The sequence below is a fragment of the Triticum urartu genome, chromosome 3 (genome assembly GCF_003073215.2).
Source record: "Triticum urartu cultivar G1812 chromosome 3, Tu2.1, whole genome shotgun sequence".
In the NCBI taxonomy this organism is placed as follows: Eukaryota; Viridiplantae; Streptophyta; class Magnoliopsida; order Poales; family Poaceae; genus Triticum; species Triticum urartu.
In genome coordinates, this window is record NC_053024.1 from 362,527,651 (window position 1) to 362,599,739 (window position 72,089).

General features: G+C 45.9%; 1 protein-coding gene across 2 annotated transcripts; it reads right to left on the reverse strand.

Annotated features, from left to right (window-relative positions):
* Positions 1 to 22,415: 22,415 nt before the first annotated feature.
* On the reverse strand, positions 22,416 to 27,622 carry LOC125543995. Of its 2 annotated transcripts, XM_048707514.1 has the most exons (8): positions 27,430 to 27,621; positions 26,996 to 27,111; positions 26,752 to 26,834; positions 26,273 to 26,394; positions 23,487 to 23,651; positions 23,318 to 23,411; positions 22,906 to 23,080; positions 22,416 to 22,812 (listed from the first exon to the last, which is right to left on the reverse strand). In XM_048707514.1, exons 1-8 carry the CDS (start codon positions 27,470 to 27,472, stop codon positions 22,783 to 22,785), a joined length of 828 nt encoding a protein of 275 aa, XP_048563471.1. In that variant the 5' UTR covers positions 27,473 to 27,621; the 3' UTR covers positions 22,416 to 22,782. The 2 variants fall into 2 exon arrangements, with proteins under 2 accessions (XP_048563471.1, XP_048563472.1); XM_048707515.1 differs by lacking the exon at positions 23,487 to 23,651 and having other exon boundaries at positions 27,430 to 27,622.
* Between the last annotated feature and the right edge of the window lie 44,467 nt (positions 27,623 to 72,089).

Here is a 72,089-nt window from a genome sequence, read left to right on the forward strand (position 1 = left end):
TAAACCCCAAAGTTATTCCAGATGAGTCCACCATACCTTCCTATATGCGGTATCTACCTGCCGTTCCAAGTAAATTTGTATGTGCCAAACTCTAAACCTTCAAATAAATATTCTGTTTTGTGTGCTCGAATAGCTCATGTATCAACAAAGGCTGTCCTTATCTTCCGTGTTAGGCGGGTTATTCTCAAGAGGAGTGGACTCCGCTCCTCACTCACGAGAAAATGGCTGGTCACTGGGATGCCCAGTCCCATGCTTTATGCAAACTAAATCAAAATTAATTGCAAACAAAACTCCCCCTGGGACCTGATGTATGTTGGAGGCACTCGTTGTTTCGAGCAAGCCATGGATTGATGCTTGTTGGTGGAGGGGGAGTATAAACTTTACCATTCTGTTTGAGAACCACCTATAATGTGTTTAGCATGGAAGATATCTCCATCTCTTAGTTGTTACGTTGACAATGAAAGTATACCGCTCAAAATACAATTTATCTCTATTTCAAAACCGAGCTCTGACACCTCTACAAATCCCCGCTTCCCTCTTCGAAGGGCCTATCCATTTACTTTTATGTTGAGTCATCACCCTCTTATTAAAAAGCACTAGCTAGAGAGCACAACTGTCATTTGCATTCATCACTATTAATCTATGTTGGGTATGACTATGATTGGATCTCTTTTACCATGAATTACAATGTCTAGTCAGTCCTTGATCTTTAAAGGTGCTCTGCATTTATGTTTTGCGGTCTCGGAAAGGGCTAGCGAGATACCATCTTGTTATATCATATTATGATTGTTTTGAGAAAGTGTTGTCATCCGAGATTTATTATTATGACTTGCTAGTTGATTATGCTATTGATATGAATAATGATGAGACCTGAGAATTATTGCAAGTGTGGTTAGTTATGATCTATGCTGAAAACTTGAATGCTGGCTTGACATAGTTACAACAACAAGAGCAAACAGAGTTTGTAAAAGTTTTTCTTTCTTTCAGTTTGTCAACTGAATTGCTTGAGGACAAGCAAGGGTTTAAGCTTGGGGGAGTTGATACGTCTCCGTCGTATCTACTTTTACAAACACTTTTGCCCTTGTTTTGGACTCTAACTTGTATGATTTGAATGGAACTAACCTGGACTGACGCTGTTTTCAGCAGAATTACCATGATGTTGTTTTATGTGCAGAAAACAAATATTCTCGGAATGACCTGAAACTCCACGGGAGGTCTTAGAAAAAATAATAAAAAATCCTCCCCAAATATGAAGACCAGGGGGACCACACCCTTTCCACGAGGGTGGGGGCGCCCCTCCCCCCCCCCTAGGGCGCGCCCCCCTACCTCATGGGCCCCCTGTTGACCCTCCTACGCCAACTCCAACTGTATATATTTGCTTTCGGAGAGAAAAAAATCGGAGAGAAGAAATCATCGCGTTTTACGATACGGAGCCGCCGCCAAGCCCTAAAACCTCTCGGGAGGGCTGATCTGGAGTCCGTTCGGGGCTCCAGAGAGGGGGATTCGTCGCCGTTGTCATCATCAACCATCCTCCATCACCAATTTCATGATGCTCACCGTGGTGCGTGAGTAATTGCATCGTAGGCTTGCTGGACGGTGATGGGTTGGATGAGATTTATCATGTAATCGAGTTAGTTTTGTTAGGGTTTGATCCCTAGTATCCATTATGTTCTGAGATTGATGTTGCTATGACTTTGCTATGCTTAATGCTTGTCACGAGGGCCCGAGTGCCATGATTTCAGATCTGAACCTACTATGTTTCCATGAATATATGTGAGTTCTTGATCCTATCTTGCAAGTCTATAGTCACCTACTATGTGTTATGATCCGGCAACCCCGAAGTGACAATAATTGGGACCACTCCCGGTGATGACCATAGTTTGAGGAGTTCATGTATTCACTATGTGCTAATGCTTTGTTCCGGTTCTCTATTAAAAAGAGGCCTTAATATCCCTTAGTTTCCAATAGGACCCCGCTACCACAGGAGGGTAGGACAAAAGATGTCATGCAAGTTCTTTTCCATAAGCACGTATGACTATATACGGAATACATGCCTACATTACATTGACGAATTGGAGCTAGTTCTGTGTCACCCTATGTTATGACTGTTACATGATGAACCGCATCCGGCATAATTATCCATCATTGATCCGGTGCCTACGAGTTTTCCATATACTGGTTCTCGCTTATTTACTTTTCCGTTGCTACTGCTACAATCACTACAAAATACCAAAAATATTACTTTTGCTGCCTTTACTTTTGTTTCCGCTACCGCCACTATCATATTACTTTGCTACTAAACACTTTGCTGCAGATACTAAGTTTCCAGGTGTGGTTGAATTGACAACTCAGCTGCTAATACTTGAGAATATTCTTTGGCTCCCCTTGTGTCGAATCAATAAATTTGGGTTGAATACTCTACCCTCGAAAGCTGTTGCGATCCCCTATACTTGTGGGTTATCAAGAACCTCGCCGGATCTCCGTCTCCGGGCGCTCTCCTCGCATTCCGTCCGGTGGGATCGTTCCCCACCACGTCCTCTTTCCATGGAACAAGGTTTCTCCCCAAATCCCTCTCTCCTTGTCGCGTTGTTTTGTCTCTAGGTTTTTGGGGAGATGCTTGTTGTTCTTGAGATTTTAGGCCAAATCTTTGCAAGAGTAGGATGTAGGAGAGTAGTGATGCGTATAGATGCTATTTGGCATGTTGCTACTTGGTAGGTTTGATCAACCATAGTACCGCTCCTTAGGCACGGATGTTCTTAGATCAGTTTTTCATTTCAGATCTGAACCCGAGCGGTACTACCGCAACTCCCGAGCGGTACTACCACTCCAGCCGTGTTCACCTCGTATGGTACTACCGCTCCTCAGGAGCGATACTACCGCGCGAGGCGCGGAAGTAAAATTTTACTACCGCTCCAGGCGCGATACTACCGTGCCATCCCAGCGCGGTACTACCGCGGCTGGAGCAGCAGTAAAATTTTAGTTCCGCACACTTGTGCGGTACTACCATTGAGTCCGAACCTTCCGTATAGCAACTAACCAATGTTATTTCTACTTGTTTCATTTGTTTTGCTGTGGTCTTTGCATTGATCCTTCTCGCTTTTCTTGCATGTTCTTGTGTTGTGTGTCATAGGTGGTGGCTCCGGTTCCAATGTTCGTCGTTCAAACCCCGTTCGCGACACGGGCTCGAAGCATCTGCGCAACCAAGATGAAGCTCCAAAGGGCTCCAATGCCCCCCAACGCAGAACCAAGTCAACCGCAACCAAGACCAAGGAGCCAACAATGGGCATGGATGAGATGCCACTAGTTGAGTTTGTCACTCAAAGGAAGATCAACCCCTATGTTAATCCCCATGCAAACTTCAGAGGGAATGAGTTGTTCTGGACCAAGCAGCAGAATCTTATCTATCTAGATGTGATCAAGGCCAAGCAGAACATCAATGTGGACGTGCACTGGATTGACATGCATCATATGAGGCAGGATAAGCACCGCGCCTATTTTGGTGAGGCTTTGGACCTGGTAGAGCATTTGGATTGAGGACTTGATCATGTTCCACCTGCACTTTGAACCTGAGATTGTGGCTCAGTTCTTTGCCTCGGTCCACTTCCATTCTGATGAGGAACGGACCTTGACATGGATGACAAATGGACAACAGCTGACCACCAAGTGGGAGGACTTCATGAATCTGCTACAGGTTCGTGATGAGGGGCTCGACAAGCCCATTGGTGTTTGCCCTCATGCCAAATCCGAGTCCACCAACAAGAACAAGCTTCAGCCATACTATGTTGAGAAGCAGCTTCCTAGTGGCAAGAAGGCGTGGGTACTAAATCCATTCCTTGACATCATGTATCGGATCTTCCACAACACCCTCTTCCCACGTATTGGTGACAAGGATAAGGTACATGCCTATCTCATGGATATGATGCTCATCTGTGAGGAGGCGCGTCGTGTTCAGACGCAACCACTTGATGTCTCACATATCATGTGGTGTGAGCTACGGTTTGCGGTGTTCAACCGTAAGGTACCCATGTATGGTCCTTACCTGTTTCACCTGATCTCGAAGACTTAGGAGAAGCTCTATCCCAATGTTGAGTTTGAGGCCCCCGACTGGACCCCTCACGAGCCCATCAAGCTCCACGTCAAGCCTAAGTGGGATAACGCCACTACCCGTGTTGAGGCAGCGGCTGCTCAGATGGACGTAGATGAGGATGAGATTGAGGAGGAGGAGGAAGCGGATGAGGACAACTCTGTTGGGTATGCTCCTCCCTCTACTGAGCCCTCATGGGCTAAGAAGCTGAAGGCCAAGATGAAGACTTTGTTCTGTATGCAAGCCAAGGGGCAGTACAAGACCCATGTTGCTTCCAAGGAGAGTCGTCGCCACGACAAGAGGATCTTGAGGACGTTTGGCAAGGAGATATCCAGTCGGTCCGAGAAGCACATCACTCTAGAGGCAGAATGGATGGCGAAGCAGGGCTACCAGTGGACTGAGTCTGAGGAGGAGACCATCCCCGCTGGCGAGACCGACGAGGACCGTGACGAGTGATTGCTCCAGCTTGAGCTACCACTTGTGTCGTAGGTGTCCTCTCTGCCTTTTTGGTGTCTCGATGCCAAAGGGGGAGAGAGTGCAGGGATTTGCGAGTCGTGTGTCGTGTTTGCTTGTGTCGTGTTTGCTTTCGTTCTGTTGGACCGCGTTTGCTTTGGTTTGGTTTGTCGTGAGTCGTGTTCCCTTATCGTATGGTGTAAGACATACGCACTATATCGTATCTTATTGTCTTTCCTGCTTAGTAGTCTGTGAGCTTATGCTATCTTGTGCTAGTTAATTTATGCTCATATGTATTATCTTGTCTCTCTGTTAGTATTAGTGTAACGCCCCGAGACCGATGTGCCAGGTGTCCTCCAGGTATTTGCTGTTGTTGCCTTGTCATTTGATTGTGTGTTGCATCTTGTCATGTCATCATCCGCATTGCATCATCATGTTTTCAAAACTTGCATCCGTCCCGGTCTCCTCGTCCTCTCTGTTGTCCGTTCTGAGCCGAACCACACTTGCACGCGCCCGCGGAATATCCGAAATAGTATTTTATAAGTGGCCAGAAAATGTTCTCGGAATGGGATGAAAGTTGGCATGCGGTGTTTTTATGTTGTAGGTAGGCCGCCTTCCAAGTTTCATCGCGTTCAGAGTCCGTTTGATATCCCAACCGTTAACTATAGCGACAATATAGTCGGTCAAAACGTCGGACGTTTTCGGTCTCCGGAAACAGTCGCCGGGCCTCCCTCTCTTCTCTTCTCTTAGCTCGAGACCGTCTACGCAGCCCACCTAGTCCATCCTCCTTCCCCTCTTCGCTTACGGAGTTGTCCGATGCGGCCGCACGGTCTGAAACCCTCTCTGCACAGTGCATCGAACCCCTCACGTGCGCATCCAAAATTGTCCCGGACCCGACCCGAGCGGTCGTCACCGATGGGTCCGGAACATCCCCAAACATCTACAAAACATCTCCGTTTTGTTAATTGGGCTCCCTAACTGTTTTATTCGCGACCGTACGATTACGATCATAGGGATGAGGTAGCCCCTAACCTAATCCACTTAATGTATATATATAGTCCAACCCTAAATTTGAGGAGAGATGTCCCATCCTCCCAGCCGCTGGCGCATCTTCCTTGGGATCCCCAACGCCCAATCTAGTGCCTCCTCTGTTTTTCTTTGATTCAATCCCCTTCGCCTCCTCCTTCTGGTCTCGGTCTTGCCCGAGCACCCCGCTGCCTCGTCGCTGCTCCCACCGTCGACCCTGAGCCACTTCCCTCGTTGGCGACCGAAGCCACCACCAGGCCGACCCCGTGCTCTCTACTCGTTCATCCTCCCTCCATTTTTCCCTCCTGTGGCTTCTTCTGCCTCTCATCCATTCTCTCTCTTCTCTGTACAGGACGAACAGGAGGAGCTCTGTCTGCGCCATGGATGCCCTGCCTCGCCGGATCCATCCATTTCCCTCGTCCCGCGCCCTGGATCCGGTCGATCCGAGCTTCCCAATGCCCAAGACCTCGTCGCCCCTTCGCTCTGCTCCCGGCCACCAGCGCCCTGCTCGCCTCCTTTGCTTCGCCCCTGCACGAGCAGGACGGCCCCGCCCTGCTTCGCGTCCATCGAGATCCGACGCTGGCCCGCCGTCTTCGACCTCCCTCTGCGCGCTCGCAAGCTCGCCGCCGCCAGCGTCCTCGCCAAGACCTGCCGCTGCTGCGCCTTGCTTCGTCTGAAGCCACTGCGCCAAGCCCTGCCTGCTTCGCCTCCTGTCTTCAAGCGTAGGACGACGAGCGTGGGCCTCGTCCAGCCTCGCCATCTTGTAACATCCCAAAATTCTAACTTTTGGAATGTTATAATAAATAGATAGATTTGATTGACTGTTTGATTGATTGACTGAAAGTGAGTGAAATTCGAAACTTTTCAAAGTTAAATGAGAGGGAATAAAAGGACTTTCCCAAACTTTCATATTTGCTTTCTGATCTCCATGAATTCAAATTCTTTTCAAATACAAAACCCTTGAGCGAAGATGATATGACTTCTTCCATTTAAAATTAAATAAAAGGGTATTTGAAAATAATTGAATTTCATTATCAATTCAGAAACTTTAAGCAACTCAAGGACCCACGGAGAGAGTTGGGGATTTCGTTATTTACATAATTGAGTTTTCTCAAATTATGTAAACAGGATCATTTGATTTTATTTATTTTATCATCAATTATTTCTACTACAAAAATATGAGAGAGGAAATAAAATGACTTTCCCAAAATATAGAAATATTGAGGATTTAATAAAAAATCAAATAAGTTTTATTTCAGAGTTTTTCGGTATTTTATTTGAATTTAGGAAAAATGCGCGTTTTTCAAAGTTGTAGTTTGGGCCCAGATAAATGTTCACTTTATCGGGCTTGATTTTAGGAACCCGGCAAAATTTATTTCGTGATTTTTGGAGTCTGTTTAGTATTTCTTTTTATTTTTCTTCCGAGCGGATTTATAAAAAATCGGAAACCGACTTCGGGCCGTACTCGGCCAGGACTCCCTGGCCCGGGGCCTTTATATAGCGCCCGAGGCCCGACCGAGAGCCCCAGCCCAGCCGAAACCCTAGCCGCCGCCGCCTACCAGCCCCGCCGCCGCCGCCGCCCGCCGCTGCCGACTCGCCGGAGCGCGCGCCTTTCGAGGTTCGCCGCCGCCTCGTTTTCCGTGCAGTTTTTAAAAAAAAATATGTTCGTCGTTTTTCTTTTTCGTCGGATTTTCCGCGGTTATTTTCTGATCGCGATTTCTGATCCGATTTTCGTTTTAGTATAACTTTTCGCTCGTTTATCGGAATCAGGCGATTCAAGCGCCTGGAGTTTCGTCTCGAAACCCTATTTCCGAATAATCAACTTAAACAAGTTTTTGCTACTGTAAAATTTGCCCTAGATCCAGATTACTAGAACGAAGTTGTTTTCTTTCGCCGTTTGATTTCTTTCGCTTCGTTCGATTTGATTCTTTTTGCAACCAAGGTTCTTAAGTTGAACTTTCTGGTTAGATCTTCTATTTGAGTTTTACATGTGCATTAGATGAGTACTTATTGTATGCTTGTTTGATTGTCTGCGATAGAATACCCGGAGTGCGCCGCCTGTTACTTCGAATCTCTAGGTTTCGCGGATCATCAGCAAGGCAAGTAACACTTTGATCATACCTTTTCTACAACCCAGTTTTATTGCATTAGATCAATCCTCACACATTGCATGATTAGGATCTAATTAAATTGTGGGATGGGAAGTAGATGAGGTAGTACCTATTACCTGTTTATTATCAAACCTTTGGGAGTTACTTCTACATTTGCTTATTATGCCATGCTATGCCAGTAGACGTGGATTGGGTGAGTGATATCCATGACAGATGTGAGATTTATAATTAAGGGTTTATCTAAGGTGGCAACCTAATACACATCTGGGTGGATTGAGGCACCTGGGGTTACCAGGACTTGCCTGTTTTTCTTTGGACCGCCACCCAGGCTCAAAGGGATCATGAGATTATTCATACTAGAAACTTCCGTGTGCAGCCACAAGCCATTATGGGCTCTGGCATAGTTGACTAAGTTGTGCGAACTCTTACAGTGGTAGACTAGCAGATGTAGGGGAAAGTAGGTGTACCGGTCTACCCGTCGTAAGGTGCTAGCGCTTCTGAAAGACTGTGTCTCGGTCATCCGTCTTCTCAAACACCCTGCAGTGCGAGAAACCAAACGGAGGCGATCGAGCCTTGTGAGGAAAAGTGCGCAAACCTCTGCAGAGTGTAACAAACTAACCATGGTTAGCCGTGTCCCTGGTCATGGACATCTTGAGTATCTAGTACCTGGATTATCATGTGAATCTCAACATGTTATTCTAAATTAATTTTTATGGGTTTTAATGATGATACTTAATTGGGATTGAGAATGCTGTCAACCATTCTCGATGTTTCACAACCACCATGATAGTAATTAATTTTATTCCTTTGAAGTAGGGAAAAATTGGCTTTACGCAAAGAACCTTATAACCATAGAGCTTTTCCACCAGCCATATATGCATATAGTGATAGCCATTGTTCATCATTTTCTCTATGGTGTGAATTTGCCAGTACATTCAATGTACTGACCCGTTTCGGGCTGCAACGTCTCATGTTGCAGGATTATCTTACGACGAGTAAGTGATACGTTAGGGTTACGATTTCTACACTCAACTTTGCCGTTGGTGTTGATGGGAATCCACAACCTTGTTGCTTCCGCTATATGGATTGAGGTAATAGTATTTACGTTACGTTATACATGTGATTTACCTCTGTTATAAATCCTTCGAGTACTGTGTGTGTCAGCATACCGATCCAGGGATGACACTTAAGCACAGAGACTTGATCCATTCGGGTCGGGTCGCTACACATCTCCAGCGCCCCGCTTGGGCCTCCTCTCCAAGGCCTCAGCCCGATGTGAGCAGCCACCCGAACTGTTGGCCCAGCTGGATTCAGCCCGATCATGTTTTTTTCTCGTTCTGTGAATTTGTCCAATTATCCAGAGTACTGCATATTTACAGATTACCCCTCCATGGTCATGCATAAATAATTCTTGAACCGTGCTTCGGATTAAAATGGTTTAAATATGTAAAATGCTTAGAATTTCATATAGTTTCATAATATGTCATTTTCACCTATGTTTAAAATGTTTAAAATGCTGTTTGTGTAACTTTGTCCATATGCCATGCTAAAATAGTTTAATTCATAACCTTGTCGAAATGTCTTATAACCGGGATTCCGAGTCTGATCGGGTCTTCCCGCTAGAAGGAATATCCTTCGTTGACCGTGAGAGCTTGTGATGGGCTAAGTTGGGACACCCCTGCAGGGATTTGAACTTTCGAAAGCCATGCCCGCAGTTATGGGCAGATGGGAATTTGTTAACGTTCGATTGTAGAAAACCTGAAGTTGACCTTAATTAAAATGCATCAACCGCGTGTGTTACCGTGATGGTCTCTTTCCGGCGGAGTCCGGGAAGTGAACACGTGAAAGTGCAACTATCCCTAGGTGGTTTTGGTAATTCATAACAACATATAGCTCATTGAGCTAATGCTATTCCAAGATGATTATTTCAGGAAAGCTCAATGATTGGCATGGCATGGATGTGAAAGTGGAACCCTCAAAATGCTAAGGACAAAGGATTGGCTCAAGCTCAAAAGCTCAAGACTCTTCATTTTATATTTTAGTGATCCAAGATCACATTGAGTCTTTAGGAAAAGCCAATACTATTAAGGAGGGATGAGGTGTTGCTTAATGAGCCTCTTGCTTCATGTGCTTAGTGATATGCTCCAAAACCCTCAACTACTTTCCCATATCCACATATGACCTAAACCCTAAGCCAAACTCGGTCCTACCGATTCTTCCTATCCAGCGCCACCGAGTTTCACTTGTCATTAGCCACTGCCAAACCCTAGCAATTCGGTCCTACCGATAGGGATCTCGGTCTCACCGAGATGGGGTTGCAAACTCTCTGTTTCCCTTTCGTAACTTTTCGGTCTCACCGAAAGAGCGAATCGGTCCCACCGAGATTGCAATGTAAACTCAGTGTTTCCCCTTTGTAACTTTTCGGTCTCACCGAGTTCCACTCGGTCTCACCGAAAGAGCAAATCGGTCCCACCGAGTTTGCCTGACCAACTCTCTGGTTAGCTAATTACCAAATTCGGTCTCACCGAGTTTGTAATCGGTCTCACCGAGATTACGTTATGCCCAAACCCTAACCATATCGGTCCTACCGAGTTGCATGTCAATCCCACCGAAAATCACTAACGGTCACTAGGTTTACATTTTCGGTCCGACCGAGCTTATTGATTCGGTCCCACCGAGATTGGAAAACTGTGTAACGGTTGGATTTTGTGTGGAGGCTATATATACCCCTCCACCTCCTCCTCATTCGATGAGAGAGCCATCAGAACACACACACCATTCCAACTCATATGTTCTGAGAGAGAACCACCTACTCATGTGTTGAGACCAAGATATTCCATTCCTACCATATGAATCTTGATCTCTAGCCTTCCCAAGTTGCTTTCCACTCAAACCTTCTTTCCACCAAATCCAAATCCTATGAGAGAGAGTTGAGTGTTGGGGAGACTATCATTTGAAGCACAAGAGCAAGGAGTTCATTACCTACACACCATTTGTTACTTCTTGGAGAGTGGTGTCTCCTAGATTGGCTAGGTGTCACTTGGGAGCCTCCGACAAGATTGTGGAGTTGAACCAAGGAGTTTGTAAGGGCAAGGAGATCGCCTACTTCGTGAAGATCTACCGCTAGTGAGGCAAGTCCTTCGTGGGCGATGGCCATGGTGGGATAGACAAGGTTGCTTCTTCGTGGACCCTTTGTGGGTGGTTGCTTCTTCGTGGACCCTTCGTGGGTGGAGCCCTGTGTGGACTCGCGCAACCGTTGCCCTTTGGGTGGAGCCCTGTGTGGACTCGCGCAACCGTTACCCTTCGTGGGTTGAAGTCTCCATCAACGTGGATGTAGGATAGCACCACCTATCCGAACCACGGGAAAAACATCCGTGTCTCCAATAGCATTTGAGTTCTCCAAACCCTTCCCGTTACATTCTTGCAAGTTGCATGCTTTACTTTCCGCTGCCTATATACTCTTTGCATGCTTGCTTGAATTATGTGATGATTGCTTGACTTGTCCTAAAATAGCTAAAATCTGCCAAGAACTAAAATTGGGAAAAGGTTAAGTTTTTATTTGGTCAAGTAGGCTGATCACCCCCCCTCTAGACATACTTTCGATCCTACAAGTGGTATCAGAGCTTTGGTCTCCATTTGCTTGATCTCCATAGCTTTTGGTGGTCATAGCCTTGGTTTCACAACCTAGGAGAGTATGGCGTCTAGCGAGGGAAATTATCACCATAGAGGTCCTTACTTTGATGGTACTAATTTTGCTAGTTGGAAGCATAAAATGAAAATGCATATTCTTGGACATAACCCCGCCGTTTGGGCTATTGTGTGTGTTGGTTTGCAAGGTGACTTCTTTGATGGGAGAGAACCAAACCGTGAAGCTACCGCGGATGAGTTGAAGATGTTGCAATACAATGCTCAAGCTTGTGATATTCTCTTCAACAGATTGTGCCCCAAAGAATTCAACAAAATCAGTCGTCTTGAGAATGCAAAGGAAATTTGGGACACTTTGATTGATATGCACGAAGGTACCGACTCCGTCAAGGAATCCAAGTTGGATGTGCTTCAAAGCCAACTTGACAAGTTCAAGATGAAGGATGGTGAAGGTGTCGCTGAAATGTACTCTAGGCTTGCTCTCATCACAAATGAGATTGCCGGCTTAGGAAGTGAAGAGATGACCGATAAATTCATCATCAAGAAGATTCTAAGAGCCTTGGATGGAAAATATGATACCGTGTGCACATTGATCCAAATGATGCCCAATTACAAAGATCTCAAGCCAACGGAGGTGATTGGAAGAATTGTTGCTCATGAGATGTCACTTAAGGATAAAGAGGAACTTCACAACAAATCAAGTGGTGCCTATAAAGCCTCATGTGAAGCCCCTACATCATCAAGTGAGAAACAAGACTTCAATGAAGAATTGAGCTTAATGGTGAAGAACTTCAACAAGTTCTACAAGAGTAGAAGCAAAGATAGAAGCTCCAAGTCAAGGTCCTACAATGACAAAAGATCTTCTAGTCGAGAGCGAAACTGCTACAATTGTGGAAGACCCGGACACTATTCCAATGAGTGTACGGCTCCCTACAAGAGAAGAGAAGATTCTCCAAAAAGAAGAAGCAAAGGATCACCACCAAGAGAGAGAAGGAGTAGAGATGATCGTTATGAACGAAGATACTCACGGAGAAGCAAGGATTCCGAAAGGAAGGAAAAATCATCAAGGAGCTACACAAGACGAAGACATCAAGCTCATGTTGGTGAATGGGTATCCGGCTCCGACTCCGACAGCCACTCCGAGAGAAGTTATCACTCCGACTCCGAAGATACTCAAGATGAAGGTGTTGCCGGTCTAGCACTTGTGTCAACCAACTCCTACGACATATTTGACTCACCAAATGAAGGAATTGGAAGATGCTTCATGGCCAAAGGTCCTAAGGTAACACACCCCGAGTATGTTGATTTCAATAGTGATGAGGATGACTTGTTAGGTGATGATTTGCTTGTTGACAACTCTAGTGATGAATACTATGATGAAATGTTAATTAAACATGCTAATCAAGATAAAACGAATGACAATGATAAGGAGAAGATTGAGGCCCTAACTAAAGAACTAAACACTCTTAAGTTAGCTCATGAAACCATCTTCGAAGATTATCGAGAACTTTTAAGAGCTCATGAGAAATTACACTTTGAAAAGCTCAATCTTGAGCAAGAGCATGAATTCTTAAAAGCAATCAATGATGATCTCCGCAAGAAAAGTTCTTCTTACATTGCCAAGCGTTTACTCTTATCCACTTACATGCCTCAAGTCAAGTCTAGTAACAAGAAAGATTCTTCCTCTAGCAGTAACAATGATCATGCTAAATCCAATATTGTTGCTTCTAGTAGTTCTCTTGATTCCACTAATGATTCTCTTAGCCAAGTTACACTTGAGCAAGAAAATAGCTTATTGAAGGGAATTATAGAGAAAGGAGTGTACAAAAGCCTTGCCGGGAGTAAGCAATTCGAGGAAATTGTGCGCAAGCAAGGAATGCACCGGAAGAATCAAGGTGTTGGTTTTGAACGAAAGTTCAATGCCAATGGAGTTGAGTGGGAAGAAGATCAATACCCCAAGACAAAGTTTGTCCCTCAACAAGAGAAGTATACTTCTTTCAAGGGGACACAAGCTCAAGATGATCTTCCACCACAAGACTACAAGCAAAAAGGCAAAGACAAGCTTCAAGAGGAAATTGATGCATTTGAAGAAGCTCCAAAGACCTTAGTCAAGTGGATTCCCAAGACTACTTCAAGTTCCACTTCATCAAGTACGACTACAACTCCAAGGATTCCCATCAAGATGATGTGGATCCAAAAGAAGAAGAACTAGAGAGTTCTTGAGGGTGACTCCGCCAACATACTTCACTCTTATCATTTTGGCAAGAACAAGTGCAATCAACTTCCACATCTTGCACTAGTTCAAGGAGTCACAAACCCTCTTGTTGGTAAGACAAGGGACAAGGTAATCTAAAAGTTTTCATGGACATCATCTTTGTGTGCATCACTCTATGTCTATGGATATCCTTGTTTGTTCCTTGTGGGACTAACCCATGTAGGTATTGAAAGTGCAATTCACTCAAATGGATAGCTCCAAGAGATCTACATCAACATTGAGCATCCACATCTTCAATATCTACATGAAGTCATCATCGACAAAACCCAAGGTTAGTTCATCCCTCTTAGGGGGGATATCACATCTAGGGGGAGCTTTACTCTAAGACTTGAGCTAAAGCAACTCTAAAGATGTGAACAAAACAATGCTTTATGTAAAAGTGGTAACCCCACTTGAGCTTAAACAATGAGTATGACCTATGATCAAGTGATCTCACTTGACTCCTAAGTCAATATACTCATATATAGATGACCTAGTCATCGCAAATTGCTTGATAGATGCTAGAATTGGTTGTGCATGCCTTGTCACATATTTCATTTGCCATCTTATTGTGTGAGCATGCTAGTTGCATATTTTACTCATTCGAGGACATCCACTTGTTGTTTGGATTGTTTGGCTTCATTTCTTTTTGCCAAGTGGATGGACAAGAATGCCTAAGAACCTCCTCTAGCTATCTATGCTTTTCTCGTCTCAAACTCTATTCATGTTGCATCACAAAATTTAATCAAGTCAGATTCGAACCACTCTGTGTGAGGAGTGCTCGGAGTCCCCGATTCGTCATAGACTTAAACTTCCAAAACCTCTTTATGATTCTCGGTCTGACCGATACTCCACTTTCGGTCCTACCGAGATCATTAAGCTGATCTAGGTTTTCGATCTCGGTGCAACCGATTTGAACCTTTCGGTCACACCGAGTTTCAGTAACTGCTTGCAGTTATGAATCTCGGTGCCACCGAGTTGTTCCACTCGGTCACACCGACAGGGTCGGGCTATATATAGTCACGGGCAAAATTTGGAAATTTCTCCAAACCCCTTCGCCCGCGCGATAGCCTGCTCTGCCCTCGTGGTCTCCGGATCGTCTTCTCGCCGCCAGCCGCCTCCAGTCACTGGTCTCCGTCACCGTCAACGGGAATTCTGCCCCGCCGTTGCCGCCGTAGCAAGTCCCCGCCGAACTAGGGTATGGACTTGATCTTTGTGCTATTCCCCAATCTGATTCCTAGCACATTGTGATCATATTGATTCTAGCCACGATTGAAACACTCCTATCCAGTCAAAACGCTCATAGATTAGGTTTGATTCGAAAATTCTAGGTTTAGGTTTCCGCCAAAACCATCTCGGACCCACCGAGTTGAAAAACTCGGTCCCACCGATTTGGCTCTTGCCATTGCACAAGTGAGACTCGGTCTGACCGAGAATTACTTATCGGTGTGACCGATTTTGGAACTCTGTGAAACCCTAGCAGTCTCGGTGCCACCGAACTGTGACTCGGTCCTACCGAGTTCACTAGTTTAGGTTCCAAAACTGCTTCGGTATCACCGAGTTTGAAAATCGGTAGATCCGAGATGATTTCAGTGGGAAACTAAAACTAAGTTTTTGGATCATTCTTTTGCAAAAATCTCTGCATTTTGTGATGCTCATCTTTTCTATCTCATCTATAATCTATTCACAGGGTCAGCAGTCAGTTTGCAACATGTCTGATCAAAGTGATAGCCAAAATATGTCAGAGCAGCAAGTGGTGATGAGTGAGGGCACTAGTCCCTCCAGTTCATCTGATGAAGGCAGCAGGAGCACTCCTAGCAATTTGCCAAAGGCTGCCACGAGACAAAGGAAGAAGAGGACTTCAGATTCCGAAGATGAGGACTATGTGGCATAGGAAGAGGCCACTTCCAAGAGAGTTGAGCCAGCTCAAGGCACTAAGCCAGGTCTGAAAATCAAAAGGCCAGCAGGCAGGCAGCCAATGTCAAAGGCCAGAATGTCAACTGAGAAGCCCATAGAGCCAGTTGCAGCTGAGGACAAGAAAAGGAAGGAAAGGGTGAAGAAGACTGTGGCTAGAGTGCTTGGCAAAGCTTCCATCATGGAAGAGGAAGAAGAAGAAGAGGCAGCTGCACCAGCGCCCAAGGCACCCAAGCTAATGGGAGATGCCATAAAATCAGGGGGAGCTGCTTCCAAGGCCAAGTCAGCTCCAAAGCCAAAGCCCAAGAGGAACACACAGAGCATTCCTGCAGCTGAGAAGAACAAGGCCCCAGTGCCTGAGACTGTTGCTGAAGAAGAGGAAGAGAATGTCCTGAGAAAGCTAAAGCCCAAGATCCCAGACCACAACGATGCTCATCCTGTGGCTGAGGACATGAAGCTCAGGAGAGATTCAGGGCTAAGGAAATGGAGAGAAGCAGACCCGTATGCTTCAAGGAGAAGGACTGCCGTGGACTACAGGTTTCACATCAAGGAGCAGCAGGATTTTTATGAGACAGTGCTGCTAGATAAGAAGCCCATTGTCTGTGATATGCGATGGGTTGATTGGACATACATCAAGGACAATGAGGAGCACTATCCTGGAGTGCAAGACAGCTTCATAGCTTGTGGAGTAGCTGACTTTGTTGGGCAAAAGCTCACAAAGTGGAACGAGGAACTCATCATGCAGTTCTACTCCACAGCTCACTTTTATCCAGATGGGAGGATCACATGGATGTCTGAGGGTACAAGGTACCAATCCACAGTTGCTGAGTGGGCACAGATCATTAATGCCCCAGAGGAGCAAGATGATGACTTGGATATCTATGCCAAGAAGAAGATGGACCACAACTCAATGTCAAATATGTACAAGGAGATCCCAAATGAAGCACTTGATACCTTCAAATTTGGGTCTGTGCATTACCTTCTGTCAGGACTGCCTACGATCAATTGGATACTAAGGCACACCTTACTGCCCAAGTTTGGAGATCACAAGATGATCAGAGGCCATGCTATCAACTTGCTACATGTGTTTGATGTGCCTCAGAAGTTCAAGGTGATGAGCCTCATAGTGGAAACAATCAAGAGGACTGCAGCAGATCAGAAGAGGAGTTGCGGATACGCCCCTCAAATTCAGGAGCTCATCAACTCCAAGATGGGCACGGGCATATATCTATTGGACAAGGAACACCTGCCCATCCGTCCAGATTTCGAGGACAATCAAGTTGTCATGGCTGAGAACGAGCCATCATTTGCCCAAGCATTTGCAAAGAAGGAGAAGGCGAGGAAGGAGAAAGCTGCCAAGATGCCTACTCAAGAGGAGGCATCTGAGTATTTCCTGAAGACTAAACAAGAGCAGCTTGGTTACTTGATTGCATCCATGCTGAGGATTGAGCAAAGTCTGGCCACCCTCACTCAGAATCAGCAGAGCCTAGAGAGAATCATGGAACAGAAGTTCTATGATTTGGATGTCAAGGTAACGGAAGTTCAGTCTGCAGTGGAGCAGCTCCAGGAGGACATGCAGGAGAGGAGAGGCAGGACTACCACTCATGCCTTTGCCAGAGTGCCAAGAGGTCCAAGGTCGTCTGCCGTGCCAGTTGCTGACACAAGAGCCACCACCTCAGCACCAGCCACAGCCTCAGTTCCACCGGCTCCAGCATCTACTTCAGCTCCAACTCCAGCGTCTACTTCAGCATCTACCGAAGCCTTCGTCCTTGGAGTGATCCGGACTCCACCACCACCTGAAGATCAAGCCTGAGCGTCGATCTAGTGCTATGCATTTTCTAGGAACTTTTTGGTAACTTGTTGCCAAAGGGGGAGAAGATGTATAGATCATAGGCTTCGAGAGAGAGTGTGTTGCTTTTCTCTCTTGCTTTATTTGGTGGTTTTTCGAACTTGTTTGCTTTTGAGTGCTTGAGATACTACATCATTATTTGTGAGGCATTGATGATCATGTGTTTGATCATAAGCTACACTTAATGCTTGCTTAATGCTATTATCCTATCTATCTTGTGTGATCATTCATTATTCTTGGTGATGAGTGCATGTGTTTCATTCTTATCATTTTAAGCGCTCCACCAAGATGTATGTGACATGGAAGAGTAACCCATGACTCTAACTCCTTGTGCATTTGCAGTCCAAAGCAAATTTTAAATATGCACAAATTTAGGGGGAGCTCTTACTTATCACATACTTCTCAAAGCGACGATATATTTCATGCTTATTATCATTTGTCAAAGCTTTGATCTATATGTTGTCATCAATTACCAAAAAGGGGGAGATTGAAAGTGCAACTATCCCTAGGTGGTTTTGGTAATTCATAACAACATATAGCTCATTGAGCTAATGCTATTCCAAGATGATTATTTCAGGAAAGCTCAATGATTGGCATGGCATGGATGTGAAAGTGGAACCCTCAAAATGCTAAGGACAAAGGATTGGCTCAAGCTCAAAAGCTCAAGACTCTTCATTTTATATTTTAGTGATCCAAGATCACATTGAGTCTTTAGGAAAAGCCAATACTATTAAGGAGGGATGAGGTGTTGCTTAATGAGCCTCTTGCTTCATGTGCTTAGTGATATGCTCCAAAACCCTCAACTACTTTCCCATATCCACATATGACCTAAACCCTAAGCCAAACTCGGTCCTACCGATTCTTCCTATCCAGCGCCACCGAGTTTCACTTGTCATTAGCCACTGCCAAACCCTAGCAATTCGGTCCTACCGATAGGGATCTCGGTCTCACCGAGATGGGGTTGCAAACTCTCTGTTTCCCTTTCGTAACTTTTCGGTCTCACCGAAAGAGCGAATCGGTCCCACCGAGATTGCAATGTAAACTCAGTGTTTCCCCTTTGTAACTTTTCGGTCTCACCGAGTTCCACTCGGTCTCACCGAAAGAGCAAATCGGTCCCACCGAGTTTGCCTGACCAACTCTCTGGTTAGCTAATTACCAAATTCGGTCTCACCGAGTTTGTGTAATCGGTCTCACCGAGATTACGTTATGCCCAAACCCTAACCATATCGGTCCTACCGAGTTGCATGTCAGTCCCACCGAAAATCACTATGAGTGAGCCATCAGAACACACACACCATTCCAACTCATATGTTCTGAGAGAGAACCACCTACTCATGCGTTGAGACCAAGACATTCCATTCCTACCATATGAATCTTGATCTCTAGCCTTCCCAAGTTGCTTTCCACTCAAATCTTCTTTCCACCAAATCCAAATCCTATGAGAGAGAGTTGAGTGTTGGGGAGACTATCATTTGAAGCACAAGAGCAAGGAGTTCATTACCTACACACCATTTGTTACTTCTTGGAGAGTGGTGTCTCCTAGATTGGCTAGGTGTCACTTGGGAGCCTCCGACAAGATTGTGGAGTTGAACCAAGGAGTTTGTAAGGGCAAGGAGATCGCCTACTTCGTGAAGATCTACCGCTAGTGAGGCAAGTCCTGTGTGGGCGATGGCCATGGTGGGATAGACAAGGTTGCTTCTTCGTGGACCCTTTGTGGGTGGTTGCTTCTTCGTGGACCCTTCGTGGGTGGAGCCCTGTGTGGACTCGCGCAACCCTTACCCTTTGGGTGGAGCCCTGTGTGGACTCGCGCAACCGTTACCCTTCGTGGGTTGAAGTCTCCATCAACGTGGATGTAGGATAGCACCACCTATCCGAACCACGGGAAAAACATCCGTGTCTCCAATAGCGTTTGAATTCTCCAAACCCTTCCCGTTACATTCTTGCAAGTTGCATGCTTTACTTTCCGCTGCCTATATACTCTTTGCATGCTTGCTTGAATTATGTGATGATTGCTTGACTTGTCCCAAAATAGCTAAAATCTGCCAAGAACTAAAATTGGGAAAAGGTTAAGTTTTTATTTGGTCAAGTAGTCTAATCCCCCCCCCCCCCTCTAGACATACTTTCGATCCTACAACACGGTGTTGGGGTAATGCTTGACGTAGGTTGTTTTAGGATCACTTCTTGATCATACTTTTATCGATCGTGCTTTGCCTTCTCTTCTTGCTCTCATTTGCGTATGTTAGCCACCATATATGCTAGTCGCTTGCTGCAACTCCACCTCATACCTTTACCTTACCTATAAGCTTAAATAGTCTTGATCGCGAGGGTGTGAGATTGCTGAGTCCCCGTGACTCACATATACTTTCAAAACCAGCTTGCAGGTGCCGATGAGTCCGTGCAGATGACGCAACCAAGCTCAGGAGGAGCTCGATGAAGATCTTGTCCTTTGTGTTGTTTCGTTCTAGTTGATCAGTAGTGGAGCCCAGTTGGGGTCGATCAGGGATCTGTGTAGCATTTGGGGTAGTCTTCTTTTGTTTTGGTTTCGTAGTCGGACCTTGATTGTATCTGGGTGATGTAATGCTTTATTCATGTATTGTGTGAAGTGGCGATTGCAAGCCAACTAAGTATCTTTCCCTTATGTATTACATGGGTTGTGTGAAGATTACCTCACTTGCGACATTGCTTTCAATGCGGTTATGCCTCTAAGTCATGCTTCGACACGTGGGATATATAGCCGCATCGAGGGCGTTACAATTAGTTACTCCTTTGTAAGATTTGTCTCGTCTATAAAATATAGGGGGGTGTTGATACTAGTATGTGTACCGTGCAGTCCAAAGCACATCGCCAGAGTGCACACATCTAAGGGGAGCCTGTCTATATTTTATATATGTTGGGTTTGCCTATGCTTTATTTATATTCCTATGTGCAAATCCCGTATTGTTATCAATCCACCAAAAAGGGGGAGATTGTAAGGGCATATTTATCCCTTAGTAGTTTTGGTGATTGATGACAATGCTTTTGCGGACTAATCGTGTGCATTGAGATTTCAGATATATCATGTCTAGGCACAAGATGATCTGGTGCCCCTCGAAGACTATTGAAGATGGCGTTTCTCTACGTTTCTTTTCGGTGGTTTGAGTCGTAGGAAAGTCATACTATTAAGAGGGGGTCCGCGTTGGAAAGGTTTGGGTGGAATCGTACACATGTGTTCCTTTTGCACCACCTTTCCTTTGGCTCTTTGGAGCATTCTTCGTTTCTCCGAATCTCTGCAAAATGATTGACTTCGAGTGTTGCTGAACTAGGGCATGCGGTAGTACTGCTCCTCAGAGCAGTAGTACCGCAGGCCCCTGCGGTAGTACCGGCCTTGGGCGCGGTAGTACCGCAGGTGCTCGCGGTAGTACCGCTTCTCTGACCCGGTAATACCGTGGCCTCAGGTCTGGCTCAGCAACACGAGCGGAAGTAGGGGCGGATGTAATTTTTTTACACCCGCACCCTTCGCGGTAGTACTGCTCCTGGCTTCCGGTACTACTGTGTCGGATTTTTGCATAGATCTAAACTCAGTGGAAGTTGCCACGGATGTATTTTATATGTCCGTGCCTTCCCAAATCTGAACTATCCCTGCGTTGCGCTAGTACTGTAAGGGGGAGCGATAGTACCGCGCCAGCGGTTCTACCGCCCTCTGCTTCATCGCATCAGGGCTGTTTTGGATACTGCTGTGTGGGCGGTAGTACTGCAGTGCCTTGCGGTAGTACCGCGTCTCCGGTGCGGTAGTACCGTGCGTCGCAGGCTGAGTTGGTGGATAACGGTTGGATTTGTTCTTTCACTATAAAAGAGGAGTCTTCTTCTCCGAGTTGACTTACCTCTTCCCCCCCCCCCCCAAGCTCCATTGTTGCTCTAAACTCCATTTTTGCCCGATCTCTCTCCCTAGCCAATCAAACTTGTTGATCTCCTAGGGATTGGTTGAGAAGGCCTAGATCTACAGATCCACCAAGAGATATTTGATTCCCTCCACTAATCCCTCGCGGATCTTATTACTCTTGGGTGTTTGAGCACCCTAGACGGTTGAGGTCATCGCGGAGCCATACTCCATTGTGGTGAAGCTTCATGGTGTTGTTGGGAGCCTCCAATTAAGTTGTGGAGATTGCCCCAACCTTGTTTGTAAAGGTTCGGTCACCGCCTTCAAGGGCACCAATAGTGGAATCACGACATCTCGCATTGTGTGACGGCGTGAGGAGAATACGGTGGCCCTAGTGGCTTCTTGGGGAGCATTGTGCCTCCACACCGCTCCAATGAAGACGTACTTCCTTTCAAAGGGAAGGAACTTCGATAACACATCCTCGTCTTCACCGACTCCACTCTTGGTTATCTCATCCCTTTACTCGTGCAAGCTTATCTTGTGTTACATCCCTTGCTTGCTTGTGTACTTATTGTTGTTGCATCATATAGGTTGCTCACCTAGTTGCATATCTAGACAACCTACTTTGATGCAAAGTTTAAATTGGTAAAGAAAAACTAAAAATTGTTAGTTGGCTATTCAACGCCCCCCCCCCTCTCTAGTCAACTATATCGATCCTTTCAATAAGTCTATATATAGCTTAAATATGAGATCATGATGGGTATGTTGAGTCATGGTTGGTCAAGTGTTGAAGCAAGTAATTCAAGTGAAGGATTCATTGTGCCTCTTAAGAGCATGTGATGGATAACAAACAATACCATGTGATGACCAATATGATACTTGGTCATAAGAGAATTGAGATCATGATAGATCGTGGAGTAAAGATGAAGGTTTACCAAGATAAATATCAAAGATTAATTTACCACATGGGATCCCTATGGTAAGAAATTATGAACTGCGCTTTGTGGACTAACTCATATTAATTGAGCTTTTGTCCAAGCAAAAATCTAAGTGTCAACAAAATGCATTTTGGAGCTAGGGCTCTTTGAGCTCCTTTTCAAAAGAAGAGATCAAAAATAAAATTTTGAAGTTCCATTTTTTTTGGAACCACATCCATGTGTAATATTAGCAGAACATCGATCTACAAAAAAGAGACAAATTCATTTACTATTAAAAATCCATGATTTTGTCTTCTATTTGTATAGCTTGCATGTTAGTATCTCATATCAATACGTTCATATGTACATGTGGAATTTTTTTCAGAAATTATTACACTTTGGATGTGATTTTTTTAAAATGAAAATTTCAGTCCACACAGCCCAAGGTTCAAAACACCTCTCTATAATAGTTCCACATATTTTACAGCATACTTTTCCAACTATTTAGTTAATAAATAACGCAAACCTAAAGCCTTGCAATGCTTTATTGCTTATTATATCCCGGAACTAAGAAGTAGAATGACCATGATCTAGAATTGTGGTGTTGTTCGGAGGGGAGCTTCTGTAAAGCAGAACTGTTGTACAAAATCCTACAGCAGAAATCCATCAGAATTCATTGATCTTCTAGCGTGGTATCACTGGCCTGCCAAATCAATCATCGCAGTGAAATTAAAGGCGCTGTCAAACCAGAAGCGATACTGCAGAGAACGACATATAAAATGGCATTCTTCGGTACCTTGTTGGATGTAATGAAACCCACTACAGCATCAGAAAGTTCTTTACGATGTCTGGTGAAGCAGTGATCTGCTCCCTCGACGACACACAGTTTGTGGGTCGGTATATGCTTTGCAAACTCATATGCATCTTCCACGGGAATGATCTCATCAGCAGAACCATGAACTATGAAGAAGCTGAATAAAGACAGTAAATTAATTGCCTGATATCTGCAACACGCGGGGTTTATTCTAGCACAATATGAAACCTATGCCCAACTGCAAACACGAGATATTTAATGTTTTCAATCCCGGGAATGCATGGGAATGACTATTTAAATGAAGGTAAATGTGTCATGTCGGTGCCATGGTGCCCCTTGTTTCAGTTGGTAGTTGGAATACGAAGGTAGTTCATTCCTCAAGTAGTTTCCTGACCTGCATTCCTTGCTAATGGAGAGGCTTGTTGCACGCATGTCAGTGTTCAGTCGTTCCATCAAGCTCTCTTTTGTTACCCTGTATAAAACATTTCCTACATTGCAACCATTGGATAGTCAATATATGACAACGAAAGAGAAGCTATATACACAGTACACAAAATTGCTACCTGACTTGTTTGTGACATCAATGTAACCTTCCTTATTTATTCTGTCAAGAAATTCTTTCCCTAGGCGTTCCTCAATGCCTTTCTCCAAATAAAATCGGCCGGATAGGTTAACAACCATACGGACATCGTCATATAGGGAAGCATAAAGAACAACCACATCTCCTCCTGAGTAATAATGTAAATTAAGTGACTACATTTTCTAATTTGCGAGTTAAAAGCACAACGACATATGGTAACACTCAGGTAATGAAGGGGTGTGATCTGTGAGTGTCAGGACATCTACAATGGTAGATAAGGCAGCCTTTTTTAAGCCTCAATGTCATATATGATGAAAACAGAAACACACCATAAAATGGATTATCTTATCTGTAACAACTAATGTTTACATGCTCTTAACATTATGGTGATTAAAATAAACTAGAAAACATTTGACTAGGATGAGACATCCCCTACAATGGAGAAAAATGCCATATCTTTCATACCGAGAAATCTCTTCGCTATGACAATTCGAGCATCTTGTTTTCATTTCTCTCTTCCAACTCAGCAATCATCCTATGTGGCATGCTAAGGCAACGGCATTGTAGGTGCCCTCAGGGATTATGATCTGGCCCCTAACTCCGTTGGAGACAAGGAAAATGATATAAAAGATATATTTAGTTGGGGAAGAAGTGACTTAGTTAGGAAGATAACAATGTGGTGTATTAGGCAATTAGGGATCCTATTCTTAGGGGTCAAGTCAGCCTTCCCTATTAAAAGGATATAAATATTGTGTAGGCATGTACTCCAATATGAATTATCCAAGAAATGAGAGAGCAAAAACTAATCCCAGTGGCCAACCTTCTCTCCCTCTCATCCCCAGAAACATTGCCGGCCTACCCTTGCTTCTCGGAGCCGTACCCCTATACTTGGCATGCAGCAGTGAGCGAATAAAATACTGCCAGCAAAAGTATTGTGATTAACTGTTTAGGGAATTCATGGTATTCCTAGTGATAGATATCTGAGCAACCTGATCAGGGTTGGACTAAGCTAAATGTAGATGACTCCTTTGTTACTGCTACTGTCCAGGGAGTGCTGGAAATCTGGGCAAAAACCGCAAAGAGGATGTTCTTTTCTCAGGATGCCTTGCTTGGTCAGATGAAGATGGAAGTTAAAGTGCCCCTCTATGCTGGTTGTGCCGATGAGATTTCTGATGGCGGTTGGTGGTGGTAGTGCGTCCGGCTTCAGGTCGTCAGTGGTTTGAGCTTCTCGGGGCCTGATAACGACAGTGCTTGGTATTGTTGAGCGGCCAATTTCTCCCTGTGTGCTCTTCTTTGGCAGTTTCTGGGGTTCGGCTGTAGGCGCGGGTGTGTTGTTTCGGTTGTGTCTCTTCTCCCCTTGTTCCCCCTGTGTACTCTGGTTCACTTGAACCTATCCTGTATGGAGCCGTGAGGCTTCTAGGCAAAATCGGTTGAATATATTTAGGTGACGATCCACTTCCCACATTGACCATTCAAAAAAAAAGTGTGACCCCAAAAAGCAATTACTAGATGAAATATGTTGTGCGTGTCTCACTGTGCAGAAGTTCAGGATGTGCAAATGGAATATGTTTTATAGGTAAAACAGACAAGGACATCCAATTAATTATACATATAGTGCCAGCAGAAACCAATCTTACGGAGATGTCACAACTAGATTTTAATGTTATGACTAATGGACTACATATGCAGGCAAGAGACTCCACCATTTTTACTTTTGCAGAGTGTATGTGCAAGTTGCTGAAAAACAAAACAAGCTCTTCCACGTGCTAATGATAAAATTCAATGAAACAACTTAATAATTATTGTGCCGCCTATTCAGCCGTTGGATTAGCGTGCTGGTGACCGTTGGATCACAGCAGCGCCACAGCAGCAGCGAGCGCGACAGCTTCGACACGGTCAACACGGTGCCATCGCAGCCCCGGCGGAGTTCCAACGAAGCGCCGAGGGCGTCTGGCGAGCTCCATTGCAGCTCCACCGAAGCACCGATGCTCCGGCGAAGCTCCATTGCAACTCCGGCCAACTTCCATTGCAGCCCGGATGGAGCTCCAACGCAACGCCGACGGCTCCGGCGAAGCTCCATTGCAACTCCGGCGGAGCTCCAACGCAGCACCGATGGCTCCGGCGAAGCTCCATTGCAACTCCGGCGGAGCTCCAAGGCAGCGCCGACGGCTCCGGCGAAGTTCCATTGCAGCCCTGACGGAGCTCCAACACAACACCGAGGCCTCCGGCGAAGCTCCATCGCAACTCCGGCGGAGCTCCAATGCAGCGCCGATGGGCTCCGGCTCCACGAGTTGTGTGCAGCTTGCTGCACTGTAGATCCGCCGCCATGGCGAGATTCATGTTGCAGCGTACCTCGTCGACGGTGAAATCGTGGGTCGCAGGCTCGCAACGCTGATGTGCTTGCGTCTAGAAAGAAAAGAGAGGAAGCAAGTGGAGCGATTGCAGCAGCTGGTGGCGATTGGTTGGCTCTTGCAGCGGTGGCTGCCGCCGGTGACGACAGGCCGGTGGCCGATGGTGTCTTGCTGTTGCTGCGTCGGAAGGAGATGGGGATTTGAACAAGCGGATAAGATTTCAGCGGTGAGTGGTGGAAGACGAGGAAAACAGGGGACACGCGGAGGGGATAAGCCGTGCGCGTTGCCGGTCCACGTGGGGACACGCGTCGCTAGGACGAGGCGACTTATGTGTCGCTGTTATCATCCGACTGAAAATAAACGATTTCCTTGCAATAATAAACACAACTATACAAACCAAACAATGTATATCACCAACCTTTGCTGTGACCAACAACAGCTGCTACATCATACTTCTCCTGATACAGATATGAGACAACAGAATGCAAGTCTTCAGCCTCTTTCCTGTAATTGCCATACTGGAATATGCCTTCGCTCTCTCTGAAAAGCAATATGATCAAAGGGACAACATGAATGAGGTTAGAAACCATGCATATGCCTATTTCAAATAAAGTTTATTGAAAAAATTGTGTACCAACAAATATATATTAAAACAACAAAAATGCAATTCGTAAAATTTAAATGGAAAAGAATTTCTGCCATATTTTTGTCCATGAAAAAGGTGCAGGTCTAACAGATAAAATAAAACCAGAGGATCAAAATGATAGTATATGTCATACATGAACCTGAGCTCATTCAGTTATAAAGACTTTCAGAAAAGGCTAGACTAGCATTTAGCACAACAACTTTAGTGAAAATACAAGCAACAGCATATCCAGGATTCTATGAGTAACTTACCCATTTCCACTAAAGTCAAAGCGAAAGACACTAATCCCTTGTTTTATTATTGCATCTGCCAGATCAACAATAACGCCAGAACTCTGAAGATAAGTGTTAAACGTCAGTAGAAGGGTAGTAGAAACTACTACTCCAACGGTTCAATTCGCTGCATCTCACATAAGCAAAATGAAACCTGGCCTTAGCGGCCCTAATCTTGAAGTGGACAAGGCGAATTTATTGTGGTCACGAAATAGTTATGTACCTTGGAGGCCGTAAAGCCATGGCACAAGACTACAATCCTGTTCAAACCCGTGGGATGCAGCAGCCCCACAAGTTTCTCTCCATGCTTGTTCGTTATCAATACCCTGTGTGTAGCAGCTGTTTCATAAAACCACACGGTGTCAACAGTTTGGACTCAAAATTAGCTTCACGTATCTTCTCTTCTGTGACAAGGATATAGGAGTAACTTCAACTCAGATGAAGCCATCCTTTGACTGAGACTACTAACACTATTCGGATTTGCAAATAGCTCCAAAATCCTTAGGTTTATGCGGCCATCTGAGCGATTCATAGTAGCACAAGAAACCATCTATACTAGTCTAAGATGGCTATGCAGATTCTTGAGATCAAATTTGAAGTATGGTAGTTGTCGCCCAAGAGAAGGTACGGAAGGTGAAATCAAGAAAAGGGGCTTACGGGGATTGGAAGCATCCCGGGAGGAATTGAGCGGTTGCGACATGGACGACAGATGGCGGCGGCAGCCTCGTGGGGTTTGGGGTGGGAGGAACCCGAGGCTAGTCGACCCGCCGACGGTGTCACGAGCAGGATGAAGGTTAGATTCGCCGGGCAAGTGGAGGAGGCCAGGAGGAGGCCGTGGAATTTAAGGTGTCCAGAAAAAGAACGCACTAAGAAGGCCCATTGGATGGACCCAACGAGGCCAACTCCACCTCGCGACCTCGAACGAACGTCCACTTTGCTTTGATAGGCCTATAGAGTCGTGTCCGGATCTGTTCTGGGATACGATGGTCGTGCGTCCAGCGCGCGGCCACATTCTTTGGCCCCATCTTGTCCGCCTCCATTTTAAAAACAAGTACCAAGCCCTAGTTTAAGGCAGCGGCCCTAGTTCACGCCGGTAACGGAGCTAGCGGCCTACACATCCTCGCCGGCAACACACCTAGCCTTCAAAATGAATAGTTTTGTTCGCTGGTAACACAGCCAGCGGCCGGCAACACAGCCAGCGGCCGGCAACACAGACAGCCTTCAAAAGCGAATGTGTTTCTCGCCGGCACATAGCCAGCGGCCCAGCGGGCGGCACCCATGCCAGCCTCCAAAAAAGAACGGTCACGGTCGATCGGACGACCTAGTTCAGGCCGTCGGCGTCGAACATCTCCTTCTACCTGGCCTCAAACCATCTCCTCGTCTTCTCGCTCATCTTGGTCAAGTCCACACTCATGATCGCAAGGGTCACCTCCTTTGCTTTGGTTGCGACATTGGTGGCCTTGATGTCGAGCTGCCTCTGCCTGATTGTGACATTGGCTGCCTCGATGTCGAGCTGCCTTTGCCGGGACGCCTCCTCCAAGTCGATCTTCCTATTCTTGGCCGCCTCCTCCATCTCCAGCTTCTTCCTTTGAAATTCTAGGTATTTCTTCATTTGCTCGTCTTTGCATTGCCGCGTCTTCTCGTCCCTCGCATCCTTTTGAGACATCATGCCATGCAAAGTCTCATGCAAGGCCATGGATGAGGCACCACGTACGTCGTCCACCTTGGAGTTGGTCTTGCCCCTTGGCCTCTTCAATGCCTCGCCATCTCCACCTCCGGCGAACTTGGCCGTCTTCTTGCCTCTCTTCCTTTGAAGTTCACGGTATTGATCCTTGAATTTAGGGCAATTGTTGATAATCGTCCAACAATGCGTAAGAGTGAATGGCTTGTCATTGTGCCAGGCCTTGAATGCTTCCAAAGATTGAAATGCCTACACTATATTTAGATACATTAAAACTGAGCGTCTTTCCAACCCTCTCAGGACATCAACACTCCCAGCCATCTGATCGTCAGTTTGAAGCATTTTTGGCCGTTAGATAAGCTGTGAATCGCTCCTAATCCGGTTTCGTTCGCTAATAACGATTGCTAACCATCCCGGGCCGCTGCTCCGGTCACTTTTTTGAGCGCTCGGGATAAATTGGGCCTAATGGGCCTCTAGCAGTCTCCTTACAGACATGATGTTACGGAGCCCTAAAAAAATACCTACAGGCGAAGGAGGCACGACGATGCAGGTCTCCTATTCCCTAGGTACGCCGCCGCCGCGTCTGTCGATCTCTCTTCCCTCTAGGCCACTGCTACTCTTGCAGCCGTCGTTTCCAGTTTCCACTCATCCCCAAACTTGGTTCCTCCCGATCCCTCACCTCTTACAACCGAGGATGAATCATTGGTGTGCTGCCACCTTGAGCGAGATGCCGCCGATGCGCAAGGAAGATGTGAAGGGGCAGAACTACACTCGCAACCGGCAACCCTATTGAGGCTGCAGCGGCGGACGCCCCTTGACGGGCAGGCGGCGAGAATGGCGCGGTGAAGAACTCTCGCGTCCTGATTCCAGTTCGATGTCGCATTTGACAACCGGCGCCAGGGAGAAGGTCAATGCTAAGGTATTTCGCGGAACTCTGCCCTACACACCTGATTCCATTTCACTTCATGACGATGCCGCTAACGCCCATTCTGAATTTAACAGCAACCAAGCAGTAGGATTATCCGTCCGGTTCTATCAATTTTTGCAGTCGTTGTGTCCGTGTCGTGTTCGTTGGCCGGTGACCGGTAAGCATCCACGTTTCCCTTCCCCTTTCATTTCAGATGTTTACTTTTTTGGTACAAGGTACTGTGGTTGAGCTCCTACTTCACAATACTAATTTACACGTCAGTCAAGTAACTATTTGTATATATTGTGCACATTCAGTTTTGCATATGGGGATACTAATGTGGATATTTGATTTTTAGTTCAAGTAATTGGGTTCCTGCCATTTCTATCTGTACATACATCCAATGTCTAAGCATCAGAGGTAATCAGTCCAGTCAACCAGAAGGTTTTGATTCTCTGCCTGTCGGCATTAGTCTGTACTATACTCTTGTGCCTGTTTTCTGCCTGCCCCCTGTCTCCTATGTGGCTCTCTGAATCCTGCTGGCATGTAGATGACTTATTTGGCCTTCTCGAAGATGTCTCTTGATTTATGTAAGTATTTTTTTGATCAAGCTTACCTGTTAAATTTTCAGATGGCTCTTTATTCATTTCAGATTTCACACATGCTCTAGCTACTCATTAGTCATTAGTCCAAGCTAATTGGAGTTTCATATACTGATCCATGTTGAATGTAGCGTATAGATGAAACCAAACAAGAGGCTCAAAACCATATTCTATGTGTTACAACATTTTTTAATGTCTAATATATTCGTCAGCTTATGCAATTTCAATTTTATGTTTCATAATTTTGTAAAATATTGCAGAAACTCGAGATGGTTGGTGTGGATTATGAGCACACACGCACACCTTGCCGCTGGTTGGTGTGGATTCGTAAAGCAGGAGCCTCTCCTTCAGCGAGGCGGCAGGTGGGAGAAAGATTGATAAAATGGTGGTGCCCGGCGGCTGGGAGGACCACGGCGAGCCTCTCCTTTAGTGAACTTTGTTCCTTGAGTTGATCACATGGCTGAAGAAAATAACATGCGAAGATATTAATTATTATATTAATGTACGTACAACATATGTTAGTTCCTCTGAAGAAAATAACATGTGAAGATATATTCTTATTAATGTATAGCATATGTCGACTTTGATGATTTGTACTTATCAAGTGTTAAGATTTTGCTTATTTTTCTTTTAGGAAAGGAAGCTATTTTCTGCATTGTACCAATATATTCCAATGTTCTTTTATTATTGTACAACATATGTAGACTTTGCTGATTTGTGCCTATCAAGTGTTAAGATTTTATTCAATTTTCTTTTAGGAAAGGACGTTATTTTCTGTACTGTTTACTCATACAGAAAGAATCTAAAATTCAATATCCCATGTAGAATGTCATTGTGTGGTCAAATTAAACTATGGCATACTCGTGATTATGTGGTCAAATTAAATGGTCAACTAAAATATTTCTAAGTGTGCTGCAGTTTGTTTGGCATATTTGGACCATCTAGATAATGAAAGCTTATCTTGTGTGCGTGTAATATATATTTGCACAAAGAACATATCTTAGTATTGAACTTTAGCCTCAACAATCACGGAGGATTATAATTCAAGCTCTTTTTTGCGAATGAATTCAAGCTTGATATCCGAAGAAGTATTCTTCTAAAACCTCTATCAAAGCAATGGTTTTTCAATTGGTATATGTACTGTTTTGTCGCTCAATATATTTGTCTGATGTAGGAGAACCGAAACTACTAGATTTTGATGGATTTATCAGTTTACACAACCACGAATTGATAAAATGCATTAAAATAAGGAAAAATGTGTGCCTTATGATCAGAAGGTCAAACAACCAGGTACAATCAACAAGAGAAACCAAGATTGCACATGGTGACCTATGTGCTTATGATTTTAGTTCTTAGAGAGGTCGTTTGAGGCTGATCGTGTGTCGCCTTCAGAGTTCTGTGTTTTTTGCTAAAACTTCTAGCATATAAGAACACACCTATGATCAGGCTTTGCTGATTTATCTTACAGGAGACATTTGCTATATGTTTCATTGTATATATTTAAATAAATTCCTTGTATGCTACCAGAAAAGAGATGTGCATGGCAATGTGCAGGTGCTCGGGCATCGACGTACTAATAGAGCACCAAAATTTCATTTTGGCAAGATGTTATCTCTGAGGAAATTCCATCTTTTTTGTTCAAGAATCAGTTATACTACCGATGATGACGATGACGACGATGATGATGATGATGATATCTTTCCACATTTATGGTATGGGTGCCTAATAATGTTTAAATTTTGTATAAGGCATGAAATTGCTGAGTTAATGCCCTGGTTGGACTCCACTAACATACTCCTACAAAAAGATACTAATTAAGTTACATATTATATCATAATTCATATACTAATATTGTTAAGAGTAAAATACTTCTAAAATAATTCCATCTATCTCTAACATTACAGTGCCAAAGTAGACGGGCGCAGCAACGCGCGCCTTCAATGATCTAGTGATCAACAACAATTGAACATGCAAACATATACAAGGCCGAAGTCTCTTGGCCGTAGCAAGGAAAGAACTAGGATGAGGAGAGCATACCATGTCCCCAACGTCGAGACCACTCACGGGTCGTGCTTCAACGCTCTCAAATGCGGTGCAATACTTGTTGCACTCTTGTTGGATGAACAACCACCTCTTCTGAATCGAGGTGATGTCATGGTTGCTTGTAATTTGGTAGTGTTGGGGAACGCAGTATTTTCAAAAAAATCCTACGCACACGCAAGATCATGGTGATGCATAGCAAGGAGAGGGGAGAGTGTTGTCTACGTACCCTCGTAGACCGTAAGCGGAAGCGTTATGACAACGCGGTTGATGTAGTCGTACGTCTTCACGATCGATCGATCCTAGTACCGAAGGTACGACACCTCCATGACCTGCACACATTCGGCTCGGTGACGTCCCACGAACTCACGATCCAGAAGAATGTTGAGGGAGAGCTTCGTCAGCACGACGGTGTGATGACGGTGATGATGATGCTATCGGAACAGGGCTTCGCCTAAGCACCGCTACGATATGACCGATGTGGATCATAGTGGAGGGGGGCACCACACACGGCTAAGAGATCAATGATCAACTTGTGTATCTATGGGGTGCCCCCTCCCCCGTATATAAAGGAGTGGAGGAGGGGGACGGGGCGGCCTCCTAGACGCGCCCCAAGGGGAGTCCTACTCTCATCGGGAGTAGGATCCCCCCTTTCCCTAGTTGGATTAGGAGAGAAGGAAGGAGGAGGAAGAAGGAAGGAAAGGGGGGTCGGCCCCCTTCCCAATTCGGATTGGGCTTGGGGGGGGGGGGCTCCTTTGATCCCTTCTCCTCTCTCCCACTATGGCCCAATAAGGCCCATATACCTTCCGGGGGGTTCCGGTAACCTCCTCGTACATCGGTAAATGCCCGATCTCATCCGGAACCATTCCGATGTCCAAATATAGTCGTCCAATATATCGATCTTTATGTCTCTACCATTTCAAGACTCCTCATCATGTCCGTGATCATATCCGGGACTCCGAACTACCTTCGGTACATCAAAACACATAAACTCATAATACGATCGTCACCGAACGTTAAGCGTGCGGACCCTACGGGTTCGAGAACTATGTAGACATGACCGAGACACGTCTCCGATCAATAACCAATAGCGGAACCTAGATGATCATATTGGTTCCTACATATTCTACGAAGATCTTTATCGGTCAAACCGCATAACAACATACGTTGTTCCCTTTGTCATGGTATGTTACTTGCCCGAGATTTGATCGTCGGTATCTCAATACCTAGTTCAATCTCGTTACCGGCAAGTTTCTTTACTCGTTCCGTAATGCATCATCCTGCAACTAACTCATTAGTCACAATGCTTGCAAGGCTTATAGTGATGTACATTACCGAGAGGGCCCAGAGATACCTCTCCGACAATCGAAGTGACAAATCCTAATCTCGATCTATGTCAACTCAACAAACACCATTGGAGACACCTGTAGAGCACCTTTATAATCACCCGTTACGCTGTGACGTTTGGTAGCACACAAAGTGTTCCTCCGGTATTCGGGAGTTGCATGATCTCATAGTCATAGGAACATGTATAAGTTATGGAGAAAGCAATAGCAACAAACTAAACGATCATCGTGCTAAGCTAACGGATGGGTCAAGTCAATCACATCATTCTCTATTGATGTGATCCCGTTAATCAAACAAAAACTCATGTCTATGGTTAGGAAACATAACCATCATTGATTCAATGAGCTAGTCAAGTAGAGGCAAACTAGTGACACTCTATTTGTCTATGTATTCACACATGCACTAAGTTTCCGGTTAATACAATTCTAGCATGAATAATAAACATTTATCATGATATAAGGAAATATAAATAACAACTTTATTATTGCCTCTAGGGCATATTTCCTTCAGTCTCCCACTTGCACTAGAGTCAACAATCTAGTTCACATCGTCATGTGATTTAACACTAATAGTTCACATATTTATGTGATTAGTTCACATCTCCATGTGACTAATACCCAAAGGGTTTACTAGAGTCAATAATCTAGTTCACATCGCTATGTGATTAACACCCAAAGAGTGATCATGTTTTGCTTGTGAGAGAAGCTTAGTCTACGGGTCTGCAACATTCAGATCCGTATGTATTTTGCAAATTTCTATGTCTACAATACTCTGCACGGAGCTACTCTAGCTAATTGCTCCCACTTTCAACATGTATCTAGATCAAGACTTAGAATCATCTAGATCGATGTAAAAAGCTTGCATCGACATAACTCTTTACGACGAACTCTTTTATCACCTCCATAAATGAGAAATATTTCCTTAGTCCTCTAAGGATAATTTTTGTTGTTGTCTAGTGATCTACTCCTAGATCACTATTGTACTTCCTTGCCAGAATCATGCTAAGGTATACAATAGGACCGGTACACAACATAGCATACTTTATAGAACCTATGACTGAGGCATAGCGAATGACTTTTCATTTTGTTTCTATTTTTTGCTGTGGTCGGGTTTTGAGTCTTTACTCAACTTCACACCTTGCAACACGGGAAAGAACTCCTTCTTTGACTATTCCATTTTGAACTACTTCAAAATCTTGTCAAGGTATGTACTCATTGAAAAATCTTATCAAGCTCTTGATCTATCTTTATAGATCTTGATGCTCAATGTGTAAGCAGCTTCACCGAGGTCTTTCTTTGAAAAATTCTTATTCAAGTATCCTTTTATGCTATCCAGAAATTCAGTATCATTTCCAATCAACAATATGTCATCCACATATAATATCAGAAATGTTATAGAGCTCCCACTCACTTTCTTGTAAATACATGCTTCTCCAAAAGTCTGTATAAAACTATATGCTTTGATCAACTCATCAAAGCGTATATTCCAAATCCAAGATGCTTGCACCAGTCCATGGATGGATCGCTGGAGCTTGCACACTTTGTTAGCACCTTTAGGATTGGCAAAACTTTCTTGTTGTATCATATACAACTCTTATTTAAGAAATCCATTAAGGAATGTAGTTTTGACATCTGTTTGCCAGATTTCATAAAATGTGGCAATTGCTAACATGATTCGGACAGACTTAAGCATCGCTACGAGTGAGAAAATCTCATCGTAGTCAACACCTTGAACTTGTCGAAAACCTTTTTGCGACAATTTGAGCTTTGTAGATAGTAACACTACTATCAGCGTCCGTCTTCCTCTTGAAGATCCATTTATTCTCAATGGCTCGCCAATCATTGGCCAAGTCAATCAAAGTCCATATTTTGTTCCTTATACATGGATCCCATCTCAGATTTCATGGCCTTAAGCCATTTCGTGGAATCTGGGCTCATCATCGCTTCCTCATAGTTCGTAGGTTCGTCATGGTCTAGTAACATGACTTCCAGAAAGGATTACCGTACCACTCTGGTGCGGACCATACTCTGGTTGTCTTACGAGGTTCGGTAGTAACTTGATCTGAAGTTTCATGATTATCATCATTAGATTCCTCACTAATTAGCATAGAAATCACTAGAACTGATTTCTGTGATGAACTACTTTCCAATTCGGGAGAAGTTACAATTACCTCATCAAGTTCTACATTCCTCCCACTCACTTCTTTCGAGAGAAACTTCTTCTCTAGAAAGGATCCACTCTTAGCAACAAAGATCTTGCCTTTAGGATCTGTGATAGAAGGTGTACCCAACAGTTTCTTTTGGGTATCCTATGAAGACGCACTTTTCCGATTTGAGTTTGAGCTTATCAGGCTGAAACTTTTTCACATAAGCATCACAACCCCAAACTTTAAGAAACGACAGCCTAGGTTTCTAGCAAAACCATAGTTCATACGGTGTCATCTCAACGGATTAGACGGTGCCCTATTTAATGTGAATGTAGCTATCTCTAATGCATAGCCCCAAAACGATAGTGGTAAATTGGTAAGAGACATCATAGATTGCACTATATCCAATTAAGTACAGTTATGACGTTCGGACACACCATTATGCTGTGGTGTTCCAGGTGGCATGAATTTGTGAAACTATTCCACATTGTTTTAGTTGAAGACCAAACTCGTAACTCAAATATTCGTCTCCACGATCAGACCGTAGAAACTTTATTTTTTGTTTATGATGATTTTCCACTTCACTCTGAAATTCTTTGAACTTTTCAAATGTTTCAGACTTATGTTTCATCAAGTAGATATACCCATATCTGCTCAAATCATCTGTGAAGGTTAGAAAATAACGATACCCGCCGCGAGCCTCAACACTCATCGGACCACATACATCAGTATGTATTATTTTCAATAAGTTAGTTGCTCGCTCCATTGTTCCGGAGAACGGAGTCTTAGTCATCTTGCCCATGAGTCATGGTTCGCAAGCATCAAGTGATTCATAATCAAGTGATTCCAAAAGCCCATCAACATGGAGTTTCTTCATGCGCTTTACACCAATATGACCTAAACGGCAGTGCCACAAATAAGTTGCACTATCATTATTAACTTTGCATCTTTTGGCTTCAATATAATGAATATGTGTATCATTACGGTCGAGATTGAATAAACCATTTATATTGAGTGTATGACCATAGAAGGTTTTATTCATGTAAATAGAACAACAATTATTCTTTGACTCAAATGAATAATTGTATTGCAATAAACATGATCCAATCATATTCATGCTCAACACAAACACCAAATAACATTTATTTTAGGTTCAACACTAATCCCGAAGGTAAAGGGAGTGTGCGATGGTGATCTTATTAACCTTGGAATCACTTCCAACACACATCATCACCTCGCCCTTAACTAGTCTCTGTTTATTTTGCAACTCCCGTTTTGAGTTACTACTCTTAGCAACTGAACCAATATCAAATACCGAAGGGTTGCTATAAACACTAGTAAAGTACACATCAATAACATGTATATCAAATATACCTTTGTTCAGTATGCCATCCTTCTTATCCACCAAGTATCTAGGGTAGTTCCACTTCCAGTGACCATTTCCTTTGCAGTAGAAGCACTCAGTTTCAGGCTTGGGTCTAGCTTTGGGCTTCTTCATGGGAGTGACAACTTGCTTGACATTCTTCTTGAAGTTCCCTTTCTTTCCCTTGCTCTTTTACTTGAAACTAGTGGTCTTGTCAACCATCAACACTTGATGCTTTTCTTGATTTCTACCTTCACTGATTTCAGCATCGCAAAGAGCTTGGGAATTACTTTCGTCATCCCTTGCATAATATAGTTCATCACGAAGTTCTAGTAACTTTGGTGATAGTGACTAGAGAACTCTGTCAATCACTATTTTATCTGGCAGATTAACTACCACTTGATTCAAGCAATTGTAGTACTCAGACATTCTGAGCACATGCTCACTGATTGAGCTATTCTCCTCCATCTTGTAGGCAAAATACTTTTCAGAGGTCTCATACCTCTCGACTCGGGCATGAGTCTGAAATACCAATTTCATCTCTTGGAACATCTTATATGCTCTGTGGCGTTCAAAACAGTTTTGAAGTCCCGGTTCTAAGCCGTTAAAGCATGGTGCACTAAACTATCAAGTAGTCATCATACCGAGCTTTGCCAAACGTTCATAACGTCTACATCTGCTCCTACAATAGGTCCATCACATAGCGGTGCATCAAGGACATAATTCTTCTGTGCAGCAATGAGGATAATCCTCAGATCACGGAGCCAGTCCGCATCATTGCTACTAACATCTTTCAACATAGTTTTCTCTAGGAACATATCAAAAATAAAACAGGGGAGCTATACGCGAGCTATTGATCTATAGCATAGATATGCAAAAACTATCAGGACTAAGTTCATGATAAATTAAAGTTTAATTAATAAAATTACTTAAGAACTCCCACTTAGATAGACATCTCTCTAATCATCTAAGTGATCACGTGATCCATGTCAACTAAACCATGTCCGATCATCACGTGAGATGGAGTAGTTTTCAATGGTGAACATCACTATGTTGATCATATCTGCTATATGATTCACGCTCGACCTTTCGGTCTCAGTGTTCCGAGGCCATATCTGCATATGCTAGGCTCGTCAAGTTTAACCCGAGTATTCTGCGTGTGCAAAACTGGCTTGCACCCGTTGTATGTGAATGTAGAGCTTATCACACCCGATCATCACGTGGTGTCTCGGCACGACGAACTGTAGCAATGGTGCATACTCAGGGAGAACACTTATACCTTGAAATTTAGTGAGAGATCATATTATAATGCTACCGTCGAACTAAGAAAAATAAGATGCATAAAGGATAAACATCAAATGCAATCAATATAAGTGATATGATATGGCCATCATCATCTTGTGCCTTTGATCTCCATCTCCAAAGCACCGTCATGATCATCATCGTCACCGGCTTGACACCTTGATCTCCATCGAAGCATCGTTGTCGTCTCGCCAACTATTGCTTCTACGACTATTGCTACCGCTTAGCGATAAAGTAAAGCAATTACATGGCGATTGCATTTCATACAATAAAGCGACAACCATATGGCTCCAGCCAGTTGCCGATAATTGTGTTACAAAACATGATCATCTCATACAATAAAATTTAGCATCATGTGTTGACCATATCACATCACTACATGCCCTGCAAAAACAAGTTAGACGTCCTCTACTTTGTTGTTGCAAGTTTTACGTGGCTGCTACGGGCTGAGCAAGAACCGTTCTTACCTACGCATCAAAAACCACAACGCGGTATAGTGATTGCTTTTTGATCTTCAGAAAGAACCCTGTTCATTGAATCCGATTCAACTAAAGTTGGAGAAACTGACACCCACCAGCCACCTGTGTGTGAAGCACGTCGGTAGAACCAGTCTCATGTAAGTGTACGCTTAATGTCGGTCTGGGCTGCTTCATCCAACAATACTGCTGAATCAAGAATCAACTAGTGATGGCAAGCAATATGTATATGCCCACACCCACAACTCCTTTGTGTTCTACTCGTGCAAATAACATCTACGCATAAACCTGGCTGTGATACTACTGTCGGGGAACGCAGTAATTTCAAAAATATTCCTACGCACACGCAAGATCATGGTGATGCATAGCAATGAGAGGGGAGAGTGTTGTCTACGTACCCTCGTAGACCGTAAGCGGAAGCGTTATGACAATGCGGTTGATGTAGTCGTACGTCTTCACGATCGACCGATCCTAGTACTGAAGGTACGACACCTCCATGATCTGCACATGTTCGGCTCGGTGATGTCCCACGAACTCACGATCCAGCAAAGTGTCGAGGGAGAGATTCGTTAGCACGGCGGCATGATGACGGTGATGATGATGCTATCGGAACAGGGCTTCGCCTAAGCACCGCTACGATATGACCGAGGTGGATTATGGTGGAGGGGGGCACCACACATGGCTAAGAGATCAATGATCAGCGTGTGTATCTATGGGGTGCCCCCTCCCCCGTATATAAAGGGGTGGAGGAGGGGGAGGGGGCCGGCCTCCTAGGCGCGCCCCAAGGGGAGTCCTACTCCCACCGTGAGTAGGATCCCCCCTCCCTAGTTGGATTAGGAGAGAAGGAAGGAGGAGGAAGGAGGAAGGAAAGGGGGGGCTTCCCAATTCGGATTAGGCTTGGGGGGGCTCCTTTGCTCCCTTCTCCTCTCTCCCACTATGGCCCAATAAGGCCCATATACCTCTCGGGGGGTTGTGGTAACCCCCCGGTACATCGGTAAATGCCTGATCTCACCCGGAACCATTCCGATGTCCAAATATAGTCGTCCAATATATCGATCTTTATGTATCGACCATTTCGAGACTCCTCGTCATGTTTGTGATCATATCCGGGACTCCGAACTACCTTCGTTACATCAAAACACATAAACTCATAATACGATCGTCACCGAATGTTAAGCATGCGGACCCTACGGGTTCGAGAACTATGTAGACATGACCGAGACACGTCTCCGGTCAATAACCAATAGCGGAACCTAGATGCTCATATTGGTTCCTAGATATTCTACGAAGATCTTTATCGGTCAAACCGCATAACAACATACGTTGTTCCTTTTGTCATCGGTATGTTACTTGCCCGAGATTTGATCGTCGGTATCTCAATACCTAGTTCAATCTCGTTACCGGCAAGTTTCTTTACTCGTTCCGTAATGCATCATCCTGCAACTAACTCATTAGTCACAATGCTTGCAAGGCTTATAGTGATGTACATTACCGAGAGGGCCCAGAGATACCTCTCCGACAATCGGAGTGACAAATCCTAAGCTCGATCTATGCCAACTCAACAAACACCATTGGAGACACCTGTAGAGGACCTTTATAATCACCCAGTTATGTTGTGACATTTGGTAACACACAAAGTGTTCCTCCAGTATTCGGGAGTTGCATGATCTCATAGTCATAGGAACATGTATAAGTTATGTAGAAAGCAATAGCAACAAACTAAATGATCATCATGCTAAGCTAACAGATGGGTCAAGTCAATCACATCATTCTCTAATGATGTGATCCCATTAATCAAATCACAACTCATGTTTATGGTTAGGAAACATAACCATCATTGATTCAACGAGCTAGTCAAGTAGAGGCAAACTAGTGACGCTCTGTTTGTCTATGTATTCACACATGCACTAAATTTCCGGTTAATACAATTCTGGCATGAATAATAAACATTTATCATGATATAAGGAAATATGAATAACAACTTTATTATTGCCTCTAGGGCATATTTCCTTCAAGTAGGGCTCAAACATCTTCCTTTTATGGAATGTTTTGTGGACTCTCGTCCAAAAAACAAGGTCCTTTTGTTGCACGCTGGTCCTCGGGTCTTGGCTAATCTCCATCCAACATTGGCAAATCAACTTGTCCTCCTCTTGTGTATATGAACCCGTGCGAATGCTCTTCCTCCTCTTTTGTGCTTCCGCTCTTTGGGTGAGCTCGTCGATAAACAATGGCTCACCACCAATATCAATGTCATTTCCTTCTTCTTCATCACCATCACCTTCGTAATAGATGTCATCGTGTTCATGCCATGAGTCACCATGGTCATAGTTAGCACGGTCGCCGGCCTCTTCATCGGCAATGTACGGGGCGCGGCCATCCTGACTTTGGGTCTCTTCAGGATCGTAGGCATGGCCATGCCCACCCTCGAAGATCACATCCTCCATGAACTGGTTGTAGAAGGGGTCGTCGACCGGTGGCGTTGAGGTCGGAATTCCGTCGAACAAGACGTGGGGGGGCGGCATGGTGCCCGTAAACGGTGGCCGTGCTTGCTTTCTTAGCATCTCGACGGACGGACAACCGCCGCTGCTGGACCCCAGCGTGACGTTGAGGTCGATGATGGCCGAGGGGTGCAGGGTGGACGGAGCGATCACGCCAACGTCCAGCGACCCCGAGAAACGGGTCTGGCCGTAGTGCCTTGGCGGGGAAAGCCGGGCGACATAGGCGTGGTCCGCGACTGGCAGTGCGGAGGCCTGGCGACCGATGACCCCGTGCTCGCCGGGCCGACGGCAGCTGTAGAGAAACCCACCGAATGACAAATGCCAAGCATGACGAGGGTGTGCGCTTTGCTGACGAAGGCCTCCTTATCCTCGACCTCGGCCTTGCGCCGCGCGGCCTCCATCACATCGTGATACGTCTCCAACGTATCTACTTTTCCAAACACTTTTTCCCTTGTTTTGGACTCTAACTTGCATGATTTGAATGGAACTAACCGGACTGACATTGTTTTCAGCAGAATTGATATGGTGTTATTTTTGTGCAGAAATAAAATTTCTCGGAATGACCTGAAAATCAACGGAGAATATTTTTGGAATATATAAAAAATACTGGCGAAAGAATCCACGTCAGGGGGCCCACACCCTGTCCACGAGGTTGGGGGCGCGCCCCCTGCCTCGTGGGCCCCCTGATGCTCCACCGACCTCAACTCCAACTCCATATATTCACGTTCGGGGAGAAAAAATAAGAGAGAAGGATTCATCGCATTTTACGACACGGAGCCGCCGCCAAGACCTTAACTCTCTCGGGAGGGCTGATCTGGAGTCCGTTCGGGGCTCCGGAGAGGGGAATCCGTCGCCATCGTCATCATCAACCTTCCTCCATGACCAATTTCATGATGCTCACCGCCGTGCATGAGTAATTCCATTGTAGGCTTGCTGGACGGTGATGGGTTGGATGAGATTTATCATGTAATTGAGTTAGTTTTGTTAGGGTTTGATCCCTAGTATCCATTATGTTCTGAGATTGATGTTGCTATGACTTTGCTATGCTTAATGCTTGTCACTAGGGCCCGAGTGCCATGATTTCAGATCTGAACCTATTATGTTTTCATGAATATATGTGAGTTCTTGATCCTATCTTGCAAGTCTATAGTCACCTATTATGTGTTATGATCCGTTAACCCCGAAGTGACAATAATCGGGATACTTACCGGTGATGACCGTAGTTTGAGGAGTTCATGTATTCACTAAGTGTTAATGCTTTGGTCCGGTACTCTATTAAAAGGAGGCCTTAATATCCCTTAGTTTCCAATAGGACCCCGCTGCCACGGGAGGGTGGGACAAAAGATGTCATGCAAGTTCTTTTCCATAAGCACATATGACTATATTCGGAATACATGCCTACATTACATTGATGAACTGGAGCTAGTTCTGTGTCACCCTATGTTGTAACTATTGCATGAGGAATCGCATCCGACATAATTATCCATCACTGATCCATTGCCTACGAGCTTTTCATATATTGTTCTTCGCTTATTTACTTTTCTATTGCTACTGTTACAATCACTATAAAACCAAAACTATTACTTTTGCCACCGTTACCGCTACTATCATACTACTTTGCTACTAAATACTTTGCTGCAGATATTATGTTTCTAGGTGTGGTTGAATTGACAACTCAGCTGCTAATACTTGAGAATATTCTTTGGCTTCCCTTGTGTCGAATCAATAAATTTGGGTTGAATACTCTACCCTCGAAAACTGTTGCGATCCCCTATACTTGTGGGTATCAAGACTATTTTCTGGCGCCGTTGCTGGGGAGCATAGCTCTATTCTTTGAGTCACTTGGGATTTATATCTGCTGATCACTATGAAGAACTGGAAAGATAAAATAACCAATATTTTTCCCTCAACTACGAGGGGAGGTAAGGAACTGCCATCTAGCTCTGCACTTGATTCACCTTCTGTTTTGAGTAAACTTGCGAGACCTACACCTACTATTCATTATGAAATATCACATGTTATTGATGATGCCACTTCTGCTTTGCATGATACTTATGATGAAACTACTTCTAGGCTTGATAATACTGTGCCACTAGGTGAATTTCTTGATGAACAACTTGCTAGGGCTAGAGAGAATGAAATTATTGAAACTAATAATATTGATGAAAGTGATGATGAAGATTCTCCCCCTAGATATGAATTGCCTATTGTGCCTAAGGGTTATGTTATGGATGCAGAAACTGCTAGAGACTTCTCAGCTTGCAATGATAGATCTGATCTTAAGAAATTATTAGCTAAGCTTAAAGAAAAGTCTTTGAATGCTAGAATGAAATATGACCCTGCTTTTGCTACTTCACCATCTTTATTACTAATAAGGATTATGATTTCTCTGTCGATCGTGAGTTAATTACTTTGGTTGAATCTGATCCTTTTTATGGCTATGAATCTGAAACTGTTGTGGCACATCTTACTAAATTAAGTGATATAGCCACCCTGTTTACTCATGATGAGAAAACTCGCTATTACTTTATCCTTAAGTTATTTCCATTCTCATTAAAGGGTGATGCTAAAACATGGTTTAATTCTCTTGATCCTGGTTGAGTGTGTAGTCCCCAAGATATGATTTATTACTTCTCTGCTAAATATTTTCCCGCTCATAAGAAACAAGCTGCCTTAAGGGAAATATATAATTTTGTGCAAATTGAAGAAGAGAGTCTCCCACAAGCTTGGGGAGGCTTCTCCAATTACTTAATGCTTTGCCTAATCATCCTCTCAAGAAAAATGAAATACTTGATATCTTTTATAATGGACTAACTGATGCTTCCAGAGACCACCTGGATAGTTGTGCTGGTTGTGTTTTCAGGGAAAGAACTGTTGATCAAGCTGAATTGCTACTGAATAATATGTCGAGTAATGAAAATGATTGGACACTTCCTGAACCAACTCCTAAGCCAACTCCGAAGAAAAGGGGTATTCTATTTCTCAGTCCTGAAGATATGCAAGAGGCAAAGAAATCTATGAAAGAAAAAAGTATTAAAGCTAAAGATGTTAAGAATTTACCACCTATTGAAGAAATTCATGGTCTTGATAACCCGACATAGGTAGTAAAGGTAAATTCTCTCTACAGATTTGATGAAGGTGATATTCCTCGTAATAAGTCTGCTAGCCAAAGCTTAGATGAGTTTGATAATTTTATTGTTAAACAAGAAAACTTTAATGCTTATATTGGTAGACAATTGAAATGCAATGCTGATATGCTTGGACACTTGAGTGATTGTATGTCTAGAGTTAAAGGTGAACTTAAACTTATTAGTAAACATGCTTCTCTGGTTACCACTCAAGTAGAATAAGTACTTAAGGCTCAGAACGATTTGCTCAATGAATTAAATAATAAGAAAAATGATAATGTTGTTAGAGTTATGACTAGAGGGGGTAAAATGACTCAGGAACCTTTGTATCCAGAGGGCCATCCTAAGATAATTGAGCAAGATTCTCAGAGAACTAATGTTGATGCACCTAGTTCTTCTAAGAAGAAGAAGAAGAAAAATGATAGGACTTTGCATGCTTCCAGTGAACCTGTTGTTGACACACCTGAGAATCCCAATGATATTTCTATTTCTGATGCTGAAGCACAATCTGGTAATGAACATGAACCTAGTGATAATGTTAATGATGATGTTCATGTTGATGCTCAACCTAGCAATGATAATGATGTAGAGACTGAACCTGCTGTTGATCTTGATAACCCACAATCAAAGAATCAACGTTATGATAAGAGAGACTTTGTTGCTAGGAAGCACGGTAAAGAAAGAGAACCATGGGTTCAGAAACACATGCCTTTTCCTCCTAAACCATCCAAGAAAAAGGATGATGAGGATTTTGAGCGCTTTGCTGAAATGATTAGACCTATCTTTTTGCGTATGCATTTGACTGATATTCTTAAAATGAATCCTTATGCTAAGTACATGAAAGATATTGTTACTAATAAAAGAAAGATATCAGAAGCTAAAATTTCCACCATGCTTGCTAATTATACTTTTAAGGGTGGAATACCAAAGAAACTAGGAGATCCCGGAGTACCTACTATACCATGCTCCATTAATAGAAACCATGTTAAAACTGCTTTATGTGATCTTGGAGCCGGTGTTAGTGTTATGCCTCTCTCTTTATATCGTAGACTTGTTGAATAATTTGACACCTACTGAAATATCTTTGCAAATGGCTGATAAATCAACTGCTATACCTGTCGGTATTTGTGAGGATGTGCCTGTTGTGGTTGCAAACGTTACTATTTTAACGGACTTTGTTATTCTTGATATTCCCGAGGATGATAGTATGTCGATTATCCTTGGTAGACCCTTTTTGAATACTGCAGGGGCTGTTATTGATCGCAACAAAGGCAATAACACTTTTCATGTTAATGGTAATGAGCATACGGTACACTTTCCGAGGAAACAACCTCAAGTCCATAGTATCAATTCTATTGGAAAATTTCAACAGTTACTATTGGAGGTTTTGAATTTCCTCTTCCTACTGTCAAGAAGAAATATGATATTCTTATTGTTGGGGACGTGCATATCCTCGTTGAGGTAACCTAGTGTTATCCGAAATTTCTCCGGTTTCATGCGATTCCGAATGAGTTTGTTAACAAGACTTGATCAACCTTGTTAGTGGATTCCTTTTGATGAGCATGAGATGGATGAAGTTAGAAAGCACAACCTTCTGTACCATCTTTTTACTTTATATTATTTATATTAAATAAAGAAAAAATAGTATTTTCTGTCTGTTTTCTGAATTATCCTTGCAATAAAAAATACCCCGAAAATAAAAGTTCTCCAAATGCCCTGAAAATGAAATATGATTCTTTCCAGAATATTTAAGATTTATTGGCACTGAGAACACACCAGGGGGACCCACCGTGTGCCCATGAGGGTGGAGGGCGCGCCCACCCCCTGGGTGCGCCCCCTACCTCGTGGAGCCCACATGGGTCCCCTCCACTTATTCTTGCACCCACACACTTCGCCTTCCTCCAGAAAAAATCATCCACCAGCTCAAACCCGAGTTCTAGCTCATCTTGCTGCCATTTTCAATCTCCTTGCTCAAAGCTCCATTCACAAAATTGCTTTGGGGGATTGTTCTTTGGTATGTGACTCCTCCAATGATCCAATTAGTTTTTGTTCTAATGCTTTATTTATTGCAAATTTTTGCTGCTTAGGTGACCCTGTTCTTGAGCTTGCATGACAAATTTATGTGGTCAAAAGTAGTTTTTAATGCATGATATAGCCTCTAGACACTTGTAGGAGTAGTTGCTACCAATTTTGTTGAGTTTGGTTCACTTTTATTTTGAGTCACTAAAAATTTCAGAAATTTTTCCCAAGGGAGGCTCAAGTGCAGCCTTGTGAATGGCCGTCAGAGGATTTCATGGTCCAGGCAGGCATCAAGGAAGAATTTGACGCATATGTGCGTAACGCTGATCTTGAGAGCTTTGAGTCAAATAAGTGCCAGCAATACCTCTATTTAACTGATTCATTTGTGAGAAGGATTAGATTTACATCGTCGCGCAACTCTCACAATGTCCTATTTGATCTTTATGATAAATCTTATACCATGGACTTAGAAGATTTTAATACTGCTTGTAAACTCCCGCAGTGGGGTAGTGCTAGTGAACCTCGCAAATCTGAATTTAAAGAATTTCTTGCTAGTATCACTGTGATATAGAGAAATAACACAAGCTACCATAGGGAGCATTCATTTTCCTGCCATACATTATTTTGCTCTCTTCATGGGTAGATGCATTAACGGTAAAGATGAGGCTTGCCATATGTGTGTTCCTGATCTTAGTGTTCTCAAGAGTGTTGTATTAGGAGATAAACAATACAACTTGGGGGCTATTGTTGCATGTAGGTTGCATCTTAATGGTTTAACTGGAGAGTTTTTTGGTGGAATTTATGCAACTTGTGTAGCTAACTTTCTTGGTATACCCATACATGGGGATAATATTGAGTTGCCTCCTGCTTATCTAGATTATAATGCTATGGTTCATCATCAGTTTGTTGAGAGGAACGATCAGTTCCTCCAGTACCGACTAATCTTTGACAGACGGCGCACCGACCACGTTGCTCTCCCTGCTCCTGCTTTCTTTGATTTTCAGACAAAAGGGAGATATGTTATAACCAGGGAGGAGGTGAATGAGTACGAGAGGAGGACGGAGGCAGCTCGCCTCCAGGCTGCAGCTCATGAGGCAATTGCCGCTGCATCTCAGTACGACCCCAGCTACAATGGGCATAGACCAACTTAGGCCAAAAGCCTAAGCTTGGGGGAGTACGTATTTCTCACCGACATTACATTCATGTTCACACACTCATGCCAGTTGTCGGTGCTCATACTTTTTCATTGTATCGTCCATGCTAGTTTATTTTATTTTTAAGCTTTCTTCTTGTGTGTTTGAAAAACCTTAAGAAAAACCAAAAAATTAGTTGTAGCTTTTAGCTAGTTTATTTTCATCGCTTGTAGTAGTAATAATTAAAAAGAAAACCCAAAAATATTCCTCATTCTTCTTTTGCTTGTTGGGAGCTTTCCCGTGTAAATAGTTTTATTTCCTTTCTTTTCCTTGGGGGTCGAGAGGAGAAGACCATGATGAAAATGTTGAGTGGCTCTCATATGCATTATTGTCGATCTAACAAAGAGCCCATATTACCTTGTCTTCTCCCTTGTATTGAATGCTTGCAGATTCCTGCTTAGTCCAATGCACGTGCACTATTATTATTATCCACACTATTCGGTCGTGCAAGTGAAAGGCAATAATGACGATATATGATGAACTGATTGAGATGAGAAAAGCTGGTATGAACTCGACCTCTCTTGTTCTTGTAAATATGATTAGTTCATCGTTCCTGATTCAGCCTATTATGAATGAAACATGTTTGCAATGACAATTAGATATTATAGTTGCTCATGCCATGCTTAATTTGCTAGGAGTTTATAATGGTTTACCTTGCATGCTAACATGCTATTAAAATGGTTGTGATGTGGTATGATAGGGTGGTATCCTCCTTTGAACGATTCGAGTGGCTTGACTTGGCACATGTTCACGCATGTAGTTGAAACAAAATCAACATAGCCTCCATGATATTTATGTTCATGGTGAATTATATCCTACTCATGCTTGCATTCAGTGTTGATTAATTTTAATGCATGTTCATGACTGTTGTCGCTCTCTAGCTGGTCGCTTCCCAGTCTCTTTCTAGCCTTCACATGTACTAAGCGGGAATACTACTTGTGCATCCAACTCCATAAACCCCAAAAGTTATTCCATATGAGTCCACAATACCTTCCTATATACGGTATCTACCCACCGTTCCAAGTAAATTTGTATGTGCTAAACTCTAAACCTTCAAATAAAAATTATGTTTTCTATGCTCGAATAGCTCATGTATCAAGTAGGGCTGTCTGTATCTTCCATGCTAGGTGGGTTATTCTCAAGAGGAGTGGACTCCGCTCCTCACTCACGAGAAAATGACTGGTCACTGGGATGCCCAGTCCCATGCTCAAATCAAATCAAAATAATTGCAAACAAAACTCCCCAGGATTGTTGTTAGTTGGAGGCACCCGTTGTTTCGGGCAAGCCATGGATTGATGCTTGTTGGTGGTGGGGGAGTATAAACTGTTGGGGAACGTAGCAGAAATTCAAAATTTTCCTACGTGTCACCAAGATCTATCTATGAAGAGACCAGCAACGAGGGGAAGGAGAGTGTATCTACGTACCCTTGTAGATCGCTAAGCGGAAGTGTTCAAGTGAACGGGGTTGATGGAGTCGTACTCGTCGTGATTCAAATCACCGATGATCCTAGTGCCGAACGGACAGCACCTCCGCGTTCAACACACGTACAGCTCGGTGACGTCTCCCATGCCTTGATCCAGCAAGGAGAGAGGGAGAGGTTGAGGAAGACTCCATCCAGAAGCAGCACAACGGCGTGGTGGTGATGGAGGAGCGTGGCAATCCTGCAGGGCTTCGCCAAGCACCGCAGAAGAGGAGAAGAACTTGGGAGAGAGGGAGGGGCTGCACCAAAGGCAAAAGGTATGTTTGAGAGGCCCTCCTACCCCACTATATATAGGGATCCCAAGGGGGGGGGTGCGCCAGCCCCTAGGAGATCCAATCTCCAAGGGGGCGGCGGCCAGGGGAGGAGTCCTCCCCCCCAAGGCACCTAGGAGGTGCCTTCCCCTGCTGGGACTCTTCCTTTAGGGTTTCCCCAGGCGCATGGGCCTCTTGGGGCCGGTGCCCTTGGCCCATGTAGGCCAGGGCGCACCCCCTACAGCCCATGTGGCCCCCGGGGTAGGTGGCCCCACCCGGTGGGCCCCCGGGACCCTTCCGGTGGTCCCGGTACAATACCGATGACCCCGAAACTTGTCCCGATGGCCGAAACATGACTTCCTATATATAAATCTTTACCTCCGGACCATTCCGGAACTCCTCGTGACGTCCGGGATCTCATCCGGGACTCCGAACAACATTCGGTAACCACATACAAGCTTCCTTTATAACCCTAGCGTCATCGAACCTTAAGTGTGTAGACCCTACGGGTTCGGGAGACATGCAGACATGACCGAGACGTTCTCCGGTCAATAACCAACAGCGGGATCTGGATACCCATGTTGGCTCCCACATGTTCCACGATGATCTCATCGGATGAACCACGATGTCAAGGACTTAATCAATCCCGTATTCAATTCCCTTTGTCTAGCGGTATTGTACTTGCCCGAGATTCGATCGTCGGTATCCCTATACCTTGTTCAATCTCGTTACCGGCAAGTCTCTTTACTCGTTCCGTAACACATCATCCCGTGATCAACTCTTTGGTCACATTGCGCATATGATGATGTCCTACCGAGTGGGCCCAGAGATACCTCTCCGTTTACACGGAGTGACAAATCCCAGTCTCGATTCGTGCCAACCCAACAGATACTTTCGGAGATACCTGTAGTGCACCTTTATAGTCACCCAGTTACGTTGTGACGTTTGATACACCCAAAGCATTCCTACGGTATCCGGGAGTTGCACAATCTCATGGTCTAAGGAAATGATACTTGACATTAGAAAAGCTATAGCATACGAACTACACGATCTAGCGCTATGCTTAGGATTGGGTCTTGTCCATCACATCATTCTCCTAATGATGTGATCCCGTTATCAATGACATCCAATGTCCATGGTCAGGAAACCGTAACCATCTATTGATCAACGAGCTAGTCAACTAGAGGCTTACTAGGGACATGGTGTTGTCTATGTATCCACACATGTATCTGAGTTTCCTATCAATACAATTATAGCATGGATAATAAACGATATTATCATGAACAAGGAAATATAATAATAACTAATTTATTATTGCCTCTAGGGCATATTTCCAACATAAACTTTACCATTCTGTTGGGAACCGCCTATAATGTGTGTAGCATGGAAGATATCCGAGATCTCTCGGTTGTTATGTTGACAATGAAAGTATTCGCTCAAAATATTATTCATCTCTATTTCAAACGAGCTCTGGCACCTCTACAAATCCCTGCTTCCCTCTGCGAAGGGCCTATCTATTTACTTTTATGTTGAGTCATCATCCTCTTATTAAAAAGCACCAGTTGGAGAGCACCGCTGTCATTTGCAGCATGTATTATTGTTAGTTTACATTGAGTATGACTTGACTGGATCTCTTTTACCATGAATTACAATTTCCAGTCAGCCCTTGATCTTCAGGGGTGCTCTGCATTTATGTTTTGCAGTCTCAGAAAGGGCTAGCGAGATACCATCTTTTTATATCATATTATGATTGTTTTGAGAAAGTGTTGTCATCCGAGATTTATTATTATTACTCACTAGTTGATTGTGCCATTGATATGAGTAAACATGAGACCTAAATGTTATTGTGAACATGGTTAGTTTATAATCTTTGCTGAAAACTTGAATGCTGGCTTTACATATATACAACAACAAGAGCAAACAGAGTTTGTAATTTTTTTTCTTTATCACTTTCAGTTTATCAACTGAATTGCTTGAGGACAAGCAAAGGTTTAAGCTTGGGGGAGTTGATACGTCTCCAACGTATCTACTTTTCCAAACACTTTTGCCCTAGTTTTGGACTCTAACTTGCATGATTTGAATGGAACTAACCCGGACTGGCGCTGTTTTCAGCAGAATTGCCATGGTGTTATTTTTGTGCAGAAATAAAAGTTCTCGGAATGACCTGAAAATCAACGGAGAATATTTTTGGAATATATAAAAAATACTGGCGAAAGAATCCATGTCAGGGGGCCAACACCCTGTCCACGAGGGTGGGAGACGCGCCTACCCCATGGGCGCGCCCCTACCTCGTGGGCCCCCTGACGCTCCACCGACCTCAATTCCAACTCCATATATTCACGGTCAGGGATAAAACAAATAAGAGAGAAGGATTCATCGCGTTTTACGACACGGAGCCGCCGCCAAGCCCTAAACTCTATCGGGAGGGCTGATCTGGAGTCCATTCAGGGCTCCGGAGAGGGGAATCCGTCGCCATCGTCATCATCAACCTTCCTCCATCACCAATTTCATGATGCTCACTGTCGTGCGTGAGTAATTCCATCGTAGGCTTGCTGGACGGTGATGGGTTGGATGAGATTTATCATGTAATCGAGTTAGTTTTGTTAGGGTTTGATCCCTAGTATCCATTATGTTCTGAGATTGATGTTGCTATGACTTTGCTATGCTTAATGCCTGTCACTACGGCCCGAGTGCCATTATTTCAGATCTGAACCTATTATGTTTTCATGAATATATTTGAGTTCTTGATCCTATCTTGCAAGTCTATAGTCACCTATTATGTGTTATGATCCGTTAAGCCCGAAGTGACAATAATCAGGATACTTACCGGTGATGACCGTAGTTTGAGGAGTTCATGTATTCACTAAGTGTTAATGCTTTGGTCCGGTACTCTATTAAAAGGAGGCCTTAATATCCCTTAGTTTCCAATAGGACCCCGCTGCCACGGGAGGGTAGGACAAAAGATGTCATGCAAGTTATTTTCCATAAGCATGTATGACTATATTCGGAATACATGCCTACATTACATTGATGAACTAGAGCTAGTTTTGTGTCACCCTATGTTATAACTGTTGCATGAGGAATCGCATCTGACATAATTATCCATCACTGATCCATTTCCTACGAGCTTTTCACATATTGATCTTTTCTTAGTTACTTTTCCATTGCCACTGTTATAATCACTACAAAAACTACTACTGTTACTTTTGCCACCGTTACTGCTACTATCATACTACTTTGCTACTCCCTCTGTTTGTTTTTATAAGACGTTCAGACAACTTGCTTTGTGCTGTTTTTGAACAGTGTCTGAAAGTCTAAAACGTCTTATAAAAATAAACAGAGGTAGTATTAAATACTTTGCTGCAGATATTAAGTTTCCAGGTGTGGTTGAATTGACAACTCAATTGCTATTACTTGAGAATATTCTTTGGCTCCCCTTGTGTCGAATCAATAAATTTGGGTTGAATATACTCTACCCTCGAAAACTGTTGCGATCCCCTATGCTTGTGGGTTATCACATCATGCTCGACGGCGATCTTGGCCGCGGCGACATTGCCCTTGACGACCTCCCTCCGGTTCCTCCTCTTCGCCGATTCCGCATCCAACTTGGCGAGCTCCTCCGGCGTGCACTCCGACCGCGGCTTCCTGGGCACCTTGGCCGCCTTCTTCTTGACCTTCCTGGGCGGGTCGACGGCCAGGCCATCGGAATTCGGCTGGGCATCCGCCATGGACGGGAGAGGGAGGGGGGCGGCGGGATGTGGGAGGGTTTGGGGGAAATGGCGCCAAATGGAGCGCGCGCGGGGGGTGGGGGTTGCTTTGTGCCACCGACAGGCGGGCCAGGGGAGGACAAGCGCGCCGGTCCCGCCCGTCTACGCGCTGTCCGTTTCACCCCAAAATCGGCGCAAACTTGGGCATGAGATGGGTCGAAAGCGGACACAAAACGGACAAAAGTCTGTTTGCTCCTGCGCGCTGGGCCATCTCGTTCGTCCGTTTTACCGCAAACAGACGCACCCGGACAAGATGGGGTCACGCGGTGGAGTTGGCCTGACAGCATGAAGGGCTGGAAGCCGTTGGATTGGGATTTCTTGCTCGCGATTTTCTTCCTTACAGCGGCTCGCCCGATTTTCGACTAAAAAAGGACCCTTAAAAAATAAAAAAGGATTTTTACTATTTATACCACTAGTTGTGTAATACTTAGTTTTGGCATTAAAAATTACAAATTCTTAAAAATATCATTGTTCAGTGGGATGTTTGCTCAAAATGACATTAGACACCAAAAAATGCATCTTTTCGGTAGATATTTGCTCAAAAATAGATGGGGCGAGGCTAATCCGCGCGTGCTGGAACGCTCGCTTTCCGAAAGGAAGTCTTTGACCAGTTAGAAAACCGCATCACAGTTTCATTAAGATTTCCTATAGGATTAGTAGGGAAGTTTGGTTGGTCCTTCCCACCCCCACGCCTGAAAATTGGGGGGGGGGAGGGGAGATTAGGTGTACATCGCGAGTGGGCTGATTGCAGGAGCAGGTGGGGCCATCGTTGTTGATTTGGAAAGGGGCAGATCACGGTTGGAAACATATTTGGGATGCACGGAGCCATTTGCGTGTTGCAACGAGCGATCGCCAAAGAGTCTTTTTGAAATAAATGTCATTAGACAGTATTGCTGTGAGGTCAAACTCATTGAGCAAGTTTAAGAATTAAGCATGATAATGATGACATCCCAAAGATATCATGTTAACGCATGGAAAGAACCCGCACTTGCAACTAGCAACACTATAAGAGGGCTGAGCAAGCGGTGACATAGCCAAACAAATGTTTGCTAGGATGTGAAAGTTAATTGTTGTATCAGCGATGTGAAAGTTAATTGTTGTATCATGGCAATATGCAGGCTGCAAACATGCGGTAGGTAATGAGACCAAACGATAGCATCAAGACATCTAGCAAGTAAATCTAATAATAGTATCTAAGGTAAGGATCATCCTTGCATGTTATCCCGCTTTGAAGAAGATTGAATCAATGAAGCGCAGTCGAATGAATCCTTACACTCCGTATCAATACGGAAACTCTAATGAGAAGAACCAAACCGAAAATAAGCAAACGATACAGTAAACAAACAAGGCATGGCATAGACAAGATGTTAGGGCATATTTCTCCCTTAGTGGTTTTGGTGATTGATGACAATGCATTTGTGGACTAATCGTGTGCATTGAGCATTTCAGATAATCTATCATATGGTGCAAGATGATTCGTGCCCCTCTGAGCTATTACGAAGACGGTGTTTTCTTGTGTTTCATATTCGGTGGATTTGAGTCGTAGGATCATCGTACTATTAAGAGGGGGTCCGCTTCGAAAAGGTTTGGGTGGAATCAACACGTACATAGTCCTTTGCACCCTCTTTCTTTCCCGACAATCGAGCTTGTCCTTTCCTTGTGCATGAGCTTTCCAGAGCATCCTAAGTGGTAGTACCACTCTGCTTAGCGGTAGTACCACTCAAGCGATACTGCCGTAGTTCAGTGCTTACCCCACTTCCGCTTTTTTATGTTCTATAAATGCGTGGTAGTAGAGCGGTAGTTCAGCGCAGTTGTACCGCTCTTGCGATACTATGGCCCTGACTACCACCGCACTACCGCAGATTTACTGGGCATGATACTGCTAAGCGGAAGTACCGCTCGCGCGGAGTGGTAGTACCGCTCATGTGGAGCGGTAGTACCGGTCCGGCGGAACTACCGCTATTCCACTACTGCATAGAGTACCGCTTATATTTTGCTCTCTGATAGATCTGTCCCTCGAGCGGAAGTAGAGCGGCAATTGCTAGTGGTAGTACCGCCCCGGGCGGCACTACCGCCTTAACTTTATCTTCTACGGATGGTTCCGGCTGTAGTTGTGACGCCCTCGATGCGGCTATATCTCCCACGTGTCTAAGCACGACTTAGAGGCATAACCGCATTGAAAGCAATGTCGCAAGTGAGGTAATATTCACACAACCCATGTAATACATAAGGGAAAGAGATACATAGTTGGCTTACAATCGCCACTTCACACAATACATGAATATAACATTACATCATCCAGATACACACAAGGTCCGACTATGGAACCCAAAATAAAAGAAGACTACCCCAAATGCTACACAGATCCCCGATCGTCCCAACTGGGCTCCACTACTGATCAACTGGAAACAGAACAACATAACGAACACGAACTTCATCGAGCTCCTCCTTGAGCTTGGTTGCGTCACTTGCACGACATCATCGGCACCTGCAAGCTGGTTTTGGAAGTATCTGTGAGTCACGGGGACTCAGCAATCTCACACCCTCGCTATCAAGACTATTTAAGCTTATGGGTAAGGTAAAGGTATGAGGTGGAGCTGCAGCAAGCGACTAGCATATTTGGTGGCTAACATATACGCAAAAGAGAGCGAGAAGAGAAGGCAAAGGCACGGTCGAACAACTATGATCAAGAAGTGATCCTATAACAACCTACATCAAGCATAACTCCAACACCGTGTTCACTTCTCGGACTCCGCCGAGAAGAGACCATCACGGCTACACACGCGGTTGATGTATTTTAATTAAGATCAACTTCAGGTTTTCTACAACCGGACATTAACAAATTCCCATCTGCCCATAACCACGGGCACGGCTTTCGAAAGTTCAAATCCCTGCAGGGGTGTCCCAACTTAGCCCATCACAAGCTCTCACGGTCAACGAAGGATATTCCTTCTCCCAAGACAATCCGATCAGGCTCGGCATCCCGGTTACAAGACATCCTCGACAATGGTAAAACAAGTCCAGCAACACCGCCCAAATGTGCCGACAAATCCCGATAGGAGCTGCACATATCTCGTTCTCAGGGCACACTCAGATGAGCGCACCATACAACTAAAACTAAACCTCGAGTGTCCCCGAGGGGGCGCTGCACAGGGCTCTAGTTTGGACCAACACTCAGAGGAGCACTGGCCCGGGGGGTAAAATAATGATGACCCTCAGGAGCGCGACTCCCAAGGGAAAATAGGCTAGGTGGCGAATGGTAAAACCAATGTTGGGCATTGCTGGAGGAGTTTTATTCAAGGCGAACTGTCAAGGGGTTCCCATTATAACCCAACCGTGTAAGGAACGCAAAATCCGGGAACATAACACCGATATGACGGAAACTAGGGCGGCAAGAGTGGAACAAAACACCAGGTGTCGGTGTCAAAACCGGCAGATCTCGGGTAGGGGGTCCCGAACTGTGCGTCTAGGCCGGATGGTAACAGGAGGCAAGGAACATGATGTTTTACCCAGGTTCGGGCCCTCTTGATGGAGGTAAAACCCTACGTCCTGCTTGATTAATATTGATGATATGGGTAGTACAAGAGTAGATCTACCACGAGATCAAGGAGGCTAAACCCTAGAAGCTAGCCTACGGTATGATTGTTGTATATGGAGTTGATTGCCTACGGACTACAACCCTCCGGTTTATATAGACACCGGATAGGGTTAGGGTTACACATAGTCGGTTACAATGGTAGGAGATCTTGAATATCCGCATCGCCAAGCTTGCCTTCCACACCAAGGAAAGTCCCATCCGGACACGGGACGAAGTCTTCAATCTTGTATCTTCATAGTCCAGGAGTCCGGCTGAAGGTATAGTCCGGCTACCCGAACACCCCTAATCCAGGACTCCCTCAGTAGCCCCTGAACCAGGCTTCAATGACGACGAGTCCGACACGCAAATTGTCTTCGGCATTGCAAGGCGGGTTCCTCCTCCAAGTCCTTCATAGAAGATTGTAAACACCAAGAGTAGTGTCCGGCTCTGCAAAATAAGCTTCCACATATTGCCATAGAGAGAATAATATTAACACAAATCAAATCTGCTGACATATTCTGCAGTGCGTCATGACACTACAGCCAAGTTCTTCACTCGAATCATTTTCACTTTTCCACCTCAGCGTGTTTTGCGAGGCGGTTTCCTTGGCACATCTTGTCAAAGCAGAGATCGTGTGCCCCCCTTTTACGGGATTCTCATCAATACGGACGTGGGTAACCCAACCGCGCCATTTATCACGACGCTTGGGAGGCAAGCGAGTTTTACTAGGCTGGTGGGGACGCACAACCGCATCCGCCCATATGAGGGGATAAGGATCCACCTTTTTACCTACGCCTTCCTCCTCCTTTGCCTATCCATCTCCTGCGCACTCGAGCTCCAGCGCCCAAGCCCGCACTTCCCACCTCAACCTTCTCCAGCAATGTCCGGAGAGGGAGGCAAGTGGATGGTCTCCTCCATCACGGAGGGCCATGTCAAAAAGCTAAGGAAGGCCGGATACTTGTCCAAAGACATCGCGCACCGGCTTCCCGAGGAGGGGCAGCTTCTCCCCACCCCAAGGCCCCATGAGAGGGTAGTATTCCTTCCCCACTTCCTCCGCGGACTGGGTTTTCCACTCCACCCATTTGTCCGGGGGCTCATGTTTTACTATGGCCTGGATTTCCACGATCTGGCCCCGAACTTCGTCCTCAACATCTCGGCGTTTATCGTCGTGTGCGAGGCTTTCCTCCACATCCGCCCCCATTTCGGCCTCTGGCTCAAGACCTTCAACGTCAAGCCCAAGGTGGTGCGCGGCAGCCAGGCGGAGTGCGGAGGCGCCATGGCGGGCAAGATGGCCAACGTCCTATGGCTCGAGGGCTCCTTCGTGGAGACCCTGAAGGGGTGGCAATCGTGGTGGTTTTACATCATCGAGCCGCGCGATCCGAAATGGATCGCAGCCCCCGAGTTCTGATCCGGACCCCCCACGCGGCTTATGTCCTGGAAAGAGATGGGCCTGTCGTGGGGCGACGAAAAAGAGGTGACCGGACTGCAGACATGCATCCAGTCCCTGGTGAGCAAGACGATCAAGCTCGTTAATGTAGTCCAGGTTATGCTCGTCTGCTGGATCCTCCCGTGTCAACAACGGGACTTTAATCTGTGGGAGTTCGACTCGGCGCAGCACCAAACCCTTAACAGGCTCTTCGACACGACATATGAAGACGTCTGGAAGGTGCTAACCAAAGGCACCGAGGCTCCCACATCTGCTTCCGAGGACCGCGGATATAGCTCATGGCGTCACGCTAGCGAGGTAAGCTATTTTCACCTTTTACATGATGTTAAGTTTTTTCATAGTTTGACTCTATGCGGGATCTAAACTCCCTCACCTTTGACAGGCTTGGCAGGCGCAGTCCGGATCGATTCACTGTCCGGCTCCCTTGCCCGAAGACCCAGCCCCTGCTCTCCTAGTGAAGCTGCTGGTTCCGGCGCCTTATGTGGTGCCGGGGAAGAAGGCCAAGAAGAAGAAGGCCACGGGGACTCGAAAGAGTGCCCGTAATGTGGTGGTGTCGGACTCGTCATCCGACGAGTCCGAGACGCTCTCCTCCCGTGAGAACGAGGAGGAGGAAGAAGAAAACTCTCCCCCTCCAGCAGGGGGAGGAAAGAAAAGGAAGGCCGCCCCAACGGGGGAGGCCGAAGGGTCCAGGAAGAGGAAGACCCCTCCGCCGAACTACTCCCCCGACGCCGAAGAGGACGAAGAGGAGTGGCCAGATAGGGCCAAGCGTCCGGCGAAATCGTAAGTATTCGGATATCAGAGTAACTCATGATGTTCCTTTGTCGCACAGCTTTCCCTAATGTCGAACATAATTATGCAGCCCGCCCCGGGCCGAACTCAACGAGTCGTCGAGCGGCTCCCTGGATTCATCGGACGTGAACTCAGTTCCGCCCGCTGTCTCCCCCCGCACTGCAGACGACGCCGAAGTGGCATCGCGACAAGCTCCGGGGCAGGAGGAGGTGGTCCTGGAGGAGCCGCAAGGCGACCTCCCGGACCCCAGGAGTAAAGGGGACAAGATCCCCCAGGGCTCCAAGTCCAGCTTTGTGCTGGACACCGCGCCGGAATCTTCAACAGTTCCGGACCGCGGTAGGCGAACTCCTTCCAAGAGGAGCAAGCCTTCTGAGCCGGCGGCCTCCGTCCAACCGGAGGTGCCGGACAATCTGCTGGAGGTGCTTGACGGCGCCTCCATCGATGAGGAGCACCGTACTATTATGAGTACGGTGATCCAGAAGGTTCAGTCCGCCAAGAGCGGACTGAGTGAAGCTTGCGCTAGCCTCCTAACAGGCTTCGAGGTAAGTAAAAAATATGTAAAAATATAACCGCATAGACAATAGCCCTTGATGCTCTGTTTGGCGTTCGGAAAGAAAAGCCGAATAGAGGATCTATTAAATTTCGCAGGAGTCTAACAACAAAGAGTCAATATGCGTATGCAGGCTTCACTGCTAGCCACCGCCGCACTGACTGCGGAGGTGGGTGCCCTGAAACAGGGCCTCGAGCGGACCGAGCAAGAGCTCGGCCTTGCCAAGCGGCAGATCGAGGAGAAAGAAGGTAAGAAAATACCTTACAGAAAAAGTGCCTATAAAAAGACGTGATTGCAAAAAATAACAGGATTGTACTGCTTATTGTAGGGGCCACGACTGAGGTGGCGACCCTCAAGCAGGCGCTGTCCGAGGTCGAAAAGAAAGCGGCCGCGGAGCGCACCGAGCGAGAGAGACTTGAGGCCCAGGTCGGCGAGGTGCAGCAAGAGCTTCAGGCTCTCATGAAAAAACATGAGAGTTTGGAGCTTGAGTCAAAGACGCAAGCATCCGAGCTCGCGGCGGCCCTGGAGACTGCCAAGTCTTCCAAGGCCGAAGCCCAAAAGGCCCTCCAAGAGTTGGAGGAGATGAAGAAGATTGCAGCGGGTAAGGCATTCTTTATGCAAAGCAGAAATATAAAAGTAAACTACTTGTTACTTACCCGAATCTGGAGCTCTCCAGGGGCATTCACAGATCTTCCCTGCAGCGTATCCGACGCCGCCGCATTCTACCGAGCTGAAGAGGGCAGCTCGACGGAGAAGGTGTTCTGGTCTTAGTATGCTGAGGCCGGACACCCTGTGCCCTTGAGCGACCAGCTGAAACAGCTGGTCGAGCTCCACAAGGTGGCCGAACAGGCCATGAAGGGCTTCATAGTTCGGCTGTGGCCCGGAGAGGCCCTGCCTGGGAGCTACTTCGGGCTGGTGCGGCGGCTGGTGGAGGCCTGTCCAAGGCTCGAGGTCATCAAGCGCTCTGTCTGCATCGAAAGTGCCCGTAGGGCCCTTGCCCGTGCAAAGGTGCACTGGGGTAAGATAGACGGTGAAAAGCTTGTGAGGGACGGGCCGCCGCCGGGGAAGGAGCATCGCAAGCCCGAGAACTACTATAAGGATGTTCTTGCGGGTGCCCGCCTTGTGGCGAATGAATGTACCAAGGATGTAATTTTTGAATGAACTCGCTCGTGTTTATCCTGTGCGCTGAAAACTTGTTCATATGCGCTAAGCAATGCTTGTTGAATTTAAAATATTACTTTCTGTGCGGCCATTTATCAAAAAATTGAAGATGGCCAGTCGTCGGCTTCTACCCCCATGCCACTAGTGCTGGGGTGTTCGGGATAAACCTGAGCGCTCTTTTTCCCATAGTTGGGTCCTTCGAGGGAGGCGCTCAGCACAATGAACCAGGCAATCGGACTATAATGCTTGAATACTCTCGCTTAGCCATAGAACTCTATAATTTTAAATTTCGGCGAAGCCCCTAGTTCGGAAGACCGAGTTCGGGGCGCTATCCACGCCTTGGCCGGACAAAGCCAGCTCCTCGCTCGAAGCGGCATAAGCCTTTAGGGACTCGAAAAACCTCTCGAACAGCGACCGGTCTCTCGCCACATCATGACAGTCAGTTTTAGCTTTCTCCACTGAGGTGCTTAACCCAGCTGAACCGGGGCACAATCGCAGTGGTTCTCCTAGTGCTACCTTAGCCGATAGAGCGGAACGTAAGGCACCAAAACATAGGAGCCGGGCAAACCCAACTATTGACCCAAATCATGATTCGGAGCCGATGCATATAGTGCTATAAGTTCGGGGTGCCGCACTTGTGAAAGTGTACGGACTTCTCACACCATTATGAGGGGTACTGAAGCCCCTGGCGTGTTTGCCGTACCATGGTGTATGGGTGCAATCATGTCATTTAATAAACATATATGTGAAAAGAGGATAATGCAAAAAATAGACAAAAAGCTATGCATTGTTTATAGAGAGGCTATTTATCAAAGCCGAACGATACAAATAGTGCGGTAAGCAAAAGATATTGGACTATTCAGTATGTCCTGACCAGGGGCAGGCCGCGGAATTGTATTTAAAACAGGTATACCGCTCGTAACAGAGACCACCTGGGAGTTCCATAATGCGGCATGGCTTGTCTGCCTCCCTGGATCTTGCATCGTTTGTGCGGCAGTCGAATTGCCGAACAGGTCGTCCGAAGTATGGAGTCCTGAAAGTAAGAAAAAAATTAAAAAAAAAGAATCCGGCAGCCCCTAGTATGTTTTAAGCTGTATTTTGGGCGTGCCGTTATTATGCCCCTTCCCCTGTGCCCATGGTATTTCAAGGGCATAGTTATGTACGCGAGGTACTAGTTTCGCTATGTCGCAAAAGCTGGGGTTGGGGCCGCATTGCTACGCTTGCTCAGAGTGTGCCAGGCGGTCCTGCTGTGGGTTACTCCGGGCGCGCTTGGCAGTGTCTGGCTTTTTAATGGCCGGACTGGAGAATTGCCTGAGAAGGCCACTTTGTACCTCCGTCGCGAGAGCCGCCGTATGCTCCTCCGTATGGAGGGAGAGTTTGGTGTTTCCGTTGACCGTAATTACTCCTCGAGGGCCTGGCATCTTGAGCTTGAGATATGCATAGTGCGGCACCGCATTGAACTTTGCGAATGCGGTTCATCCGAGCAGGGCGTGATAGCCACTGCGAAACGGGACTATATCGAAGATTAACTCTTCGCTTCGGAAATTTTCCGGGGATCCGAAGACCACGTCAAGTATTACTGAGCCTGTACAGTTGGCTTCTACACCTGGTATAACGCCTTTAAAGGTCGTTCTTGTGGGCTTAATCCTTGAGGGATCTATGCCCATTTTTCGCACTGTATCCTGATAAAGAAGGTTCAGGCTACTGTCGCCGTCCATGAGGACTCTTGTGAGATGAAATCCGTCGATGATTGGGTCGAGAACCAATGCAGCGAAGCCGCCATGCCGGATGCTAGTGGGATGGTCCCTTCGATCAAAAGTGATCGGGCAGGAGGACCATGGGTGGAAATTTGGGCGACTGGCTCTATCGCGTATACGTCCCGTAGCGCACGCTTTCGCTCCCGCTTGGGAATGTGGGTTGCGTATATCATGTTCACCGTCCGCACTTGTGGGGGAAAGCCCTTCTGTCCATTTTTGTTCGGCGGCTTGGGCTCCTCGTCATCGCTGTGCAGCCCCTTGTCTCTGTTTTCGGCCCTTAACTTGCCTGCCTGCTTGAACACCCAACAATCCCTGTTAGTGTGATTGGCTGGCCTTTCGGGGGTGCCATGTATCTGGCACAAGCAATCGAGTATTCGGTCCAAACTGGACGGGCCCTGAGTATTCTTTTTGAATGGCTTTTTCCGCTGACCGGATTTATAGCCTTTGAACCCGGCATTGACTGCCGTGTCTTCATTGTTGTCACTGTTAACGCGACGTTTTTGCTTATTCCGACGTGTCCTTCCACTTTTGTCCTTGGTATCTGAATTACCAGGGTTCTTTGATAAGTTGTTACTGTGAGCTAGCCAGCTGTCTTCTCCCGCGCAAAAGCGGGTCATGAGTGTCGTGAGGGCTGCCATGGATTTCGGCTTTTCCTGTCCCAGGTGCCGGGCAAGCCACTCGTCGCGGATGTTGTGCTTGAAGGCTGCTAGGGCCTCTGCGTCCGGACAGTCGACTATCTGGTTTTTCTTTGTTAGGAACCGTGTCCAGAATTGTCTGGCCGATTCCTCTGGCTGCTGAATTATGTGTCTTAAGTCGTCGGCATCCGGCGGTCGCACGTAAGTGCCCTGGAAGTTGTCGAGGAATGCGGCTTCCAGGTCCTCCCAAGAACCGATTGAGTCTGCTGGCAAGCTGTTAAGCCAATGCCGGGCCGGTCCTTTAAGTTTGAGCGGGAGGTATTTGATGGCGTGTAGGTCATCGCCGCGTGCCATGTGGATGTGAAGGAGATAATCCTCGATCCATACCGTCGGATCTGTTGTGCCATCGTATGATTCGATGTTTACGGGTTTGAAACCCTCTCGGATTTTATGATCCATTACTTCATTCGTGAAGCATAGCGGGTGTGCGGCACCTCTGTACTGGGCTATATCACGATGCAGCTCGGAAGAGCTATGTCTGTTGTGTTCGGCCCGGCCGGATTTGTTGTATCCGGAGTGAAGATCATTGTCACATGCCGTAGGGCGCCTGCGCGATCCGTAGATCGATCTTGTTTGTCTTGCCTTATCCTCCAGTATGTCTCACAGGTCGGGCGCATTTTCCCGTGCCTTAGTTGAGCGGCGTCGGGGCATGGCTTGGGTGGAGGGCCGAGAGGCCTCTCTGTCGCGGCCGCGAGGTGGCCGGTCTGCCATGTCATGCACTAGTGATGTAGGTGCTTCCTCCTCTGATCGGGGTAGCGGCCTGCGCTTCGGGTAACTCTTGGAGGGGCGTTCGAGTTCATACTCTTCGGCCGCAAGGACTTCAGTCCATCTGTCAGCTAGCAAATCTTGGGCAGCTCTAAGCCGTTGCTGCTTTTTCTTGAGGCTACTTGCCGTGGCTAAAAGCCTGCGTTTAAAACGCTCTTGTTCAGCGGGGTCTGATGGTATGACGAATTCGTCGTCATCGAGGCTTGCCTCGTCTTCGGAGGGAGGCGTATAGTTATCATCCTCGACCTCTCGGTCTGCCGCTCTCTCATGAGGGCTGGCTTCTCCATCTTCCTGTGCCGAATCTTGCTAAGGTGGGTGTTCCTTGGCGCTATCCGGGGTAGTATTATCTCCCGTGCCGGAATCACCGTTTTTGCTTTGGCGGGATTTAGAGCGGCGCCGCTGACGTCGGCGCTTTGGCTGTTTCTTGGGGGCGTCATCCCCCACTGTTCCATCGCCATCTCCATCTTTTGGAGTATCCACCATATATATGTCATATGACGAGGTGGCCTTCCAGCGCCCTACAGGTGTTGGTTCCTGTTCGTCTCCTACATCGTTGTCCATGCCGTCGATGTCTTCGGAGCTGAAGTCAAGCATGTCGGTTAGATCGTCGACAGTGGCTACAAAGTGGGTGGTGGGTGGGCTTTGAATTTCCTCATCGTCCGTATCCCACCCTCGCTGACCGTAGTCCGACCAGGGCTCTCCTGATAAAGAGAGAGACTTAAGAGAATTCAGGATGTCGCCAAAAGGCGAATGCTGAAAGATGTCTGCGGCGGTGAACTCCATTATCGGCGCCCAATCGGATTCGATTGGCAGGGGCGCGGGGGGTTCGGAGTCCGGGGAGGAGTCCGGATCCTCGGAGTCACGGGTCGTGCAGAGTGCGGGGCTAGCATTCGGCTCGATCGCTTTTGGGATCGCAGCCCCTAAGGTGATGTCCAACCGCTCAACCTCGATTGGCGCAATAGGCTCCGAGTTAGGGGTCGGAACCGATGCGTGTGCGGCCTCCAGGACACTGTCGGGGGGCAGAGCTAGATCATGCCCCTCGAGATAGTGCGGCGCGCTTGGCCGTGGCTCGAGCCCGTCGAAGATCAAGTCTCCTCGGATGTCAGCCGTGTAATTTAAGCTTCCGAACCTGACTTGATGGCCAGGGGCGTAGCTTTCGATCTGCTCCAGGTGGCCGAGCGAATTGGCCCGCAGAGCGAAGATCTGTCCGGGAAGCAAAGTCTCACCCTGGACCGCATCGTTGTTGATGATCAAAGGAGCCATCGGGCCTAAAAGCGATGACACAGAGGAACTCTCAATGAAAGCACCAATGTCGGTGTCAAAACCGGCAGATCTCGGGTAGGGGGTCCCGAACTGTGCATCTAGGCCGGATGGTAACATGAGGCAGGGAACACGATGTTTTACCCAGGTTCAGGCCCTCTTGATGGAGGTAAAACCCTATGTCCTGCTTGATTAATATTGATGATATGGGTAGTACAAGAGTAGATCTACCACGAGATCAAGGAGGCTAAACCCTAGAAGCTAGCCTACGGTATGATTGTTGTATATGGAGTTGATTGCCTACGGACTACAACCCTCCGGTTTATATAGACACCGGATAGGGTTAGGGTTACACAGAGTCGGTTACAATGGTAGGAGATCTTGAATATCCGCATCGCCAAGCTTGCCTTCCACGCCAAGGAAAGTCCCATCCGGACACGGGACGAAGTCTTCAATCTTGTATCTTCATAGTCCAGGAGTCCGGCTGAAGGTATAGTCCGGTACCCGAACACCCCCTAATCCAGGACTCCCTCACCAGGCATAAGGCCGAGCCTTCCACCCTTTACCAAGTATATAGGTGCATTAATTAAATAAGAGATATTGTGATATCCCAACAAAATATCCATGTTCCAACAAGGAACAAACTCCAATCTTCACCTGCAACTAACAACGCTCTAAGAGGGGCTGAGCAAAGCGGTAACATAGCCAAACAACGGTTTGCTAGGACAAGGTGGGTTAGAGGCTTGGCTTAACAATATGGGAGGGATGATGAGCAAGTGGTAGGTATCGCAGTATAGGCATAGAAAAAGAGCAAGCAACTAGCAAGCAAAGATAGAAGTGATTTTGAGGGTATGGTCATCTTGCCTGAAATCCCGCAAGGAAGAAGAACGAGTCCATGAAGAAGACAAACGGACATAGACGAACGGATCCTCACAAACGCGACGTTATCGGAACTAACCCGAAGAAGCAACACCGGAAAGGAGCAAACAACATAGTAAACAAACATCACATAAGCATGGCATGATGCACAACCAAGTATGATGCATGTCCGGTTTAATGAGGCATGGCATGGCAAAGTGCACAAGCATTCCTACAAATTAAGTGGAGCTCAATATGCAAATCTGTTGCATATTGACGAAACACCACGTGACTTGTTTAGTTCTCTCTCATTATATACCCAACAAGACTAAATGTTGATTAACATGGCAAGAGGTGAGGCATAACAAATCTACACCATCTAAACAATTTAAATGGGCCGGATATAACAAATAATGAATCCGGTAAATCCCCATATGCTTTTAGCAAATTGGTGCAACAACAAAGTTAAACATTTAAATGTTATTAACATGATGCGGAGGACATGTTCATGATTATGCAATTTTAATGAAAATGGTGATAAGAGCATTATGAAGCATTTTGTCATCGTGGCGGAAAACGAAAAAGGGGTGCCACCGTGATGAATCCGAAAATGATGCCACAACAACATATCGATTCCGGTAGATCACGGAGATACCGGTGTAAAGGAAGGGTGGTGGGAGCGTGCAAAAGATGGTGGGGTGATCCTGGTTACCGGGTTCCCATGGATGGACGGCATGGTAATGAGGAGGACCGAGCAAGTGACAACTCGGACACGGTGCAAACATAGGGTGCAACTCATACATCGCAAGCATTCATCCACGGGTGTCGTATCGATGGTTATACCTTCGAAGCGTGCGTTATCGGAGGGGTTCGAGTTCGATGCAACGTAGAGGAAGTAGACATTCTCGCGACGGCGGTAGTGGAAGTAGTCATTCTCGTACGCTCTAGGGTCGACGGTAGAGGTTCTCGTGATCTCGACGATGGTAGTGGTACATGTTTATCATTGCACGAGTTTCCGTAGACTTTCATGTCACCGATGTCGTGGTACTTGGGGTCTTTGGATTTTCCAGTCCCGTTCTTGTGATGGTAGTCGTTCACATTCGTTTCGGAGAGGTACTTGATGACTCCAACGTCTTAGAGGCGACGGTAGTTGTACACAGTCCACGAGACGTCGATCGTTCGGGGCCCGACTTGCGGTTCTTGCCGACATGAGGCGTTTTTGTGTAGATGAACTTGGCGCGTCCGAAGGGTCACACCTGTCGTCGTGGGAACTTGGTGAATCCGAGGTCTTCGAGGGTTGTCGTGGTACTTGATGATATCCAGGACAATCTTGTGACTTGCCGGTCTCGACGAACCATCGGGGTACTTCGTCTCGGGTTTTTGGCGACGGTAGCGCAACTTGCGTCGGTCGTCGTGGTACTAGGGCCCTGACCTTGGCGTGATCCAAAAAGAAGACACGATGTTGGGGAAAGACCCGAAAGTGCTCCCGGGGTCAAACATAGGGTCATGCGCAGCGGTCGAGCTACTGCTGCTCGATGCAGGGGGCTGTCGTAGGGGAGGTCGAGGTCACCGGAAACAGAGGCTGAGACGCGCCGGAGGTAGTGGTGCTCGCGGGTGTAGGCCGACCGGTGGTGGGGCTCCTGTTGGGTGCAGAGGACGCCGGGTGCGGGGTGCAGGTACTCGAGGAGCTCCTCTCCTCGAGCTCTCGAGCGACGGGGACTCGGCGAGGAGGAGGCGCGCTTGCGGCCTGGCACTGCAGAGGGAGGCAGGATGTGAGGCAAGGCGAGCTCGCGCATCGGGCGACGTTAGTGGACGAGGAAGGAGGCTGCAGCCTCGCGAGTTCCGGTGGCGGGACACGGCTCACCGGCGAGCAGCAAAGTCGCCGGGCGCTGCGCCAGGTCCATGGCGAGGACGCGAGGGGAAGGGGCGGCGCAAGGCGGCGCTGGAGGGAGCAGCAAGGTGGCGCCCTGGTTCCTGGACGGCGGCGACGCCTCTGTTGGCTCCTGGAGCTGGTGCTGACCACAGAGGGAGGTAGGTGGCGCGAGGTGGAGGAGAGGTGCTGCTGGTCGAGAGCGTGCGGCAGCGTCGGAGGGAGATCGAAGAGAGGAAAGGGGATCGATGAAGAAGGAGACTGCGGCGCTGGAGGGAAGAGGGATCAAGTGGTTCTAGTTATGCGGGGTTGGAGGGAAGGAGACGGAGGAGATGGGATCGAACGAACGCCAGGGGTGCGAGGCGATGGTCTCCTGGCGGCGGAGGGAGACGAGGGAGTGAGATGGGATCGGGCTAGGGTTAGGATTAGGTGGGGGCGCAGCTGGGCCAACGGGCAAATGGGCCTAGGAGGCCCAAGTGGCAAGGCTGGGCTCTCTCTCTCCCTCTTCTTAAATACTTCTTTATTTCCTGATTTAACAAATAAACCGAGAAATAAGAAATGTAGAGAGAGATAGGAGAAGAATTTGTGCAGGGCGCCAATTTTCTTAGACTCGTAAAAAGGAGCTTGATCCAAGAAAAATACATTTGGCACCGTTTGGAAGGATTGCATTCGAACACATTTGAATGTGATTCAAATGAGTTTGAATTAGGAAAACATTTTTTTGGAGAGTCCAAAAATGTTCGGAATTTTTGAGGAGAACGGGAAAGCGGTGAAAGAAATTATGGACAAAGTTTGGGGACCAAACTTGAAGCAGAAAAGTCATGGGGAATATTTGCAAGTGTGTTATGTTTAATTCCAAAAAGAATGGAATATTTATTATAGCTCCCTAATATTGAGAGGATATGTTATAAAGAGAAGTCACTCTTCCCTCGATTTAAATGGATCGAAGATCCACACAATTTATTTAATTGAGATGCAAAAGATTTATGACATGATGGCATGATGCAATGATGAATGTAACGAACCAAACAAAACACACGACGAAACCCGGTAATCATGGAAGGCACCTGAAGCTCCGGTCTTGGGGCGTCACAGTAGTTCAACACTAAGCGGAAGTACCGCCCGTGGGAGCGGTAGTGCCGCCGGACCTGACCTGCTCAGTTGAACTCAGCACCTGGAACTTCCATGCCAGTGGAAGTACCGCTCATCTGAGCAGTACTAACGCTTGTGCACGGGGTGTGGGTGCATAACGGTTGGATTTCATTCCCCACTAGAAAAGGGAGTCATCTTCTCCAAGTTGACTTACCTCTTCCTCCCCTAAGCTTCATTGTTGCTCACAAGTTCATTCTCGCCTAATCTTTCTCCCGAGCCAATCAAACTTGTTGATTCTTTAGGGATTGCTTGAGAAGGCCTAGATCTACACTTCCACCAAGAGAAATTTGATTCCCCCCACTAATCCCTTGCAGATCTTGTTACTCTTGATGTTTGAGCACCCTAGACGGTTGAGGTCACCTCAGAGGCACATTCCATTGTGGTGAAGCTTCATGGTGGTGTTGGGAGCCTCCAATTCGGTTGTGGAGAGAGCCCCAACCTTGTTTGTAAAGGTCCGGTTACCGCCTTTAAGGGTACCACTAGTGGAATCACGACATCTCGCATTGTGTGAGGGTGTGAGGAGAATACGATGGCCCTAGTGGCTTCTTGGGGAGCATTATGCATCCACACCGATCATACGGAGACGTACTTCCCCTCCAAGGTAAGGAACTTTGGTAACACTTCCTCGTCTCCTCCGGCTCCACTTGTGGTTATCTCTTACCTTTACTTTGTGCAAGCTCTACTTGTGTTTTTATCTTGCTTGCTTGTGTTGTTGTTATTGCTAGCATCATATATGTTACTCACCTAGTTGCATATCTAGACAACCTATTTGTTGCTAAACCTAATTTATTTTGAAAAGCTAACATTTGGTGGTTGCCTATTCACCCCCCTCTTGTCAACCATATTGATCCTTTCAGTTGGTATCAGAGCCTCGTCTCTTTATTAAGGGTTTCACCACCCGAAGAGCATGGTTGGCAATGGGGATGAGAATGAGTAAGTACCCGAGGCCGTGGAGTTGAACTCGGTCACCCGAGATGACTTAAGTGAAGCTATGGCTTCACTTAAGACATCTATGACGGCCGAGGTCAAGTCCATGCTTAAAGAACTTCTTGAGGGGTTGAAATCTTCTCCTGATCCGTTGCTTCTGGTCAATCCCACCGCATCGGAGTCGGAGGCCAATTCCGGTAAGGAAGCGATTAAAGGTACTCATACCTCTTCCCCTCATGGTAAGAATGGGACGGGAACCGCCTCGGTTCCCCCTCCCCCGGTCTATGGAGTACAGGTCCCTACACCGCATATTAATAACCTTGGTCCTCCTCCTAAGCTTGTGAAGGGTGATTTTGCTAATTGGGTTTTTTGTATCAAGTCCCCTTTGAATCACAGCTCAACAAATCTTTGGAGAATCATCGAGCAAGGTTACTTCCCACATGATCCAAACAACCTCACTCCAAGAGAAGAGGCGGATAATCAATACAATCACTCCGCATTGTTCATCCTCCAATCCAGAGTGCCTCCAGAAGATCTAGCTCACTTGCGTCCCTTCTCTCGTGCAAAGGATTGTTGGGAACATATTATATCATTGTACAAGGGGAGCTCAAACATTCAACGGTCAACTTTGAGGTGGTTCTTCATGAGGCCGATGAATTTGTGATGAATGAAGATGAGGATCCTCGTGATCTCTACCGAATATTGACAACTCTTGCGGTCACTCTTCAAGATCATGGGAGCAAGGATACAAATTATAATTGGATCAAGCACAAGTTTCTCAAGGCCATCATGCCATTCAACAAGGCCATGTCCTCCGTGATCCGTCATGGCCGGACTTCCACACCTTGTCTTCAAGTGAGGTGTTGGATGAGTTTATCACCATGAACATCATGAACAAGACCGCCGACAATGCTCTAGCTTGTGTCCAACAGTCAAAGAAGGCACCACCCAACCTAGAAGAAGAAGAAGAAGAAGAACAAGAAGAAGAAGAAGAAGAAGGGAGTTTCCCCAAATACACCAAATGTGCTTACCACGAGCACTTGGCTCTTGCGTCAAGGCAATTTTGGGGCAATAAGAGAAACTCAAGGCCTAACTTCTTCAAGGACAACTCAAGTGGATCAAAGGGCAAGCAACGAGTGAGGACATGCTACAGTTGTGGAAAGGTGAGTCACTTTGTGGTGGATTACCCCTATGAGAAGAGGGAAGACAATGGTGGCAAGCTTATCCGCAAGGACAGGCCAAGTCCTTCCCAAACAAGAACAACTTCACCAAGAAAGTGCCTCAAAAGGGGTTGGTGGCACAAGAAGAGTACATCTCCAATGATGATGATGATGATACAAGTGGCAAAGGAATGGCAATGGCCACTGTGGCCATTGCCACCTCTTCCCCAACCAAGGTGTCTCTTTTCGATGCCCCCAAGAACCTCATTGCCAAGTGCCACATAAACAAAGGTACCAACAAGGTAACCTCCAACATCAGAACTTCCATCACTACTACTCCTTCTTTGTTGGATCGTGGGGATGATCATGTGGAGTCAAAGGTGGATGAGAATGAATTTGATAAGTTCTTGAGTAATCTAAGAGGTGAGACTAAGAAGCACTTTGTTGCTCTGTTGGAGCAACTTGCTGAGACCAATGATATCATTGAGTCTCATGAGGATACCATCTCTAAGTTAGAAGGGCATAGTTGTGACTATGCCGATGAGATTGATAATCTTTCCATTGCTCTTGAGGAAGAGCGAGGTCTTCATTTGGCTCTTGAGGAGTCACACAACGTTGATCTTGCTAAATTGAAAAAAGATCTTGATCATGCTCGTGTTCTTACTCGTGTGCTTAAATCTGAGAAGGTTGAACTTGGGGTTGGACATGATAGACTCAAGGAAGAGTTTGACATACTTGACAAGGCTCACAAGGTATTGAAGGGTGTTCATGCCTCTCTCAAGGAGTCTCATGATAAAATCCAAGTGAAACTAACCAAGGAGATTACCACTTGTCCTCCTTTTGTTTTAATTGATAACGCCCATGCTACTAACCCTTGTTGTGCATCTTGTGGAGGAGAATGCCAAGTTGAAATAGCAACTTGAGAAGGGCCTTGTGACTTGCATACAAGGTGAGAAGAACCTCAATGACCTTTTGAGCAATCAAAAGGAAGTTGTGGAAAAGGAAGGACTTGGGTTCGCACCCAAGTCGAAGAAGAAGAAGATCAAGACCAAGCAACCTCTCCCGCTTAAGGAAGCCTTTGTCAAGGCGGGACAAGGTGCTCATGAGAAGAAGAAGCACAAGGAAGTGGGTGTTAATGCTAAGAAGGGC

Excerpts from the sequence above, each read along its gene's own strand:
- LOC125543995 (XM_048707514.1), bottom strand. The coding sequence starts at position 27,472 with ATGTCGCAACCGCTCAATTCCTCCCGGGATGCTTCCAATCCCC. Across the intron at positions 27,112-27,429 it reads CCGGGATGCTTCCAATCCCC|CTGCTACACACAGGGTATTG; the intron begins GTAAGCCCCTTT and ends TTTATGAAACAG. Across the intron at positions 23,081-23,317 it reads TCCATTAGCAAGGAATGCAG|CTTCTTCATAGTTCATGGTT; the intron begins GTCAGGAAACTA and ends GTCTTTATTCAG.